General features: G+C 35.5%; 2 protein-coding genes across 2 annotated transcripts; one reads left to right on the forward strand and one right to left on the reverse strand.

The window, feature by feature from the left end:
• Nucleotides 1-871: 871 nt before the first annotated feature.
• LOC131159858 (NADPH-dependent aldo-keto reductase, chloroplastic-like) lies at nucleotides 872-4,551 on the forward strand. The gene is made up of 8 exons (XM_058115047.1): nucleotides 872-1,107; nucleotides 1,257-1,403; nucleotides 1,724-1,774; nucleotides 2,969-3,045; nucleotides 3,176-3,263; nucleotides 3,389-3,664; nucleotides 3,770-4,015; nucleotides 4,161-4,551. Exons 2-8 carry the CDS (start codon nucleotides 1,269-1,271, stop codon nucleotides 4,245-4,247), a joined length of 960 nt encoding a protein of 319 aa, XP_057971030.1. The 5' UTR covers nucleotides 872-1,107; nucleotides 1,257-1,268; the 3' UTR covers nucleotides 4,248-4,551.
• Nucleotides 4,552-36,057: 31,506 nt separating this feature from the next.
• Nucleotides 36,058-46,906, reverse strand: LOC131159859 (delta-1-pyrroline-5-carboxylate synthase-like). The gene is made up of 20 exons (XM_058115048.1): nucleotides 46,728-46,906; nucleotides 45,674-45,745; nucleotides 45,383-45,486; nucleotides 43,631-43,733; nucleotides 43,241-43,402; nucleotides 42,141-42,418; nucleotides 41,495-41,645; nucleotides 41,148-41,312; nucleotides 40,849-40,926; nucleotides 40,406-40,495; nucleotides 39,086-39,172; nucleotides 38,881-38,967; nucleotides 38,705-38,801; nucleotides 38,531-38,634; nucleotides 38,281-38,356; nucleotides 37,642-37,792; nucleotides 37,468-37,536; nucleotides 36,946-37,012; nucleotides 36,792-36,862; nucleotides 36,058-36,491 (listed from the first exon to the last, which is right to left on the reverse strand). The coding sequence occupies exons 1-20, from the start codon at nucleotides 46,776-46,778 to the stop codon at nucleotides 36,410-36,412; spliced, it is 2,145 nt and encodes a 714-aa protein (XP_057971031.1). The 5' UTR covers nucleotides 46,779-46,906; the 3' UTR covers nucleotides 36,058-36,409.
• Between the last annotated feature and the right edge of the window lie 25,183 nt (nucleotides 46,907-72,089).

Below are 72,089 nucleotides of genomic sequence, written 5' to 3' on the forward strand. Positions count from 1 at the left end.
AAATAATCAGCTAAATCGATAATATAAAATAAAAACTCCACCTCATTTTTCAAAAAAAAAAAAAAAGGAAAAAGAAAAACTGTGGGGATCGTCAATTTCATGAGAGTTAAAGTTTCGTTAAATTAGATGTTAGAGATAATACACTTGGTTATGGGTATCCACTACAAAATTGAACTCTTCAGTTTCCTTTGTCGTATTGAAATCATAACATTTGGACCGCCACTTTGGTGACTACCAATTTTGATATATATAATGATTGATTATATGTCAAGATTTCCTTATACATGAAAACAATTTTATAGGTTCGTAGAACAAGCTTTAACCCAAAGGCTTTGGTACCACGAGTCAAAAAATTTATATAAAAAAGGATCTTTAACTAATTTTATGAACCTTAATCAAGAATATAGAAAATGAAGTATGGGATACCTTGCGTCATTTTTGCCGGATCAATCAAATTTGGAGTTAGTATCTCTACGGCTCTTCTATTCCTACTGATCAGGTTTCAACAATGGAGAAATTACTTGATCTTCTCTCTCCTTACCCACTCTAATGTTTGGATTAGTGATAGAAATTCTACCAAACTAGAATTAGTAGTGAGAAGAACCAAGAACCCTTTATATAAAATTTTACAAGTAACTCAATCCATCAAAGAGTCATAAATATGATTTTTCCCTTCTTTGAAGGTGAATGTTGTTTGATTTAACATTATACATTACAAACAATATTAACCATTAAAGATATATGATACGGTCATACACTTATATCTATGAATTAACATATTTAATTTAAATTATTTATTTATATACACATATACACACACTCAACCATTTATGTGATTATAAAGATCCCTAATCAATCATTCCCATATAAATTTTAGAAGATCCAACTTTCTAGTGGTCAATCCCTGAGACTGAGACTGAGCCTGAGCGTTACACGTATATTCAATGTCCAGTGACCAGTGTCGACAAAATCCCAAATCCCAGTTCAAGAATCAGCATCAAGAAACCCCACATTTGTATTTGCTTCATCTCTCTCTCTCTCTCTCTCTCTCTCTCTCTCTCTCTCTCTCTCTCTCTCTCTCTCTCGTTGAAAATCCATTCGGCAGAGGTGAGACCATCTTATACGTTTGTTTTTGCTGTGTTTGTATTTCTTGTTTTGCTTTCTATTTGATTAGCATCCTCTTGATTTTGTTTTTTTTTTTTTTTTGTCTCTGATTAGCATCATGGTGTGATGCTTGTTTTATTTTTTCAATGCAGAAAAATTAGACGATGGGGAAGGAAACGGAGTGCGATGGGCCTCAGCATTTTGATCTTAACACGGGAGCCAAGATGCCATCCGTTGGTCTGGGAACATGGAATGCTGCTCCCGGCGTCGTCGGCAAAGCCGTCGTCGCTGCCGTCAAGGTCTCCCCCTTCTGTCTCATTACACCATTTTTGGCCAATCCAAAAACCCCTAAAGAAAAACAGAGAGGATTGTTTCTTGCACTTCACTACAAAATCCTGAGATTATATTTACTTATACCCAATGTTTAGGAGAGGCCTTAGATTTAAATTTGTGTTGATTTGGACAAATTACAGTATAAAATTATATTAATTTTTGTTTAGATTCATTCAATTTTAAATTTAAGGCTTGAAATCTATGATCTGCAATAGTGTCAGCACATTTTGTGTTATATGATAAAAAAAATCTTGTATAATTCTGGATTAATTCCAAGTTTGTGCAGGCTGGTTACAGGCATATTGACTGTGCTCGAGTGTATGATAATGAGAAAGAGGTAAATAATTTTTTGAAAAGCCAAATATGTAGACATGTTTAGTAATGTAAAATAATTTTTATTTTTTATATATAATTTTAAAATAGTTGTAAAAAGGCCATCTCATTCTTTTAATTTTTAGGGCAATAGACACTAACTTCCGTGAGATTTGATAAAAAGACAATAACTTTCTTTGAAATTTCAAAAATTTCGGAAACTTCCCTGAGATTTCAAAAATCTCAAGCACCTCTCCTAAGATTTGTCAAAAGGACACATACCTCCCCTTAGATCTTAAGAAAAAATAATTTTTTTTAGGGGAAATTTATATCTTTTTGGCAAACCTCACGAGAGATTTATGATATTTGCGAAACTTCAAGGAGGTATGTGCCATCTTTGACAAATCTCAAGAAGATACCTAGGATTTTGTAACCTTAGGGGAGGTTTCTGTTTTTTTATCAAATCTCAGAAGAAGTGAGTCTTTTGCACTAATTATTAATATTTGTATGAGAAATTCGGAATATATTTTCTAATTTTTCTATACAACTGTTGAAAAATTAGAAATAAATTTTGAAGTTTGGAAAATATTAGAGAAAGGAAAGAATAAAATAAAGGAATTCATTTTTTCATATTTTGTTATAAAAAAGGTGAAAAAGAAAATAAAGAGTGTATACTAAATCAATGAACAAATATTTGGGTTTGTAAATTATTACCGTTTGATCCTTTTTAGTTTTGAATCATATTAAATAAATTTACGTTTTTCATAGAAAGAAAATTCAATGAAAAATGAATTTTCTTAGTTTATTTTATTTTTATTTTTCCAAACAAAATTCTTGATTTGAACATAAGCTTAGAATCTATTTGGATTAAGGATTTTGTTTTGGAAAAGGAAAAGAAATTTAGAAGGAATTTATTTTTTCTATTATATTTTCTCTATATTAAATATTATTAAAAATAAAAATTTTTAATATGATTTAAAATTAAAAATATTAAATGGTAATAATGTGCAAAATTAATTTTTTAGTCATTGATTTAATATATTTTTAGTTTCTTTCTCATTTTCCTATCACCAAACATGAAAAAGTAAATTTTTTGTATTTTCCTTTCCTCTCTCTACAAGTTCCAAACAGGCCTTAGGGTCTGATCATTCATGTAACCAAAGGAAATTTTTTTTGCACCATCTGCAATTAAGGGTATGAATTTGTGTACTGGGTGCAGGTAGGGGTTGCCCTGAAGGAGCTATTTACCTCTGGGATAGTGAAGCGCAGTGATATTTGGATCACATCTAAGCTATGGTATTTTTCATTGTAATTGCGTCTTATGAACTGTTCTGCCTGTCTCCTTGTATAATGCCTGATATGAGTGAGGAGAGCAGCGTGTTATTTGACATGAACCTAAGCTTTGTATTGTAAATTACATCTGCAGGTGTAGTGACCATACGCCAGAAGATGTTTCCAAGGCACTTAGCAAGACTTTGGAAGACCTGCAACTTGACTATGTTGATCTCTATCTAGTATGCCTCTCTACTTGAGCCGTAAAAAATTCAAATTTAGCCTATTGCAGTTACAAATGGGAGCCTGTGCAATTCATGATATATTAAGACAGCATTTTGCCCGGGTTATGCATCTTGTGCTTTAGATACATTGGCCATTTCGGACGAAGCCCGGTTCGAAGGGTTTTGACCCAGAAGTCATGGCTCCTTTGTGTCTTCCAGAGACGTGGACAGCATTGGAGGGGTTGTATGCATCCGGACAGGCACGAGCAATCGGGGTGAGCAACTTCTCCACCAAGAAGCTGCAAGACCTTCTCAAGTATGCCAAAGTGCCACCTGCTGTGAATCAGGTGGAATGCCACCTTGTGTGGCAGCAACCTACACTTCACAACCTCTGCAAATCAACTGGAGTTCATCTCTCTGTAATTTCTGAAGAACCCTTTTATCTTTTGTCAGTTTCATTCTAATTGACCGTGCTCGATTGAACGATTAGCAGGACTAAATATGAATGGGACTTCTTCTTCCAGGCATATTCTCCTCTGGGATCTCCAGGGTCTTGGGTAAAAGGTGAAATCCTTAAGGAACCAATACTGCTTGAGATTGCTGAGAAGCTCAACAAATCGCCGGCACAAGTGGCTCTTCGATGGGGCATTCAGAGTGGTCATAGTGTCCTCCCAAAGAGTGTAAATGAGTCTAGGATTATCGAAAATATTAGTCTATTTGATTGGATCATCCCCCCAGAGCTCTTCTCAAAATTCTCCAATACCCACCAGGCAAAAATGCTGACCTCATACATAATTAAACACATTCGTATGCACTTATATGTATACACATACTTATACATACGCACAAGTTAATTGGGACAAATTTATATACTATCATTGCATAATGTAGACAATTTGCTGATTTGTGATGCAGCAACGGCTCCTCCGAGGGGATTTTGCAGTCCATGAAAATTGCAGTCCTTACAAGAGCCTTGAAGAACTGTGGGATGGTGAAATATGAGGTGAAGAAAGCTCCTTTCCAATTTCATTCAGATGGTCCAATGCAAGTTCAGAAGATCAAACTCATACATGGAACTTTCATCTCGAGGCAGTAATGCTATGAGAATTCACAGTTAAATTTGATAGGTTTTGAGTTGATTAACCAAGGGAAACCCATTTAAAGCTTGCTAGACTTTCCCATCAAAATATATAGTAGGAATAAACATCAATAGGTCAAACTTAAATTTTGTAGCCATGTTGTTTCTTACATTTTCTTTCACTTGAATGTTCTTAATTGATAAAAAATTAGTTTCAATTCCTAGAAATGTTAGCTATGGTTTATACAACTTGTCCTTTATTCAAGTCCAAATTCATATGGGGCTTACCATGAAATGCAGGCTAAACTTCAACTTCAATGAACTAGTCACCAAGTATAAAATGTTGTGTTTGAGAGTATGAATTTCAGTTTAGGAATTTGGATTTATATGAATTTAGACAAAACTCCATGCAATTCTATATAGCATTTTATCCACATCCAAAATTTGAATGCTATGCTACCAAACATGAGGAAATACAGTTTCTATCTTTCTACAAAGATGCATTTCAATTGAGAAATGCCAAGTTTGCTTCTTCACAATTAATGTTGGAATAATTCAACCTCGACTTCAATGAATAATTGTTTTCTCTTGCAGTTTGTGTAAATCTCATACAAGGAATGTGGACCAAGCAACTCCTTTTATTTATTATAATCATTTTCTTATGTAGGGTTTGATTAGAAAAGTTAATGTTTGGTGGAGTTATTCTAGCTTGGAATTTCATTCTGCTTGATTTAAAAAAACAGTCGATTGCTCTCCATCTCCACCAACTCTCCTTTGCTCTAAACACATAATGACTCGTTAACAAATCTCCAACTCTCTTGTGAGAATGTTCACCGAAGAAAGGATTCAACTGAGATTTATGAGAATTATATTGTGAGGGTGTAACATCAATGAAGTTTGATTGTTTATAGAAATGCTTGAAGCTTGGGGACATGACAAAAGAAAGCTAAAGGTTTGAATAGAGGCCAACTAAAGTAACATTTTTTTTTTCAAGATATGAGGTGCAAATTGATATGACTGCAAGACATTATAGCTCATTTTTCTTTGAAGTCAAAATAGGAGTTGAGTGTAGAGGCCATTGTTTGTCTCACAATAATGTGAGACGGGAGCAAAAGTTGATGTGACAGATGATGGCCGAGTGAATAGCACCAAAGTGAAGGCAGGATTGGCCTAGTAAAGATGAGAAGTGAAGATGTTGCCTGACACAATCACTTAATAGTAAAATTAAGTGTAGAAGTACTCAGCCAGTATGCCAAAAAATTGTACCGATGTAATCTATTAGAAGAAAAGCAGTAAAGGTACCGCAAAGATAACAACTAGGTGCAGTCATGATTTAGGACAGATTCTCTGTAAATTTAATCTCTAATCTTTATCTTTTTTTTGGTAGTAGTCATTTGTAAACTCAAGTAATTAAATTAGATCAAAAAATTTGCATTTAAATCCTTCAATGTATATCTTGTATCCATATGAATTTAGGGCAGATCTTGCGAATTAAACTTACAGTCAATAGATGCACTATATAGAATTTGCATTTCTACATTACCTGGTTTGGTAAGCTTGCTTTCGTGTTCTTCACTCCCCCCCTTCATTCTAGACACTCAATGCTCCAAACATTTTTCTACATGATTCCAAGTTCTTGATTAGAAAGATAGACATATAGCTAACCTTGCTAGGTTTGTGGTTTTTCTCTAGTTCTAAGAATCAATAAGACTGGTTAAACGCTTCCCCTTTTCTCAACAAAATTTGTTAGTTACCCACACTCCGAACTATCTAATTTTAGCACTCCCAAGAATCAAACCAAATTCTTATACTGTTTTCACAATGCAATTCAAGTTAATGTAACCCCATGATCATCAATATTTTTGAAAGAACTAGAAACTTGATGACTTAAATTGATATCATCAATATGAAATGTTTAACAATTTTTCAATTGGATTAATTATTTTATTATTTTAATGATTAAATTTTTAATAGAAATGTCATAGGGAACCTTTGTGTTATATTTTCTTTTACAGACACTAATATATAATGTTTATAGCATATTACATTGGATTTCTTAAATAAAAAAAAATCAATAATAAGATCTTGTACTTGGATATAATTCTAGAAAACCTTTCAAGTTTCACTAAATAATTGAATTGTCTTATTTTATATGAATTAGAAGTATAAATATTTGGGGTATACATTTTAGAAAAAATGATAATAAATTGTGGTGATTAAGTTTCCCTTTTAAATTTGAAAATATGCAGCACTAATAAATTATGTCGTTGAAAAATTTTATAAAACCAAATGAGACAATGCTTGTTAAAAAAAAAACAAGGCCCATAAAAGCAATCCTTGTTGATTTATGTTAGAAAAAAAATTACATTGTTTTAGTAATTATGTTGTGTGAGTTGGGGTATTTTTGTCTTTCATTACTAATATATACTAAGGTAGACTTGAAGCAATACACGTCTCCAAGAAACTACTAACCGTTTCTTCCTTTCTTCTATTCCTCTCTTCTATATCTCTTACCCTAATAAGAGTTGTATTTTCTTCATTGAATCTTCAATTTATTTTGGGATTTACAACATGGTATCATAGTGATTAACTTCCTTGAATATAAATAAATTTGATGCAGTTACAATCTTTCTCTTCTTCTCATTTCTTTCCATCTTTGATTCTTAAAGTAAAGATTTTTTTTCCCCTGACTTGAGAGTCGTTTAGGATTTCTTATCCTTCTCTTCTCATTTGCGAGCCACTATTTTGGGTGTAGCGTGGCTCGTGGGAGTTTGCTTATGTAAAGAAAACAACCTACTATTTATGTTGTGCTAGTGTTATTATTATGATGTTTTTTTCTAACTAGTTTTCAAGCATGTTGTACATTGTTTAAGCTATTTTTAGGTTGTTTATTGAGTGGATGCATGGCTATCAATGCTTCATTGTGTTATACCCTATTTAATGTGGTCAAAATGTAGTTTGCTCTATTATGTGTGGTCAAAGCCAACTTTGACATGATGGTGAGAAACTATTTATGTTTGTGATTCAAAACTGTAAATCCAGTTCTATAGTCATAGCTACCTCTTCTAAACCTTTTGAAGTTTTGGAGTGATGTTCTATGCTAGTGTGTGTGCCTAGCTCATTTTGTACTGTTGCTATGTTATTCATTCTTAACATTGTTGTGTGTTGATTGCAATGTATTAAGAATGGTTCTAATTGCCTCCACAAGGAGAGCTTCGATTGATAGTGTTAACATACGAGGCCTTTTGAGCTTATGCAACCATCATGCATGTAATGCATTAAATTATTAGAGACCATATTACAAACCCACAAATTTTAAGCTAAATGCGATTACAATAAAATGTCTTTTTATCTATCTTTTGCTCTTCACTTCATGAAGTACGCCAGGTGTATATGCATTAAGATCCGTCTTCTCTCTCATTTACTCTGTCACTTATGCATGATCTCAAATATGGACTTGTTCACATGCTAAACACACACATAAGTTCACTGTGTTTTGTCAGCATCAAAATAGAGATCGGACTCGAACAGGCAACATATATGCCTGATTCATTCAGAAAACCATATATAATATTCTTGTATCCATATACTTCAATTTAATTGATTCACATTTCAAAAATAACTAACATAATCTAATCCCCTTACCTATTCCTAAAAATCTGCCTACAACCTTTGGAAAACGAAACCCTAGCCTCTTATTCGGCTGAGGACGAGGACCAGCAAGCTGGGAGAAGAGAGAAAGTCGATCAGAGAGCGAAATAGGGCTCTGGATGAGCTTATGAGGGAGAGAGAGAGAGAGAGAGAGAGAGAGAGACGTGAGAGGGTGAGAGGAGAGAGAGAGACTCTAAAACCCTAATGAGTGAGAGAGAAAAAAAAATATGAGAGTTATGAAAATTTAAGCTTACTTCTCACTTAAGTAAGCTCAGCCTAGGGGAAATCGACGATGGTTTTCTTGAGATTTTTGAAATCGTCGACGGTTTGGTCTTATCAAACCGTGGCCCTGCTGAAACCGTCAACGATTTTCCTGAGGTTCCTTAAACCACCGATGGTTTGGTCCTATCCCAAACTGTTTCCTTATTTTATTTTTCCTTTCTCTTTTCTTTTTCTTTTTCTTTTTCTTTTTATTTTTCTTTTCTTTTATTGGTTCGGGTTCCTACACACAACCTTTAAATTGGTTAAATCCTTTAACTACTTAATATTAGTCTCAAGTGGTAGGTACTGCAAAAGGAAATAGTAAGTATTTGCTTCATTTCCTTTATCTTCAAATTCCAAAGATTATAAAGCTTAGAAAATTAAACGATATATTACTTGTATGGTTGTTGAATGACATGGAACCTTGAAATGGTACGAATATGATGTTTCATAGAACAAGCAAGGTCGTATGAGATGCTCTTTGTGAAAGCTTCTCATAAATAATTTTTTTTTCCCCCAAATTTGACCAAGAAGGTAGGTCCATTAGTGAGTATAGGTTGTTAAAGGGTATGTAAGAGGAACTTAGTATCTATTAGCCAATTAGTTCCCATATTCAGATGATCAAGAGGCAGTATGCAAAGTTTTTGTCTAAGTTGAGTCTTTAGCTTCAACACACTCGTGATCTTATTCTTGCCTATGAATTTATTCCATCCATGACAAGCATATGCCAGAATCCAAAGAATCGCCAAAAGATACTTCTCCTTTTCTTCTCAATATTCTTTGCATGGTGGTTTTTCTTCGTGAAAAAGGATGAGGTTTGAATGCAATTGGGGTAGGGGTAGTATATTAGGATAAGGAGTTCACCGTGGCAATTCTAGGATTTGCACAAATTATAGTAAGGACAATGATATTGTTGACCATTGTTGGGATCCTAGGAAATTGACTTGCACCAATAATTACTTTGCCAAGGGTGATTATATTACCAATACTTGCCTAGTACCAAAGATCACTCTGCCACCAAAATTCAAGTTGCCGGATTTTAAAAAATTCGATGGGACCCACTGTCCTCGGACCCACCTGCGCCTGTATTGCCAAAAAATGGCTGCACATACTGATGATGAAAGGTTGATGATGCATTGCTTTCAAGATAGTTTGACTGGAGCAGCTATCAGATGGTACATTCAGCAGGATCGAGCTCGAATTCGTACTTGGAAAGATCTGGAAAATTCCTTCATAGCTCAGTACCGCCACGTGATAGAAATGGCACCTGATCGCATGACCTTACAAAGCATGCAAATGAAACCTAATGAAACATTCAGAGAATATGCATATAGATGGAGGGACATGTCCATCCAAGTGAGCCCTCCAGTGGAAGATAGGGAGGCTATCTCCCTATTCGTGAATACATTGAAAGATCCCTACTTCGGACATCTCCTAGGGGCAACCCCACATGACTTTATGGATATTGTTGCTACTGGAGAGAGAATTGAAACGGCCATCAAAGTCGGAAGAACCAAAAGTGGTGATGTAGAAACTGACCCGAGTAAGAGGAAGAAAGACGAGGAAGCACAGATGATTCAGGGGCATCATTACCAATAGGGTAAAACTCGGTGGACAAATAAGAATTTTGCCTACAAGCCCACAGTCCATCAGATAGTGCATTCAGGTGCGCAACCCCAAGCAGTTTCCTTCGGACCTGAACCTATTTCAAGGCAGCTGAATGTTCAGGACACGGGAGGGAGCTCCCTAATGGAAAGAAAGAGAAAAGAAGTTCAACCTATTCCGATGACATATGCAGAATTATTCCCGCAATTAGTGGAAATTAAAATGGTTGCGCCAATACCAGGATTGTTGCTACAATCCCCTTTCCCAAGGTGGTACGACCCAAATGCTCGATGCGAGTATCATTCTGGGGCAATAGGTCATTCAATCGAGAAATGTTGGCATTTCAAGCATAAAGTACAAACCTTAAGAGATTTGGGTTTATTGGCAATTGACGTGGAGGAGCCTGTTGTGCAACATTAAAAAGAATATTTTGAAGTTCAGATCACTCAGAGAAGTACAACAAGTTTTGAACTAGAGATATTCCGCATATAGTCTGAATAAATGGGTTTACTTTTTGACCTTGGAAACAGAGAAATACCAGTGGCAAACTTTTGATTGTTCGCCCCCTTCAGGGATGCTTTTATTTTCTTTTGTTTTCTGCTTTCTTTTGTTTCACTTTATTAAAGGTTTTGTCTCCGAAATTTCCTTTTCTATCAAAGAAATGAAATTATGCATTTTCACATATCACTTGCATCGAGAGTTCAATATCCAAAATTTTGTTTACTCGTGTTTCTTGCTAAGATAAGGAAAATAAAATACCAATATTCATGAACCAAAAGCAGGTGTTAGTTGTGAAAAATTCAAGCTACGAGACGAAAATAAAGGAAGATGAAACAATGTTCGTCACTCGATGAGTTCAAATACTGCGAAGTTCTGAAAGCCTCATTATATATATGTTGGTTCCATAAATCTCATATCAGTCCGCTAATTAAGTTTTGATCGAATGATAGATAACCATCTTTGGCTGACCAGTTATCCCTAAAAAGAACCAAATATTGATTTACCAATTGTTAACCAAGTTGAGCCTGAATGTTAAACTAGTCTTTTCTTAAAAGCCAGTTCACCAAAAATTAACCTGGGTTGGGTCTCCTAGTATGTGGCAAATCGTATGAGACAATAATGGGCTATCGAAATGATGGCAGGCCCTTTTTTCTGCTACCGAAAAGAAATTCAAAGAAGAAATCTCTTGCAAGCCCTTTTGAGCCTGAAAAATTCATTTATTGATTAACCCTTCAAAGGATCACACCCCACACTGAGGCAGTTTAAATAAAAAACATCAAAAAAATCAGTCCTAGAGGATGTCCAAATAAAATGCTAAAAAGTCCTTCACAAAAGGAAGAGCAAAAAGTGCAGTAAAAATGAATATGCAGGGAAGAGAAAGAAGAAGAAAAAGGAAGAAGAAAGAAAAATAAGGGACATCCTATATATGTGATCCTTGACCAAATTACCCTTTATGAAATCAATTATTTTGAGCCTTATTTAAACCTTTTCTTCTTTAACCCATACCCCTACCCTACATTACGGTCCAAATGAAAGTCCTGACCAGATTGGTATATGTTGTTGTCTCAAATGATTTATCAAACTCAATGTTGAGTCTGAACTACGTAATGACCTGATCCTGAAAGGGTACGTAGGCAACTTGTCCAAATGACAAGTTCGGTCAATATCTTGCAAGTGCCTCAATTCAAACTGGGAGCATAAAACATCATTATGGGATGGGATTTTTGAGCCTTAGTTTTCCTTTTATTCTGAAAACCTGTATCCCTCATCCAACGTTTCGTCCCGAGTCTTAAAGACCATCTTGAGATCAAAACATTAGTCAGACTTGACTGAACTAGGGGCAACCATTAAACAAAAGGTTCTCAATGGTTTCACGGCAGAACAAGGTGGAAGAATAGTCCCCCAATAAAACTGGGGCAATCGGTTAAAAAAGAAAATCAGTTATTCAGTTCGAAAAGTTAGCACCATCATCATTAGGGCTCTCGAATACTGGTATGAATTTTTTCCATTGAAATAGCAAGCGAACTCAGTAAAACATCTATTTTGTGCATATGACCTTTTGATTTAGCAAGTTGATGTCCTAAATGCATGATCATTCATCATTCATTCCCCCATAAAAAAAAAAAAATCCATTCTTCAAAAGCTCTAAAAGGAGGACGGATGGTCAAAAAGGCTTAATCACTGACACAGGTAAAATTGTCAAGAATAGTTACAGATGCACTCAAATGATCCAAACTCCGTGTTGAGTTCTAGTGACGCTGATTTGGGGTGCCTTCGTGTCAAAGTCAAATTTGAAGCCAATATCAGTAACAAACGATGGTAAATGGGGCAGATTTTGGGTTGAGTTTTGTTTGGACTAATTCCGATGCCGTCATATCAGAGTGCATGATATCAGTGGATGAGGATCGAAAATAGGCAATTTTTGAGTTCATTGGAGCAAATTCAAGAGCTTTCAGGACAGAATCAAAGTCAAAAACAGGGTCATGACCAGTGGCATGTAAACACTAGGGCAGATTTTGAGTGCCTTTTGGAATTTGAAACATGGCCAGAATCAGCAGGCACACCCAAGGTTAGAGATTGGGTTGTTGATTACAAGCATGTTGGAAGGAGAAAAGATTCATGCATTACCATGCATTTCATTCATTACCATACATTTTATGCATTGCATAAGAAAGAAAATATAAAGGGCATCTCATTCAATATGCATACATCTTTGCATTCACGCATCACTATGCACACAGAACAACATTTCACTGCATTCTAGCATCTTAGGTAGCAACATGCATACATATAGCAATAGAGCACTATTCAATCACACTTTCCTGATTGAATAAACTTTTGAATAATTCTTTTGCCCCATTGACTGAGCCATTCTAGTCTAGACGTATTTTGAAATTGGGGTAGCTGGCCCCAATGCACAGATTAACATACTTTGAAACTGTGGCAGTTGACCCCTTGGTTGTTGAGTCTCAAAGAGGGTAATCTAAAGACAGCCAAAGAAACTTATGTTTTCATTCCCGATTGATAATCCCCAATGGAATAATTCTGAGCCCTATGCTTAAGGACACTTTCCAAAAAATCTCAAGACTTCGTACCCGATTCATCATCCCCCATACAAAGTAGCCATTTTCCTGGTCCAAATTGAGTCATCTACCTTAAAATTAGGGCATCGACCCTCACATCCAAAATTGGTGTTGTTCACGACGAAATCGAGGTGTTGGATCACCTCAAAGCTTTTTTGATTACCTCATTCATGAGAGCAGTTTCATCCAAATTATTCTGATTATCTTATTCACTTTTATTTGACCCATCGCGGTCCACTCCTATTGACCCATCGCGGTCCACTTTTATTGACCAATCGCGGTCCATTCTTATTAACTCTTCGTGGTCCCATCTTATTGACCCTTCGTGGTCCCACCTTATTGGCCTATCACGGTTCTATTCTTATTGACCCATCGCGGTCCCATCCTATTGACCCTTCGCGGTCCCACCTTATTGACCTATCACGGTCCTATTCTTATTGACCCATTGCGGTCCCACCTTATTGACCATTCGCGGTCCTATTCTTATTGACCCATTGCGGTCCCACCTTATTGACCTATCACGGTCCCATCTTATTGACCATTGCGGTCCCACCTTATTGACCTATCACGGTCCCATTCTTATTGACCCATTGCGGTCCCACCTTATTGACCTATCACGGTCCCATCTTATTGACCCATTGCGGTCCCACCTTATTGACCTATCACGGTCCCATTCTTATTGACCCATCGCGGTCCACTCTTATTGACCCATCGCGGTCCACTTTTATTGACCCATCGCGGTCCATTCTTATTAACTCTTCGTGGTCCCATCTTATTGACCCTTCGTGGTCCCACCTTATTGGCCTATCACGGTCCTACTCTTATTGACCATTCGCAGTCCCACCTTATTGACCATTCACGGTCCCACCTTAGTGACCCTTCAGTGAACTATAGCTCGGGTTCCTACACTCGGTGCAAGTCACCCTCCGTGAACTATAGCTCGGGTTCCTACACCCGATGCAAGTCACCCTCCGTGAACTATAGCTCGGGTTCCTACACCCGGTGCAAGTCACCCCTCGTGAACTATAGCTCGGGTTCCTACACCCGATGCAAGTCACCCCTCATGAACTATAGCTCGGGTTCCTACACCCGGTGCAAGTCACCCTTTTGTGAACTATTGCTCGGGTTCCTACGCCCAGTGCAAGTCACCCTTCGTGAACTATAGCTCGGGTTCCTACACCCGATGCAAGTCACCCTCCGTGAACTATAGCTCGGGTTCCTACACTCGATGCAAGTCACCCTCCATGAACTATAGCTCGGGTTCCTACACCCGGTGCAAGTCACCCTGCGTGAACTATAGCTCGGGTTCCTACACCCGGTGCAAGTCACCCTTCCTGAACTATAGCTCGGGTTCCTACACCCGGTGCAAGCCGCCCTTCCGTGAACTATAGCTCGAGTTCCTACACCCGGTGCAAGTCATCCTCTGTGAACTATAGCTCGGGTTCCTACACCCGGTGCAAGTCACCCTTCTGTGAACTATAGCTCGGGTTCCTACACCCGGTGCAAGTCACCCTTCTGTGAACTATAGCTCGGGTTCCTACACCCGGTGCAAGTCACCCTTTGTGAACTATAGCTCGGGTTCCTACACTCGATGCAAGTCATTCTCATGTGCTTTCAAGCATACATGCAAATCGGTTTTCACAAATCATTTTGGTCTCTTTTGTTACATCGGGCCTGGTCCAAAATCAGTGTTTTTTATCTTTGTAGGCTTGTTGCTACAAATAACGCAGGAGAGTTCCTACTTTTACTTTGAAGCGACGAAGCCTACAAAGAGGGGCAGCTGTAGACACCCCATTTTTACCCAGGCCTGATATGATTATTATTATTATTATTATTTACATTGTTATTATTACTTCATTTTTATTTCTATTTTTATTTTTTGCTATAATTATTATTATTATTATTTTATTATTGTCATTTTTACTATTACTATTAGTACTATTATTATTACTAGTCTTATTATTATTATTTTATTGATAGTATCTTTGTTATTTTTGCTTTTACTACAATTATTTATTATTATTATTATTATTACCTTATTGATTTTATTATTATTATTATAATAATTATTATTACTATTACTATTTTCATTATTACCATAATAGTAAAAGCAAAAAAAAGAAAAGAAAAATAAAAATAAAATCAAAAAGGAAGTTTTTTTTTAGGGTTTACAGAATTTTTTTATAGAAGGGGGGCATAGCCAAGCCAAAGAGGAGGAGGCACAGACCAAAGAAAGAAAAACCTTACCTTGCAGTCTCGTGCGGCGGCAATGGAGTCATTGGCGTTTGCGCAGTCAACTAGATGAAACCAATCGAGCAACGATTTCTTATCCGATTAATGCGAAACTTTATGAGGTCTTTCCGAACCCTTTCATCTTACTTTTCACCGTTCAGATTCTTCTTTTGAGTTTTCTCCCTTTGTGTTAATGTCTTGCACAGCCGTATCACCGCCGCAGCAGTGGAGTCATTAGCGTCTGCGCATCCAACTGGACGAAGCCAATCGAGCGGCGATTTCTTATCCGATCAATGCAAAATTTTACACGGTCGTTTCTAACCCTTTCTTATTAATTTTCACCATTCAGATTCTTTTTTTGAGTTTTCTCCCTTCGTGTTAATTTCTTGCACAGCCATATCACCGCCGCAGCAGTGGAGTCATTGGCATCTGCGCATTCAACTAGACGAAGCCAATCGAGCGGCGATTTCTTATCTGATCAATGTGAAACTTTATGAGGTCTTTTCTAACCCTTTTTTCTTAATTTTCACCGTTCAGATTCGTCTTTTGAGTTTTCTCTCATTGTGTCAATTTCTTGCAAAGTCGTATCACCGCCGCAGAAGTGGAGTCATTGGCGTCTGCGCATTCAACTAGATGAAGGCAATCGAGTGGCGATTTCTTATCCGATCAATGCAAAATTTTATCAAGTTGTTTCTGACCCTTTTATCTTAATTCTCACCATTCAGATTATTATTTTGAGTTTTACAATTTCATTTTAATTTATTACACAGCTGTCTCACCGCCGCAGCAGTGGAATCGTCGGTGTATGCGCATTCAACTAGATGAAGCCAATCGAACGGCGATTTCTTATCTGATCAATCTGAAACCTTACTCGGTTGTTTCTAACTCTCCCTTGTTAATATTTACTGATTTGATTAATTTTTTTGAGTTTCATTTCTTGGACAACTTGTCCACACACACACAAACACACACATGCACGTGTGATGTTTTTGTAATTTGTTTATATATATTTTTTTCTTCTTAATGTTATTTTGTATATATATTGTATTATTATTGTTTTATTTGTTCTAATATCTAATGTTTGGGGTTCTTTTTTTTTTTTTTTTTTGTAATCATTGTAATATACTTATTTTTATTGTTACATATTATTTAGGGTGTTTGTTTTATTGTGTAGACATTATTTAGGCTTTTTGATGTATTTAGGATATTTATTGTTTATATGATATTTAGGGATTTTGCGTATTATTGTTTAGGATTGTAACATTTACGCATGTTCATGATTCTTGATTATTTACATTATTTTCATGATATTATCTTTTAAGGTTTTGGTTATTGTTTTAGTTTAGGGTTTTGACTATTTTACGTTATTAGAGTTTGGAGTAGTGTTTTATTTAATCTGTCTCTATATTGTTATTGTGTACTAATTTTAGGGATTCCATACCATTGAATATTGATCTTAAGGGTTTTCATAAAATTGTATATTACTTCTTTGGCTTTTATATGGCTTGGAAGAATTTGATTTATTTCCATATTTATGTACAGCATTTCCATATTAAGGTATATTAATATTTTAGAGTTTGTGTATATTTTATAATAGATTCATGATGTGAATTATTGTCCATAATCACATTCATTTTCCTTACATAGTACATAACTTCTAGGGTTTAATTTGTTTTCACATCGTTATTGTATATTAATGGTAAGGTTTCAATAATGATTATTGTATATATCGTATATTTATTTTAGGGTTTGAATTGTTTCGGTATTATTATTATTATTATTATTATTATTATTATTATTATTATTATTATTAATTGTTGTTATTATTACGTTCATTATTATAATGATTATTATTATTTTATTATATTATATTTTTTTTATTAAATATTTTTGATTTTTTTTAATCCCTATGATTTTATTGCGGGGGTATGAGCCTTCAGGCATCACGTACCCTAAGCTCCGAGGGAATATATATGTATATATTATCTTTATTTATTTATTTATTTTTCACATGTATTTATAAATTCATAAAAAAGAGTAATTTAAAGAATTATTAGATTAACTTAGGGATAATTTCAAATTAATTAGGTACCGTTAGTAAGAACGGGCGCGTAGGGGGTGCTCGTACCTTCCCCTCGCGTAACCGAACTCCCGACCCCAACTCTGGTAATGTAGACCGATTCTACCCCTAACGGGGTAGTAATCATATGTTCTAACCGCACTAAAGGTTAGTGGCGACTCCGATATCCATGTTTTTCCATGAAAATATTAAAATAATTTTAATTTTGCCGCCCGGGGCACACGCGCACCCGGGACGTCGCGACACATCTCTATATACAACTATATGTTTTACCTTGTTACTCCATTAGGGACTTAAGTACATCACATATTGTATATTTGGGAGGAACATAACAGTCTATATGTTCTAATAATTTTGAATTCACTCTTCTACATCTAGTGCTACTGTGGTGCCCATTTAGAATTCTTGCCTCTTCATCCTCTTTAGCTTGATTTAGCAATTTATTGCCTCCTCGTATATGACAAGTAGTCCTAATTTATTTCAATCCCTAAAACCCATTACTTTACTTTTAGGGTTACTCTTGCTAATGTTTTGGTTAAAATAGTCTCTAGTTGTCACAATATTCTTTTGTTTCCTTCTATTCCTCTTTCCTACATGTTATATTTGCCTAAATTTATTAGTTATACAATTAGATAAATCTTATAAGTTTTCCATAAGATTTTTTTTTTTATTTTGTTATTTAGGATCTTCAAATGCTTGGTAAAGATGACTTGTATTATTCCGATGATGGTGGTGATAGATTCAGTTCTTGTCATACAGTTTCTTCAATTTCTATTCATGGTGTTTCTCTGGATCAATCACATATTCGTTTGGGTCATCTATCCCTTCAAAAACTACAACAAGCTAGTGTTTTCTATGTTTAATTTTATTCCTCATTTTGAGTACTCTTAATATTATTTAGGAAGAATATTATGACATCTTTTCCGTCTAGAGTCAAGTCTTATTATCATTGATATCTTTTATTCAAATATTTGAGTCTGCATATAGTTGAAATTTTGATTAACCATCAACATTATGTGTCCTTTTGTGAATGATTTTTCGCGTACGACTTGAATTTATTTGTTAAAAAACAAGTATGGATTTCTTGATTTATTCACTTAAATCTACTAGGAAATAAAAACTCAATTTGATATATGTATATAATTTTTTATTTATCCAACAATGCACTTGAATTTGTTCAAAATGAGCTTCAACCTTTTTGCTTGGCCAAGGAATTATTCATCAAACACAATGTGTATATAATCATTAGCAAAATGAAGTAACTAAAAGAAATAAAAATAAGCATATACTTGAGATAATATAGTCTATACTCTATCATATGCATGCTAATAAAACCATTTGGACTAATGTTCTTCTTATAACCTATTTTATGCCTAGTAGGATGTCATCCAAGGGGAAATCCCCTTCTCCATTTCATACCTGGAAATATTCATCATGCCTATTGTGTGTCTCATGTATTTAGGTGCACATGTTTTATTCATGTTCCATACATTGGTTAGGACAAAAAGGATACAAATGATTCCCACACTTACAAGAAATATGTTAGTACAAATGTCGTCTTTTTTAAGGGACACCTTATTTCTTTAGTGCTAAGTCCTTCTTAAAAGAGCACAATTTGAATCCATCAACACATCCCCCCCCCCCCCCTCTTCTTATGTATTGATCTTATTGTTCCTACTTTTATTCCTCACATATTGAAGCTTGGCCGGGAAGCATGAAATAGGTGTATAAATGAATGGCATGACCTTTTGGGGGATAGAGGGACTCAATGGAACTTCCTCTTGGTAAGGAGTAGTTAGGTGTTGTTAGGTCTATACCATCAAATATCTCCCTAACGACTCTACCAAACATCTTAATGCTCAATTGGCCGACAAAGGTCTATACTTGATTATTTTGATCTTAGGCAAGGCTATCTAGGCCTTGTAAATGGTTTTCCACTCTTCAACTTAGGGTAGTTGATGGGATCCTCCCACGATGGCATTCATCTTTAATTAATCCTCATAAACTTGATTGGATGTTACTGGGTGATTTTAGATCCTTAACCTTAGGTAGTTGACTAGATCCTTGTTGGGCTTTTGTGGAGCCTAGTTGTGTTTTAATTTGGATGACGACCCGACCTCTTATCGTGAGAGTGGTGAATTGGTTTATGAAAAATCTCAAATTAATGTCTATGGTTTTTGAACATATGCTTGATGTATAAATGTAATATTCTATTAGTGATGGAAGATGTTGACTTTTTGAGTCTTATCCCGTTTTGATAATGACAAAGCACAACATCTCACTTGTGTGCTAAGTATTTGAATATGTTAAGTTTCAGAAGGCACAAATGATTGATGCAAAATGAAAGTCATAAAGTACCTAAACGAGCACACATCATCACGACGAAAAAACTGGTTTTTAGTGATGAAAGTATTAGTGACGAATTCAATTTCGTCACTAAAAGTTAGTATAAGTGACGGTTTTTAAGAACCGTCACTAATAGTCTAAGCATTAGTGACGGTTTTACTAATACTTTCGTCACTAAAAACAACGAGGTAAACAATTTTTGCGCAAGAAATTTTTCAAAGAAATATTTGCGACGGGTATTAATGACGGTTTTGAAACCATCACTACTAGTATTTTTATTTAAAAAATATTAAAAAAGAAATAGTTAAGGGTATTAGTGATGGCTTGGGAGAACCGTCACTAATAATGCGGTATTAGTGACGTTTTTGAAACTGTCACTACTTGTGTTTTTATTTAAAAAATATTAAAAAAGAAATAGTTAAGGGTATTAGTGACTGTTTGGGAGAACCGTCACTAATAAGGGGGAATTAGTGACGGTTTTGAAATCATTACTACTAGTGTTTTCATTTAAAAAATTATAAAAAAAAAATAGTTAAGGGTATTAGTGACGGTTTGGGAGAACCGTCACTAATAAGGGGGTATTAATGACAGTTTTGAAACCGTCACTACTAGTATTTTTATTTAAAAAATTATAAAAAAGAAATAGTTAACGGTATTAGTGACTGTTTGGGAGAACCGTCACTAATAAGGGGGTATTAATGACGGTTTTGAAACCGTCACCACTAGTATTTTTATTTAAAAAATTATTTTAAAAAATTAGTTAAGGGTATTAGTGACGGTTTGGAAGAACCATCACTAATAAGGGGGTATTAGGTACAGTTTTGAAACCGTCACTATTAGTGTTTTTATTTAAAAAATTATTTTAAAAAACTAGTTAAGAGTATTAGTGACAGTTTGGGAGAACCGTCACTACTAAACGGGTATTAGTGACGGTTTTGAAACCGTCACTACTAATGTTTTTATTTAAAAAATTATAAAAAAGAAATAGTTAAGGGTATTAGTGACGGTTTGGGAGAACCGTCACTAATAAGGGGGTATTAGTGACGGTTTTGAAACCGTCGCTACTAGTGTTTTTATTTAAAAAATTATTTTAAAAAATTAGTTAAAGATATTAGTGACGGTTATAAGGGGGTATTAACGATAGTTTTGAAACTGTCACTACTAGTATTTTTATTTTAAAAATTATTTTAAAAAATTAGTTATGGGTATTAGTGACGGTTTGGGAGAATCGTCACTAATAAGGGGGTATTAGTGACAGTTTTGAAACCGTCACTACTAGTGTTTTTATTTAAAAAATTAGTTAAGAGTATTAGTGACGGTTTGGGAAAACTGTCACTAATACGGGGGTATTAGTGACGGTTTTGAAACTGTCACTACTAGTGTTTTTATTTAAAAAATTATTTTAAAAAATTAGTTAAGGGTATTAGTGACGATTTGGGAGAACCGTCGCTAATAAGAGGGTATTAGTGACAGTTTTAAAACCGTCACAACTAGTATTTTTATTTAAAAAATTATTTTAAAAAATTAGTTAAGGGTATTAGTGACGGTTTGGGAGAACCGTCACTAGTAAGGGGGTATTAGTAACGATTTCGAAACCGTCACTACTAGTATTTTTCTTTAAAAATATAAAAAAAGTTAAGCTAAGGGTATTAATGACGGTTCTCCCAAATCGTCACTAATAATGACGATTTCAATCCATATTGGTGGTTCACATATGTTTAGGGTCTAAATTCTTCCTCGTCATGGGACTCTTTTTTTTTTTTTCAAAGAGTGACTGTTTCAGTTTATACAAACTGCCGTGGAGGAGTCTGGGCAATTTCATTGTTATACATAATTTTAGGAAAGACTAGGGGGTTGTAGGTTCTTAATATGAGGCTGTTTGATTTCTTTATACAGGATTGTGGGCTCAAGGTTATTCCTTTTAGCACTGACCATTTCACCTTGAAAGTATCAAAATAAATAGACTCCCTCACATATTGAAAGATTCTTGTTCAACATGTGGGAAGATGTTTTTGTATATGTAGTGTAAGACAGCCTTGTGAGTATGTTTTAGATCACTGTCCAATGCTTTTAGACCCGAAATAATGGGGCCACATTGTGTTTAGATTCGTGAACATGTGGTAGATGCACCCCTCATTTAGAGAGTGTGTGAGGGATTGGTTAGGGTGGTGTCAAGTCTAGGGATGGGAGGGGGTTGATGAAAAAACTGAAGTATTTGAAGATGAAGATGGTGTTGAATTCTGCAGGTGTGGAGCCGCAGACAGCCGCACCAAACTTTGACACTGGAGATGGACGGCCACCTGCTCTGCAGGCTTTGCTGAAATTGCAAGCCACCATATTTGAATATTGCTCCCCCTCTTGTATATATAAATGTGTGTGGGTTGCAGTGGGCTATATGTGTGAGTAAATGTGAGTAGAGGTGTGTGCAGCAGAGAGTTGTGAGAGTGTGTGTATTGCAGAGTGCAAAGAGCAGAGAGTTGTGGTGAGAGAGAGAGAGTTGAGCAGTGGCTCCTCTGTGTGTTATTTCTCCCAGATTATAGTGCAGTGGTGTGCTCCCGTGGACGTAGGTCAGTTTGGACCGAACCACGTAAATCCGGCGTTCATTGTGTGTGTTTCTTTTTCTTCATGTGTGATTATTACTCTAGGTCGATTAATTCCCAAATAATTGGTATCAGAGCTTTGGTCGGAGTAAAATCGCCAGATCGAGAAAAATTCCGGATTTTGAGCCCCTGTCCAGTAGCTCAAAATTTAATTTTGAGGCTACCATCAAACTCCTCTCAGCGAGACGAAGCCAACGGCAGTAACCGGAGCTAAAACAGAGCCCGGACGAAGCCGCACGCGCCTACACGCGCCGCCAACGTCCAAAGGACGTTCCCACGCGCACACACGCGCCTTCATGCTCCGGCAGAGCTTCGGCGGGTCACTCCACGCGCGGCCACGCGCCGGTGAAAGACCGGTGAGCGTTCGGAGGTTGAAGACGCTGACGTCAGCATCCAAGTCAGCGCCGCGTCAGCCAGCTCCTGCCACGTAAGCGCGCCACGCCAACGCCGTGTCAGCCGGCCAGTCAGCGCCACGTGGCTCCTAGTCAGCAGCGCGTCAGCGTCCACGTCGCAACCACGTCAGCGCCTGTCGGCCGCCACGTCAGCGCCACGTGGCGCCAAGTAAGCTGCCACGTCAGCCCAGGTCCCACGCCACTTCAGCGCCACGTCATCAAGTGGGCCCCACAGTGCCACGTTAGCAGTGGGTCCCACGTGCCACGCTGGCAGGGTTGACCAATTTTGACCGGGTTTGACTGAAAGTTTGACTTGGCTTTTTGAAGCCATTTCGGGTCCGTTTTTCGAGCGACTTAAACCATTTCTAGGGTTTTCGATCGTTCCGGATCCAACCGTGCTATCCAATTGAGCTAATTACATCTATAGATTAGCGAATCGAGATGTCGAACCAGAAGAGCTCTCACATCGAGATGTTTGACGGCACGAACTTCGGTTTCTGGAAAATGCAGATCGAGGATTTCTTGTTTGGTAAGGAGTTGCACTTACCACTGATGGAGAAGCCAGATTCCATGAAGGAGAGCGAGTGGGAGTTGCTTGACCGAAAAGCCCTCGGAGTTGTGAGGATGATGTTGGCAAAGTCTGTTGCCTTCAACATCAAGCACTTGACAACCACCAAGTCCCTTATGGATGCGCTATCGAACATGTATGAGCAGCCATCAGCCGCAAACAAGGTACATCTCATGAAACGACTGTTTACAATGAGCATGTCTGTAGGTGAGAGTTTCAGCAGGCATCTGAATAATTTCAACGAGTTGTCGGATCAACTCGCCTCGGTCGGGATTACCTTTGACAGTGAGATTCGTGCCCTATTAATTCTCAGTCAGCTGCCTGAGAGTTGGAAAGGTATTGTAACTGGGATCAGTAGCTCTGCAGGAAAATCGAAGCTGAATTACGACGAGGTTATCAGCATTATTTTGACAGAGGAAATCAGAATATAGTCGAACAATGCCTCCACTTCAAGTTCAGCTTTGAATGTGGAAAGTCGAGGAAAGGGAAGCAGGCATGGACGACCTTACAATCGTGGCAGATCCAGGACCAGGAGGTCCAAATCTAGAGATCCCAGAGGCACTCAGGACACAGGTTCCCAAAGCACCAAAGTTATTAAGTGCTGCAACTGTGGAAAAACTGGTCATTACAAGAACTAGTGCAGAAGTCAGAAGAAAGATATGAGGGCAAAGATAGAAGCAAATATTGCTTCTGGAAAAGATGATTTGTTGATCTGCTCTTTGGAGAGCAAAAAGGAGTCTTGGGTGTTAGACTCTGGAGCTTCATTCCATGCCACTTGCAGCAGAGATTGCCTGGAGGAGTATACATCAGGTAATTTCGGTAAAGTATATCTGGGCAATGATCAACCTTGCGACATTGCTGGTAAGGAGACAGTGAAGATCAAAATGAACGGGTCAGTATGGAAGCTAAAGGATGTCAGACATATTCCAGACTTTAGGAAGAATTTGATCTCAGTCGGTCAATTGGCAGATGAAGGTTATAACACATCTTTCATTGGTGATGAATGGAAGATTTCGAAGGGTGCATTGACAATTGCTCGAGGTAAGAAAAGTGGCACTCTTTATGTAACTCCTGATACATGTATGTCTATTACAGTTACTACAGGAAATGATGATAGCAACCTATGGCATCAACGACTCGGACACCTGAGTGAGAAGGGACTCAGGGTGATGCATTCAAAGGGTAAGTTGAGTGATTTACAGTCAGTGAAGATTGACACATGTGAGGACTGCATATTTGGGAAACAGAAAAGAGTTAGTTTCCAGACAAATTCAGTACCCCGAAGAAGGAGAAACTTGAGTTAGTTCATTCAGATGTATGGGGACCAACAACCATTTCGTCTACAGGAGGAAAGCATTACTTCGTCACGTTTATCGATGATCATTCACGGAAGGTATGGGTTTACTTCCTGAAGTATAAATCTGATGTTTTTGATGCTTTTAAAAATTGGAAAGCGATGGTAGAAAACGAAACTGGTTTGAAAATCAAAGGCTGAGAACTGATAACGGTGGAGAGTATGTTGACACCAAGTTCAAGAAATTCTGCTATGAGCATGGTATTAGAATGGAAAGGACTGTGCCAGGTACACCTCAACATAACGGCGTAGCCGAGCAGATGAACAGAACGTTGACAGAAAAAGCCAGAAGCATGGGTATGCAGTCAGGCTTGCCAAAGATGTTTTGGGCACATGCAGTCAATACAGCAGCTTATTTGATTAATAGAAGTCCTTTAGTACCATTGGACTATTGCCTACCAGAAGAAGTTTGGAGTAACAAAGAGGTAAGACTTTCACATTTGAAAGTTTTTGGTTGTGTTGCATATGTACATATCAATGATCATGTCAGGGATAAGCTGGATCCGAAATCCCGGAAATGCACTTTCATCGGTTATGGTGGAGATGAATTTGGATACCGCATTTGGGATGATGAAAACAAAAAGGTGATCAGAAGCAGAGATGTGATTTTTGATGAAAAGGTGATGTACAAAGATAGGCACACAGCTGAATCCACCGAACCAGTTCAGAGAGAACCAACCTGTGTAGATACGGATAATGCCCCAGAATGTGTGGGAACACAACAGCAGAATGCCGAGAATCCTCAGGCAGAGGAACCGGTGGAGCAATTCGTCACACCACCGCCTCCTACTCCAGCTCCGGAGCTTATTAGATCTACTCGGCCTCATATACCAAACAGAAGGTATATAGATTATTTACTTTTTACAGATGGAGGAGAGCCCGAATGCTATGATGAAGCATGTCAGGCAGGAGATGCGAGCAAGTGGGAGCTTGCAATGAAGGACGAGATGAAGTCCTTCACCTCCAACAGAACGTGGGAACTAGCTGAGTTGCCCAAAGGTAAGAAGGCCCTTCACAACAAGTGGGTGTACAGAATCAAAGAGGAGCATGACGGCTCCAGAAGATACAAGACTCGGTTAGTAGTTAAAGGCTTCGAGCAGAAGGAAGGAATTGACTACACCGACATTTTTGCACCAGTTGTGAAGTTGACAACCATCAGATCTGTTCTGAGTATTATTGCCTCATAGGGTTTACATCTTGAGCAGTTAGATGTGAAGACGGTGTTTCTTCAAGGTGATCTTGATGAGGAAATCTACTTGCATCAACCAGAAGGATTCTCAGAGAAAGGTAAAGAGAATTTGGTGTGCAGGTTAAAGAAGAGCTTGTACGGTCTCAAACAAGCTCCCAGACAATGGTACCGAAAATTTGACGGCTTTATGCACAAGAATGATTTTACAAAGTGTAACGCCGACCACTGCTGCTATTTCAAGAGGTATCAGTCTAGCTATATCATTCTGTTGTTATATGTGGATGACATGTTGATCGCAGGACCAGATATAGAAGAGATCAGGAAATTGAAGCAGCAATTGTCAATCGAATTTGACATGAAAGACTTAGGCTCAGTGAAGCAGATACTTGGGATGCGAATCTCCAGAGATAAGCGACAGGGAACATTGCAGCTATCTCAGTCGGAGTACATTGGCCGTGTTCTACAGAGGTTTAACATAAGCAACGCCAAAGCAGTAAATACACCTTTGGCAGGACACTTTCGCCTCTCCAAGGATCAAGTTTCCCAGACTGATGAAGAGAAGGACTTCATGGCTAAGGTACCTTATGCCTCAGCCATTGGAAGTCTCATGTACGCTATGGTTTGTACCAGACTGGATATTGGCCAAGTAGTGGGAGCAGTCAGTAGATTCATGTCTAATCCAGGAAAGACTCACTGGGAAGCAGTGAAGTGGATCTTCAGGTACCTCAAAGGCACTACTGATAAGTGCTTATGTTTCGGCAAAGGAGAATTGAAGGTCAAAGGATATGTAGATGCCGATTTTGCTGGTGAAATTGATCACCGCAGGAGCACCACCGGATACATATTCCTGTTGGCACAACAGCTGTTAGTTGGATGTCGCAGATACAAAAGATTGTTGCCCTATCCACTACAGAAGCTGAGTACGTAGCAGTGACGAAAGCCATCAAAGAGATGATTTGGCTTCAGGGTTTGTTGACAGAGCTTGGGTTAAAGCAGGAGAGAAATGTTTTGTATAGCGACAGTCAGAGTGCGATACATCTGGCAAAGAACTCAACATTTCATTCAAGAACCAAACAAATCGGATTGCGTTATCACTTCATCAGATCTCTATTAGAGGATGAAGTACTGATACTTGAAAAGATTCAAGGTAGCAGAAACCCAGCTGACATGTTGACAAATGTGGTAACTACAGAGAAACTGAAGTTATGCTCAACTTCAGTTGGTCTTCATGATTGAAGACATACATGAGCACAACATTTGCATATACACTGGTTGAGATGCTGTCTCCTCCTCCAAGTGGGAGATTGTTGAATTCTGCAGGTGTGGAGCCGCAGACAGCCGCACCAAACTTTGACACTGGAGATGGACGGCCACCTGCTCTGCAGGCTTTGCTGAAATTGCAAGCCACCATATTTGAATATTGCTCCCCCTCTTGTATATATAAATGTGTGTGGGTTGCAGTGGGCTATATGTGTGAGTAAATGTGAGTAGAGGTGTGTGCAGCAGAGAGTTGTGAGAGTGTGTGTATTGCAGAGTGCAAAGAGCAAAGAGTTGTGGTGAGAGAGAGAGAGTTGAGCAGTGGCTCCTCTGTGTGTTATTTCTCCCAGATTATAGTGCAGTGGTGTGCTCCCGTGGACGTAGGTCAGTTTGGACCGAACCACGTAAATCCGGTGTTCATTGTGTGTGTTTCTTTTTCTTCGTGTGTGATTATTACTCTAGGTCGATTAATTCCCCAACAGATGGAGCACTGGAGTAAAGAGGTTTTCAGGAATTTCAAAGAAGCTTAAAATAACATTTTTTTGTGAAATTTCTGGATTGGATAGGCTTGGTGAGCATGGATCATAGTAGTCAAAGGTGCACTTAGGCTCGAGGAGCACTGAGGCGAGGCGACCTTTAAGAGTTGTAGTGAGGCACAGTGAGGCCTGTCTCACAAATATTTTCCTTACACTTAGCTTTTTTTTTTTTTTTTTTTCCTTCTATGTTGATCTCAGCCATCTGAATTTTGTGTGTGAGCATAGAAAAAAGTTAAAATCACAATATAATAGTTAGCTTATCCTGCATCTAATATCTTTCAACTTTCAGCAAGTTAGCAGTCTCTCAGAGGTGAAAAAAAAAAAAGAGATCTCAGCATCTCAATACAAATATAGCTTCAATCAAAGGGCAACCTTAGATTCCTAAGGCCAACTCTCAAGCTTTGGTTGAAGGAGTCTTTTCTCCATCTTCTTCTTCTTCTTGAAGACTAGTCATCTCTCTTTTTCTTCTTTATTCTTCTTTTGGAATTTAGATTGACCAAAATCAGTCCTTCTGCTGCTGTGCTGGTATCAGTTAGAACTGTTGTAACCCCTTTTTCTCTTTTCTTTATTTTTTGCTATTTTTATGGAATTCTGCCACTTCTTCCTAACATATCTGCTCAGCTGCTCTCAGACTTCTTCCTTCTTCTTTTCTCCTTCTTCTGGCCCATTGTGCTACTCTCAGCTAGAGCTATGAACCTTCTTTTTTTTTTTTTTTCTTTTGCTGTCTTTTTTTTTAGAATTTCTGCACCTTTTTTCCTGAAATTTCTGCTTTGCGACTCCTCATCTTCTTCTTTTTTGATTTTTTTTTCTTTTTTTTTTTGTTTTATTTGGAAACTAAGCTATTTTTTCCTGGAAGCATTTCTTCTCTTTTCTTGGCTTTTTAGCTTCTATTATCTGGAATTTCTGGCATTTCAGCCAGAACTGCACTGCTGCTGTCGTTGGTTTTTTTTTTTTGGCTTTATGCTGTTCATTTCTGCTTCTATTTTGTGGAACTTATGGCATGAACATCGCATATTATTAAAAATCTGTATTATAGTATTCATTTTTTATATTCGAGTAATGAATAATTTGATATTTTAAAATTCATTTATTAGTGCTACTGTGTTTACAACCCAATAATTCATTTATAGTAACTCCGAGCAATTACCATTTAAGCTAACAATCAAACAAAATGGGGAAAAACCCACACAACCGAACATATATTCAAACAAATAAACAAAGCCTTCCAAAAAAAAAAGAGCAAAATCAATCTTGATTGGCAACAAAACAGTAAAATACCCTATATAAATGAATTAATTGTTCTAAGTCTAAAATAAGGTTTTCCCCATTTTTCAAAGTTGTTGAACCTTGTAACTTGTTAGGGAGTTTGGACTTCTTTAAATATCCAAATGTGATATCAAATTTTGCTTCCAAACATAGCTTGACGACTCGTGCAAACTTAAATGTTCTTGAATATATAGGTGTATTTCAAATCTTACGTGTACACCAAGCATTATCTCTCGCTTGGTAGCATCTTACAATTAGTGTATTTCAAATCTTACGTGTAGTGGTCATTTATTGTAAGTGTTTTAGAAGTAGTTTTTATTTTTGCATCCTTTTTTTTCTTACTTTTTTCCCAGTCTTATGAAAATTATACAAGGGGTCTGTATGTCCTTATGTCCGTAAAATAAATCTTACTCTTTATATGGCTGATGTTAATGAATGTATATATTTAGAATTTAGGAAAAGCACAAGAAGAGGGACTGGTCTCTCATATAATTTTTCCCTTTCGTCCAGTTAGTAAGAGATGATATTTTGCGAAGCATATATGTAGTAGCCATTGTCATATGTGTTATAACTAAATTTCTTTAATTTTACTTTGATGAAGTGAAACACCTACCAATCCTTTTCTATTGAAAAATCAAATGCAGATTTTTAGTAACAAAAATCAAAATTCAGGACAAATTAGAACCATCATTTATCGACTCTAAATTCATTAACCATTTTCAGAAAGTTTATTTATGGTGAAGATTCATTTTTTAACCTGTAACTTGTTAGGAAGTTTGGACTTCTTTAAATATCCAAATGTGATCAAATTTTGCTTCCAAACATGGCTTGACGGCTTGCGCAAACTTAAATGTTCTTGAATATGCAGGTGTGAGATAGAGTTAGCTAAGGGTAGGGGAAGGAGCTAATTTCTATGTTTGGTGCTTGGGAGTATGATCTTGGTTACAATGGAAATTATGGAGAACTCTCTAAGGTATCGTTAAAAACACACACAATTAGTGTAACGTCCCTTAATTTCTTAATATAAAATATCACATAATCAATGAAATGGTCAACCCGAACCTGTGGATAGCGGGGGACATCTATCAAACACAGCGGAAAAACCTAGTAGCAGTAAAATAAAATCACAATCATAAAACCATAATGCATAATACCAAAGCTTTCTATTAACTTTAATATACTATTTATATGTACATTCTCCAAAAAGTCAAAAACAACACTAAGACCATACAACAAAAATCTCCTAGTCCTAGTTCAACGCTTACCATTTTAGTAGGGAAGCACCAATCACTCAACGGCGGCCCTAACCCGCCGGTCTCTCTGGGTTTCCTGAAAAGTTAATTAATGTTGGGGGCGAGACACTTCTCAGTAAGAGAAAATAAATTAAATACAGCTGTGTGGCAACATGAACATTTAAAGTGCTCATACATATACACTACATTTCATAACTCTGGAAATAATCATAATATCATACTGGATAATCATGTACTTTCATATTTGTTAATATATCATTACATACATAAGCATCTATTATAACTGTAATAATGAAAGTATACCTAGGATGAATAGTTAGCTTATGTCATGTATTACCCCCCATGACGGGTTGTGCAGCCTGAAGGCGGGACCTGACAATGGCTGGCCGACCATTGCCGAATCAAATATGTCTATAAGTACGATGGGCCCGCCACACCCTGGTCTGGACTGCCAAGTGGACATCCACACTGTACTGAAAGCCACATCGATTATCCAACTCCCATCCCCTCGTGGGACGGTTAGCACTAATCTGAAGTAGATATCTGATCTACACATTTAGTTACGGTACTAAGCCCTGAACTGAACTAAACTAACATCCTGACTGTAATAACATATAATACATGAACATACATAATATCAAAACAGCCTCGTGCTGAAAACATAGATACGGCCTTCTACCGAAATCATACATATGGCCTCGTGCCAAAATCATAGTAAATATGGCCTTGCGCCGATAATATAAATATGGCCTCGCACCAAAACATAGTAAATACGGCCTCGCGCCGATAATATAAGTATGGCCTCGCGCCAAAACATAAATGTGGCCTCGCGCCAAAATCATTTCAGGTATTTATATTCTGAAAATAACTCATTTATCATATATTCATCAAACTCAGTATAGCATAATTCGTCTTTTCAAAATACCTGAAAATATGCTTTGCTCGTAAAATCATTCATATCATGATTCGCTTCACATAAAAATAATGTTCATGTCACACATGTGCTGTTAAAAATCATACTTCATATTCTCGAATCATGTTTTCCTATCATCTCATACATACATATATATTTTAATCATCATAGCATTATTTTCCCAATCGTACATTTCCTTCATAATACACAATATAACATATGCTTTTTCTGAAAATAAATTTACTCATAATCAATAATAATTTGTAAGGAAAATTACTACTTTAGTTTATTCCCTTACCTGGCTACTGAGAAAGCCCCCTAAAATTCTAGCCTGACCCCTATAGGATTTCTTACTCAATACCCTGAAACTCAAAATTCTCAGTATTAAACATCCGTATTTTTATGCGTACATCAATTTCTATAACTACTTCAAGGTCTAATTTGACTTAAAAAGTCTTACTTCAACCTAGGGATGATTTCCAACTTCGTTTTCTCAACGATCGGCTCCGGCAAACTTGTGGCAAACTTCACCAGGAGCGTTGTGGTAGCCTCAAATCTTCGATCCAACGTAAAACCAGCCCAAAATCGAAGAGAGAGAGTGAGAGAGCCGAAGGGGAGAGAGGAGAGAGAGAGGCTTCTTAAAAATGATATTTTCCCCAGATTTTTCATACTTATAAAATAGAGGATTTTGTCGATGAGGCCGACCTTCGTTGACGAGTCCTTCACAAATTTCATCGACGAGACCCTGTATTCGTTGATGAAATTCAGGTTGCCTCAGAACCCCTCTCGGCATTTTCTCGTCAACGAAGCCCTGTGTTCGACGACGAATTCTCTTAAGCCTTCGTCGACGAAACCCTGTGTTCGTCGACGAAGCTTGGCAGCTTCCTTCTTTATTTTATTTTGTTTCCATTCCCTTTTCTTTTCCTTCCAAAATGCAATGTCGTCGACGAAGTCTACGGCCACCTTCCGTTCCTATTTCTATTTCCCTCTCTCTTATTACTCAAATTTCTATTTTAAATTCAAGTCGTTACAATTAGATTTTTTATTGTGCAGTCAAAAGAGCTTGTTGTGTTAGAAGGACGCTTAAGGTGCAATCATGCATATCAATGATGCCTTGTAACAACATATTTTCAGTGCAAGAAACAAAACGTGAAAGATAATAATTTGAAATGAACTGAATTTAATTTTGAACATTCTTTTTTCTAGTTTTAGAATTTATACCTCACTTGCTTGCTCAAGTTTTCCATTTCCTGATATTTCTGCCTATGATTTTTTTATCTACTTTTCTGACAACAAGCTATTGCATTATTTGTTCCTTCCCCACCCACCCACCCAACTAAACTAATTTTTTTAACTTTCTTAATTTGTAGGGTTTGCTATGACAACGTCGGCACGATGTCGTGCACTACGGATGCAACTTTTGACTTTTTTTATTATCTGAATAAATGAAATGTATTTGAATTGAACTTGTATAATGTATTTATATTTAAATTTGAATTTGTATAATATATTTGTATTTGAATTTGAATTTGTATAATAAATTTGTATTTGAATTTGAATTTGTATCAAATATTTGTATTTGAATTTGAATTTATATAATATATTTGTATTTGTATTTGAATTTGTATAATATATTTGTATTTGTATTTAAATTTGAATTAGAATTTTGAATAATTTATGAATTTTTTAGCAATTATGGTTTAATGTTAAGAAAATGTAATCACAGATTTTTACAGGAATTAATAATTGGGAAAAAAATTAATTTAACATTAATTGTCCCATTTAAGTATTAGTGACGGTTTTAAAACCGTCACTACTAATAAGCCTTTTTAAAAAGTTTTAGTGATGGTTTTAGAGAGCAATAGTGACGATTTTAAAATCGTCACTAAAACCATAGTATTAGTGACGGTTTTAAAACCTTCACTAAAACATAAAACCGTCACTAAAGTTACAGTATTAGTGACGATTCTGTAGAGTAATAGCAACGGTTTTAAAATTATCACTAATAATGTAACATTAGTGACGAATTTAAAACCGTCACTAATACTATGACTTTAGTGACGGTTTTAAAATCATCATTAAAGTCATAGTATTAGTGACGGTTCTAGAGAGTAATAGTAATGGTTTTGAAACTATCACTAATAATGAACTTTAGTGACAAATTAAAACCGTCACTAATACTGGCTTTTAGTGACAATTTTTGGTCGAGCTGGTGTAGATTCTATAGTGACGGGGTTAGGCGGCAGATATAGCAACTAATTGAAAACTGTCACTAATACTCGCAAAACTGTCACTAATACTAGTAGTGACGGTTTTGAACCGTCACTAATAACCTTATTTTTTGTAGTGTATGTGGCATGTTCTATGAACATCAGAAAAGCAAAGCTTGAACACTTGTGTTTCTTTTCAGTTTTAATATTTAATAGGTTTCAATTGTGCATGCATTTCATATGATTTGAATTGAAGCTCACCATTGACCTTAGATTGACCTTAGGATCTCCAAGTTCTCATGAAAAACATTTTATTTAAAATGTCTAGTCTCACATAAAAGGTTTGAAATGATTTTGAAATCAAAACAATGGCCAAAAATCATTAGGACAAGTTTAAATCAATATTATACTCACTACAAATCATATACACTTTGTCCTAGCATGGGGTAACTCATTTAAGGCTTGTTTAGTAATGAAAACAGGGGATTCATCGACTAATGCAGTGCATTCGTCGACTAATACAATGCATTCGTCAACTAATGAATCCGGTAGCCTTATTGAGTTTCTGCCCAAGTCAATCGTCAATGAATAGGCATGACTCGTCAACGGATGGTATTTGAGTCATCGACAAAAATTTCCAGTAGCTAAATATGATTTTCAGCCCAGGTGACTCGTTAAGGAAAAAGGTTGACTCATCGACGACTGAAGGTCATTCGTCAATGACTAGACTACACTCGTCGACGATTCGTATCGGGAGTTGAACGCCAACAGCCATAAAATAGCTAGTTTTCAAAATAAAATAATATTTTCACTCCCCAACGGCCATATAACGGCTACATTTGGTTTTTGCCTATATATACAAGCTTAAATACTTGGAAAATATGTTAGAAAAACATATTGGGAACATACTTCCATATATTTTGATTCTTGTTCATATTTCAAACCCATTTTGAAGATCAAATTCTTACTTCTCCTACTTTCTTTTTGAAAAACTATTTTGGAGAAAATCTTTTGGATTATCCAAGTAAAGTTTGAGCATATATATATTGCTTGAAAACCTAATCGCATTTTGGTATTACAAAGGTCAATCTTGAAGAAAATATTTTCTCCTACTCTCTTTTTGAAAACATTTTTGGAGAAAACATTTTGAGGTAGTCCTGAAAGCTTTAAGTATAACTACACTCATTTTTATTCATCAAAGCATTCTTACTCTTGGTATTTCAAAGGTCAATTTTTTAGAAAATCATTTCCATCATAACTCTATTGAGCTTCAAATTGCAAATCATTTGAAAGTGCATATTAGAAAGTTTTCATTGTTCATTGTACAAATCAGCTTATTGAAGAAGCATTTCTTTGTACGAAAAATTTATTTTCATTCATACTTTTTGCGGTTCGGGTTGTGAACCGTGGCCAAGTGAGGGGATATCACTTGGAAAGGTAGCTCTGCTTAGAAGGAGTGGACCGAGTGAGGGGATATTACTTGAAGAGGTAGTTCCACCTATAAGGAGTGGACCGAGCGTGGAGTATCGCTTGGAAAGGTTGGTCCACCTATAAGGACTGGTGTAACAGGTGGCTCTGCCTGGTTTTAAAGGAGTGGTATAGTGGAAATCCTTAAGTGGTTTGCTCAAGGCGAGGACGTAAGCAGGTATAGCCGAACCTCGTAAAAATTTTGGTGTCATTCTCTTTTTCCCTATACTCTTTACATTTCCGCACGTGTGTTTATTTATATATTATTGTGATTGGTTTACATACACGCCTTTTATTTTGTTTGGGAAATTGTTGGTGAATCGGTTAAATAATTAGTCAAAAGTAATTTAAAATCCAATCCAACCCCCCTCTTGGGATTACACCATTCCTCACAAAAAAATTTTCTATTGGATAATATACATTTTTGAAAGACAATCTTGTTACTTAGCATACTAAGAAATAAACTATCATAAAAAGAATTAGTGTTGAAGTAGAATATGTTAGCGGGCTTGTGTTGTTGAAGTCTCTGATTCTTGATAAGGAATAATGTTTCTTAAATCTATGGTTTAGTATAGTGATTTTCTCACATAGGCCTTACTTGGGCCTACCTATGACTTTAAGTTATAACAAGTTAGAGCTAAAGTGACTTTTATATTCCACTAGCTTAGGACAAGTGTGAGAAGATAATATATTGTCTATATAATTATGTGGATGTACTTTGTCTGTTATATATATTTTTATCAATATAGGAATAATGTTTCTTAAATCTATGGTTTAGTATAGTGATTTTCTCACATAGGCCTAACTTGGGCCTACCTATGACTTTAAGTTATAACAAGTTAAGAGTTAAAGTGACTTTTATATTCCACTAGCTTAGGACAAGTGTTAGAAGATAATATATTGTCAATATAATTATGTGGATGTATTTTGTCTCTTATATATATTTTTATCAGTATAGGAATCATGTTTCTTAAATCTATGGTTTAGTATGGTGATTTTCTCACATAGGCCTTACTTGGGCCTACCTATGACTATAAGTTATAACTGACTTTTATATACCACTAGCTTAGGACAAGGACAAGCGTTACAAGATAATATATTGTCTATATAATTATGTGGATATATGTCTCTTATATATATATATATATATATATATATATATATATATATATATATATTTTTATCAATATATAATGAAAGACCAGTGTTTTCCTCCTTAATATATTTCTTTTAGTAATATATGAGGATAGACTTTGAGCTATATGCATACTACAAAAAAACTACCTTCCCTTGTTTTTTTTTTCGTTTTTTTTTGTTATCATCCACATCTCTAACCTAACAACACATTTGGTCCACAAGAAAAGAAATGGAATGAGGTGAAATTCATCCCTTCATTTGTTTTATATCTAATTTTTCATTCTATTCCCTTGCCCCATTTCATTTACAAATCAAACATGATGTAAGTATTGCCTTTTCTTCGATGAATCTTCAATTTATTTCAACGACATGGCGATAGATGAAAGAATAAAATACCCAGATTAAATGTAGCGCATCCATACTTCTACATATGGTATAGATGTAGATACTCGGTGAAAAAATACTACTACTAGACATACCCAAAACCCAGACTTCAAAACATGCTGGCCTGATGCGATGAGCAAGACAGAGTCATATCTCTATCTCTGCCCCAACCCGCACCTCCTATAAGCTCTAAATAATACAAAGTCAATTAGCCGCTGACAGAAAATTTCAGGCAACAAATTGATAGACTTTTATCTTTCCTCGTTTGCAGCTGTGTCCAGCATAAATTGCTTGACGCACAGTTAGGACTGCACGGAGAGATCCCTGTGGGTGTAAGAGACCCCTTTATCAGCAGCCACTACTTGCCCAGTCCCCTTCAATATCCTACATTCACACCAAACCAATAGAGAGGAAATAAAAAATCCATTATGTTATCCCTCCATCAGAAAAATATTAAAAATGAAAATTAATTTGATCAAGGGGCCAAAAAAAAAAGGTGAATAACATGCTGAATCAAAATTTTAATCATTTGCTTACTATATATATGTATATACACACACATTTTTCTCACTATTCTTTTAATAATCAAATATATAAAATATAGATTCCTTCATATTTTCCTCCCTTTTCTCCAATAATATTGAAGTTTCGAACAGCGCTGATAAATAAGAGAGACGGGATTACCATCTAGTTGTTAGCAGTCCTTCAACTCCTACCGGACCCCGAGCATGAATCCTGCCCGTGCTTATTCCAACCTGTTCACCCATCAAATAGAGCTAAAATAACAAATAAAATCAACCATGATTGTGTTTCAACATAAACCGTAACAATGCATTACCTCTGCACCGAGTCCAAACCGTGCTCCATCACAAAACCGTGTACTGGCATTGTGGAAAACTGCAGCACTGTATTACGATAGCAAACCCACAATGAAAGGTAATTGATATCGTTTAGTGCAAGGGTTTGAGTGAATCTATGTATAAAACCACAACTTTCAAGGGAAACCAAAACATAACAAAAGCTGCAATGATGGAAAATCACTGGCCAATGGGCACGGGCATAGCTTCACAGAAACTGCCACCTAAATATTTTTAGCATCTTCTCATTTCTATGTTATTCTACTTCAATATTGTGAAATATGGCATTCTGAGGATGTGAGCTCAAAAAAGTGAAATTAGGTATTTGTACAAGCATAGAATAATTTAATAATAATATGCTTTAAATTTAGCCAAAGTATTTTTATTAATTTATTACCATTTAAAAAATATATTTCAATTCTGCCACTGCCCTTGGGATATTCCATTTCATACATTTGATATCTTATACTATACAATAAATTGGACACAAGAATTCTGCTTACCTGTCAACTTGATGCAGAAATACTTCAGCAACATCATGCTCATCTGTAACTATGCAGTCAGTATGGCCACTGTAAAATAGTCAAAAAATCACAGTTCATGAACTTGGTGAAAAAAACAAAACCATATAACAAATATTGAGGATAATAAAAAGGAAAAACAACAGAACAACATGCCTTCCATGATGATTTATATGGTCAATTGCAGCATGCACGTCATCGACAATTTCAATTGTGCATGCTGTGGAATTGTACTCATTGTTGAAGGAACGAGCCTCTGCCATGTTTAACAAAACACTTGCTCTCGGTCCACCAAACAGAGTTACACCTGCAAGCCGAACAAAAAACACAGAATTTGAAGCTGTAGCTCTGATCAATTGAATAATTTTCTTTTGCCCAGATAATTCTTTAACTCACTATAAGAATACGTGCATTACTCTCTTGCATACTGTATGAGCAACAAGGAAACAGAGAATGGAAATCTAATCAAATTCAATTTTGCAAACAGAATGAAAGAAAATTAAGTTCCCTATCCAAACAAATATCAAGAACAGCTAAATTTCATATTCACAATGACTGATACTGTGGCACTACATTTTCATTTCCTGAATATATTCTATAGTTTGAAGACAAACTCCAGCCAGGATTCTCCTCAAATTCTAAATTCCAGATTTTGGAGTTGTTTCAACTACCAAAACATTGAGAAATATTTCTAAGGTATCTAATAAAATATAAAACAAAAAATCAGTGAAGTTTATAAATCAAGCAAATAGCTTCTAGCTGAACAAACTATACATTGACACAAAGAAGTCCTACCTTCACGCTCAAGTTCCACAATAAGTTCGTTAAGGCCTCCATTTTTTGATAAATCCTTGTGTACAAGGAGTGTTTCCTGAGTATCATAAACAACTAAACAATAAGAAAGAGGTTGTGTTATATCAAACAAGCACTGAAGATAATTAACAGCATACAAAATGCTCTATACACAGTTTGATCGGTAAAAACCATATTGTTCATGTTCTTACAGATGCGTTAAATCAAGTTACAGAATATAAATTGATATTACCATAGCATTACAGGCTGCAGGATAATCTATCTTTGCATCCAAAACAATTTGCTTTGCCATATCAATGTTAGCTGACTTGTCAACATAAACATGGCATACTCCGTCTGAAATCAAAAACTAAACTTACAACAAACTCTGGTTCACAGATTAAAAATTAGTCAAACAAGTTCTTACCAGCATGACCAAGAACAGGAATTTTTGTTGAATCCTTGATTTGGGAAACAAGTTTGTTACTGCCTCTAGGGATCACAAGATCTATCACATCTTCAAGCTATGAACGAATAAAATTAATTAGTTCAAGTTTCACCACATTTGGAAAAATTGTCACAGTACAAGATGTCAATATACACCTTGAGCAGATCAGGAATTTCATCCCTTGAGGTGACAAGTCCAATAAGTTTCTCACCAACAGTATCGGGTATAGCTTCAGTAATAATCTACAAAACACACAAAATTCGGGAAATTTTGAAACTGAAACTAAATAAAAAGACAATGAGGAGCATCTATTATTAAACCTCTTAAGTAATCAAGAGGGAATTGTTTATGAAATCAAACCTTGTGCAAGGCTGCATTTGACCTCTTAGCCTCTTTTCCTCCTTTCAGCAGTAAACCATTCCCACTACGAATTGCTAGTGAAGCTATCTATTGAATCATTCAGTCGAACAAACAAAAAAAGATAAATTAAATGATCCAGAAAATATCAAAAAATACAAAATAAAAAAAAACTTAAATCTAAACTAATTTAATCACAACAGCAATAATATCACTGCTTCAATCCCACCTTACCAAAAAGGGGAAAAACATAATCACACTCAAATATTATTTTAGGCTATTATTACTGGAATGATTGTTATGCATCTGAGCATCTTACTGCTCCAGAAGATCAGCTTATTTTCCACCATCAAAGCATTCATGAAATGGTGGCACAGGAATGACATCTAAAAGGGACAGGAGGCATCAATGTTCAATTCTAATCATTAACTAAAAAAGAACAATGAAAGAGATAATTCAAAACGTTAGGGATGCAGGCAGGGGAGAATTTGAGTATCATAATGGCTTGAAAGTTGAGAATATAGAAAAATAAATGAACCTCATAAATTCAAGACAAATAATGGTTTAGAATATAGACTGCAAATGAGGTCTATGCATCGAATTGGTCGGTCAGGACAAATAACAATCAGTTTCATCCATTTCAACCTTCCAAACCATCCAAAGCAATACAGGAATATTCATCGTTAGCGTCCTAAGACAGATTTTTAACACCCCTTTTCCCAAAAAAATAAATAAATAAATAAAAGAAGTCTACAACAACAACAAACAATAACAACAACACAAACTAAGCCTTAAGTCCCACTAGGTGGGAAATAAGTCTCCCAACAGCTAATTCAAAATAGAGGAACGCATTAACACATGCAGAGGGGAGGAAAAAAAACAAAGAACAGAATACATGTAGTTAAAAAGGCAGACTACAAATGAAATGATCATACCCAAGAAAGACATAAAAAATGGTGTAAGCCATGAACTGCAATAGACATCTGATTAGGTGTTCAGATGATAAATAACAATGATTTACCCATTTCAACCTCCCAAACTACCTGGGCTAGATATTGATTAGTAGCCACAATGTCCCAAATCCCCAAAAAAAATTCCCACAAAATCCATACCAGTCAATTAAAGATCACATTGAGAAATTGCTCACTAGGTCTCTTAACCCAAAAATCACTCATACAAATAAAATTCTTGAAGTCTATCATGAACAAAATTAAGAAATTTAACCAATTCAACATTCATTAAATACTTTTTCTAGATAAAACTCAACCTTCCTTAACAATTAGAGCAAGAGAAGATTTGACAAGAAGAGATGCCCTTTTTTACCTGCACTAGTGCATCAGGTCGAGATTCAAAAACTATCAAAAGCACACCTAAAGGACATGATGTCTTCTCCAAAACGAGTCCATCTGCAAGCTGGATGCAAGTAAACATAGAAATGTCAAACATAAGGTTAAAGCAAAGGAACTTTATGATATCCAGTACCACCTAACTTAACAGTCCAAAGAGAAAAGGTTTGATGTTGAATTCCAGTAACTAAGCATAATTTTTGGGCCCTTAACCTCCAGAGTAAGCCAACAATAGAGGAAGGAAATGCAGCATTTTTTAATACTTCAAATTGTTATGGTACTCATGTATTTGTTTATAATGTTTTATTGATTGACCAAATATCAAGTACATTCCACAGTAAGTAATGGAATTTGGAAAATTTGTGTAGATAGTTGAGAATTTTTTTCAAGAAAACAAAATCATTTTTATTTTTGACTGACCTCAGTTCTCTTCAAAACACGGCCGATGGGTTCTTCCATGTCTGCAAGTACACGGACAGATTTTGCAAGACTGGAGATCTGTAATATACAACATCAGTGTCCAAAATGCATTTATGTCCAAATGACCAAACAAGACAGGCAAGCTTCAAGGACAAATGGAGTTGTCCAATAAGATAAATTACGCATATATGGGAAATTTTGTTTAGGGATATTCACATCCATTAACAGATTTATTGAAAAAAACATAGGAACCAAAAACATGCAAACTAAAATTGTACAGGCAAATAACAATTGCTTGCCTTCTCAGGCTTTAGGGACAAACGAGATATCAATGATGAGTCATATCTACCCTCCATTGCCGCAGCAACATCAGCCTCATTCTCATTCCTTATCAAGCTTTCATTAGCCTCCAAGGCATCAGCTATGTCCAGCAAAATTTTCCTCCGATCTTCTGGAAGTAGGCCCTACAGTAAAGCATATAATTACTTGCCTTAGAAATACAAATTTACAGAGAGGCAAATGAAAACTCTGAATCAAAAAAAAAAAAAAATGAAGGGGGGATAAAAATAGAACAGCAACTCTATAACCTTACATTAGTGCAAGAACCCTGAGCCATTAAAGCATAAACACATGAGATTTTTCTTACCTGAAGCCGTCTGGAGGACTCACGTGCTGCAACTGCCATCTCACGTGCACTGGCTTCTTTAAGTGGGCTCCATGAATGGGCATCTTTATGAAAGAGAGTACCAATACGCTCGCCTTGAAGCACTCTAATGATGTTGTCGGTGGCATAGCCACTTCAACATTAGAGGGAAACAAATTTAGAATGCAATTACAAGCTGAAAAATCCATATTATCTAAAAGAAATAAGAATATCAAACTATTATACACAGATGGTCCGACAACTTCACAAAGTCTCAAATAAATTAAATTCACTTTTTATGACGCCTTGTCCTTATGACAACTAATAGACTGTTGGAACTGTCTGAGCTATCAGCAATCCCCTTTTGAGACCACCAATTCCCCCAAACCATCCTTATTAAATATGAAAGAGCTGTTCTTCTTACAGTTAATGAAAGCTTGTTGGGGAGCCATCAACATGATGGATATATTTTTATAATTTCAGTTTTAAATGTCAATAAGAAATCAGACTGTTCATCAGCTGACATAAGTCCATCCCTTTGAATAGATGATCAACTTTTAAGGGGTTTAACTTCTGATGTCAAAGATTAGAGAAGCATCTCTAGTCCAAAATTTGATAAATTTATACACCAAAACAAATAAGATAGTACCTTGTAATGACAACAGGGGTGCCAGAATAAGCTGCATAAACAGCAGCTTTTACTTTTGCAGTCATACCCCCCCTTCCTACTCTAGACTTGTCCCCAAATGTGATTTCTGTTTGATGTTTTTCCTTCACATATGTGCGGATGAGCTTTGAATGTGGATCATCTGGAGGGCCACTATACAGACCTTCTACATCGCTCAACAAAACAAGAAGGTCAGCCTTCAGTTCCAGTGCCAATAAAGATGCCAGACTGTCATTATCCCAAAATATACCAGAAGGATCCTACAAATAATGGATAGAATCAAAATTAACAAATATATTGTAAATGACCAAGCTATCAATGTGAAAGGAAAGAAGCTAGAAGTAACAGTAGCAATTTACATGCATGTATTTCAGATAATCAGACAAAGGGCAGCACAGGAAGTGTGGACTCAATGTCTTCAACAACATTATCTCTGGGAATAGTTCTATTGTGATTTTAGAAATTGTCAACAAAACTGAGTAATTAAACAAAATTTGTGCACATGTACATGGGCATGATGACTGTTCCCATTATTCGGAGCAAGCCTCAAATAATGCATCTATAAACCAATATTTTGGGACGTCGGTCAATTGAACTTCTCTTAACTTCATGCAAAAAATTAACCTTAAAAGTGACAATATCCATAAGATTAAAAGAATTTAAAAAGGCCTCAAATAATCCATCTCTAAACCAATATTGTGGTTGGGAGGTTGCCCAATTGAATTTATTTTTTACTTCATGCAAAACATTACCCTTGAAAGTGGTTACATCCATAAGATGTCATCAGTGTGCCTAAAGTATAACCAAGGGATGCATATATGACTAATGACTATCAGTCTATGGCATGATGATCTCTCAAAAACTAAAAAAGGCCAGCCTAGTTTAGAGAGGTCTGAGTCTATTCAGAGCCTAAAAGACAATGAAGGACATGTTTTTCTAGGTTAAGGTTCTCTCCTAGTCTCTTACAACTTACAAGACCAGACCACTCCACCTGGACAATACACAATTACGCATAATTATAACATGTTATAACCATGCATGTTTTCATGGGTAAGGATGCAAAAAATAAACAAGTCACATACCTCATATGGAGTTCTCCTAGTACTAACTGCATCATTTTCATTGAAAATAGGAATAACCCTCAGAGAAAATAATGATTTCACTGTTTCAGAAAGTTGCCTTCTGAAATCTGGATCTCTAAAATCATTATCTGTCACAATAAGTTGAGAAGAGGTCACATCTAGCTGCATAAAGAAGAATTATAAGTTAGCCCTTCACAGGAAACAGCTTAAAAAATACAACGAGTAAAAAAACACTAAAATATGAAGCTGTAAATGGGCACCATCAAAAACCCCATCGCCAAACAGATTTTCAAAAAGGATGAGTCAGAATATCGGCTATTATAGGCAATATGCAAAACTCCCACCATATTCAAACGGTCTTTCATGATGGATAAATGGCTATATTCTCACCTGGCTGAACAAAGTATCATAAAGGGCCATGAGACTGCTCTGTCCAACAGCTGCACAAGCCTTTCCATCAAGGTCAAGTTGTGGTTTTTGGAGATCAACCAAGCTGCAAAACAAATGTCCTTTTAAGGCAACAAATTCTCACCCTCATCTTCCCGGAAGCAAATGAAATTAATAATTAGAAGAATGACAAAATCTTATGCCTCTCTACTCTTTCCTTTCCTATCAAGGCTCAGAAGCATAACTGATAAAAATTAAAAACATGGGTCATTTATATTAATTCAAATGATGATTTCCTGAAGGTAATCATCATTATTTTTTGTTGATAACTTCAAAACGGCTTATTCATGGAAGGAAGTGGAGCCTTATATCGTGCTAGCTTACCCCCACACTAACCGATACAGAACAAAACCTGTATAATGACCATTTCCTTGATTATTGTCATGCCAAAAGACAAGAGTTGGGATATTTCAGCTGAACAGTTGTGCAAAGTTAGCAATGAAATAACTATTCCACTATAATTGTCTCTCTCCATTTTTCCTTCTCACTAGGCAGGGGCAGGAAGACAAGAAGTCTTCAGTGCTTAAAAATCAGAGCAGAGAACATCAATTTCAACCGAGAAATTTCATCTCAGATTTTTTTTTTTTTTTTACTAGCAATAAAAGAACTCAGCAGAACCCCAATCCTAGCCCACAACTCTCAGTGCTGAACTAAATCCAAAAAAACAAAATCATCCACAATATTAAACAAAGTGAAAAATTATCATGTTCCTAAAGGAGACGAGCAAAACAGGAAAAACAAGCTAAGGTTCTCAGTGACAGCAACTATGCATTTAGCAAAACATATTCTATTTCATCAATTATACATATTGTAATCAACCTTAACCAGATCCTGTATATCAAGATGTCATTGATTATTATCTTCTCTGAAAGTAACTGTGGATTAAGAACAAAGCGGAAAGGATTTGTGTGTGTGCATGTGTTTTTTGGCATGGATGGTTGAAGGTATTAAACTGCTAAAATGTCTCCAGAAAATGAAATAATTTATCACTTGATCCCGGCCACAGAGACTCAGAGACAGGCAGGCACACAAAAGCAAACACAAACGCAGAAGATCAGGCAAAAGGAAGAGCTGATATACATATCTTGCTTTATAGATGATTTGAGTTCAAAGATTCCAAGTGATAACGTTAATTTTTGCAACGAAATTGTGAAACAAAACAAATAAAAAAATAAAAATATTAAACTTCTTTCAAGTCAAGTCATGGTTGTAAATGGTAATGGGCGTCTCTGTGCTTGAGGAGCATAAAGTTAGAGCAGCTTGATTGAGATACTCCAAAGTAGAACTGCCTGCCCTGTTAATGCTAATGAATATCAAAAACCAGGGTTATACTACTAGCTACTGATTTAGAAATTCTAACATAATGCCTATTATACCATTTATGTTTTAAAAAAAAATTATTTACAGTATATACCTGGGGCAAGTATCTATACAGACCAGTAGTTGTCTGAACAAATAAATATGTGATTTACCTTGCAAAAAAAGTTCTAGAAGATTTACACACTAATAATGGGTGAGAATACTGAGTACGCATCTCAAACTTATGTGGATCTTCATTCAAACGCCTTGAAAGTTAATGCAAAAAAATTGAAAGGAATTATGCCTCTGGTGTTTTTAGCAGTCTAGAGGAAGCTTCTACCTCTCAGTGACTAACATTGGGATTCAAACAGAGCATAAAGAAAACATTACAAGAACCTGCTATTGATCAATCTCCTGTATTTAAGCCGCTGGCGGCCAACACCAACAGCACCTGAGGTAACCAGAATGACTTCAAAGCCTTGGGAGTTCAAATGTTTGAGCTGTGGGCATTTCATGTAGAACAATGAGACATTAGCAGCAACATATGCATATATAAATGAAAAGGGTGAAAGTGTGAAATATAGTCATGGGATATGGTGGCTTCTTTCTGGGCTTTTTTCCCCCTTTGTAGATAGATGAAGGAATGCTATTGCTCTTAGCCAAGGGCTTATGATAAGACCAACATACCTGCTCGCAGAGAGCTCCAAGTCTGCCAACTGCTAATCTTCCATCAGATCGAGTAACCACGGCTGTTCCTACCTTTTAAAAGATTAGTGCACATGTTATTACTTCCGCGGTGCTAATTATTATCCATTCATATAAGGATTTTAACGGAGGAAGAAAAATAAAACAAAATGCGTTCAATGCATGGAATAAGGAAATATTTAAATATCACTGAAATGGAGCGTCTATTTGGACTTAAAAAATGAGATTAAACGATCAGATTTACGGTTCATTTATAGCACTGATTAAGTCAATAGCGATGAATTGCCAATTATTTTTGGTATGAGTACACACACAACATCAACCACAAGCATCATATCCAAGAAACATAAAGATCTGGATGATTTAATTTTGGAAAGAAGAAAAAAAAAAAAAAAAAAACGAGAAGAACAGCAATTCAATGTCTGTATAAACAGAAAGGTCATTCCTTTCTATTTTCTCTCGATAGATTTATTGAATGTAAGTTGCAGAAAATCATCACATGTCTCTGATTAGCTTTGGGGGAAGAAAAAAAAAAAGGATTGTTCACCTGATTTTGCGGAAAAAATCCCCAATAAATACTTTTCATCAAAACAAAAGGAGTCACAATCCAATTTTGTTTTCTAATAAAATTGGCATGTTTTCCGTTCTGCTTTCACATAACCAAACTTACAAACCCAAAATGGAAACAATTACTTATACGTAAAGACAGCCCGACGCTCGGAAATAGCAGAACCAGCATTAAAAAGAAAAACAAAAACAAAAAACAGAAAAAGCGCTTGAATCCGAAATGCTCTTTGATTCCAATCCTCCCCATTTCAGAGCTCAAGTTTAAATTTTTCAAAATTCGATCAAAATTTTTATTAAAAAGAAAAACCAAGGAAGGCGCGCTTAACGATGCCAAGACGCAAAACGTATTACCAATGCTCAAACACGAAACAGAAAACGAAGAAATGCATCGACAAGAAATAAAAATAAAAATAAAAAAACAGAAGCGGAAGCGGAAGGAAACAACGTGAATGTGGCAGTGCTCAATAACCTTGACGACGATACGCTTGACGTCCCTGAGGAAAGCCCGAGAAGAATCCATGGCTTCCGCTCCGAGCAGCACAGAGATTCAGAGGAGAAGAGGCGATAGGGATTGCGAAGGGAGAAAGAGAGTGGTTTGTGGGCGCATGCGAAGGCGATGCAGGTGTGGTCTGTGAGAAGAGTGCGAGAGACGGGGCGTGGTGGCAGAGAATTTAAATGCGAGGCGACGCGCCGCGACAACCACGTGGCAGGCTAATGCGCCAGGCTAGGAAGGCGACGAGGAGAGACAGCCCTGTGACGCTTGGCTTCTCGCGTGGGGTTTTTTATGGAATTATTCACGTGCGGAGCGTACGCGTGGCGCCGGGGTAGTGGGGGACGGGGAATGAAATCGACTGGGGCGGCTGTGTTTCCCTTACGCTGGGCACCGTGATTTTTATCACCGACCGGTGTCACAGTGTCACTGCTCACATGCTCCGCCAATTATTGGACTCCTTTCCACTAAAATTATTGAGCCAATATGTATGATAATAAAATCATTTTTTTGTGGAAAATAATTTTTTTTTTCTAATTTTTTTTTTTTTTTTTTTTATCTTTGAATGTCATTAAAATATTATCTACTGATCTACAATTTTCAAAATTTCAATATAAAAATCTAATAAAATATATATATTTTTTATTTTTTATGGAAATTTAAAACTTTGAAAATGAAGCGATTTTTTAATATATAAAAAATATGATTAATTAAATAATCTTACATAGGCATCACTTTTATTATATCATTAGACACACATATGTCCTCATCGGGGTCGTCATTAAGAATAAGATGTGAATGATATGACTAGTTTTTCGGTACCATTATTAGAAATTAGACACCCAAAAAAAATGAAAAGTAACAATATGTTTAGTTAATGGACCATTTAATATTATAGTTAATAAGCAAAAATAAAAATTTTAAATTAAAAATTAAAAAAAAATAATGATATATGTAGTTAATATTCCTAAAACTAAAGTAAATTGTTAATTTGATTAAACAAATGTTCATTTTTTTTGTCCTTGAATCAAATAATTATTATTAAGATAATAAGATATAAAGTGATATAAATTAAAAATACTATTATAGAAACAAAAATATTATAACTATTTTATTTTATTATTATATTTTAAAATTTCTTTAAGAGAACAATATTATTGCACATGATAATTGGAATTTAGTAAATATATATATATATATATATATATATATATATTGTAAACTGACTTTTATTATTTTTTAAAATTTTTAAATTTTTGTGGGCATTTTTATTCTAATTATGTTCTTAATTCATATCAACATTTTATTTTAATTTTTAATTAAAAATAGGAAAATGAATAATTTAATATAAAAAAATTAATTGTGTATACTATAATATTCTGAAAACATGTTGTCAAAACAACTGAAATTCATAAAATCTAATGTTCAATTTTTTTTCAAACAAATGAAAACTATCAATAGAAACAAAAAATAACAAACGTAAACAAACGCATTTTCATAATTTGTTTCTGCACTCTATAGAAACAAATAAAATTTGAAAATAAAAATGATACCAAACAAATATATTTTCAAAAGTAAAACAAATTTAAAGTTAATTGAACTCATGTTTATTTTTATCTTTAGTCAAAAAGAAATTAAATATATGAGTAAAATAATAAAAATATAAAATAATATAATTTATAAAAATAATATAATAGAATTATAGTTATTACATTTTCAACTCACTTCTTGGTACTTCAAGAACAATTCTATTGTACATTAATATTGAAAAATGGGTAAAAAAAATTTAAGCATTTTTATTATTTTGAAAAATTTTAGAAAATATATGAACTTTTATTTTAATTATATTTCAAATTCACATGTCATTTTTATTTTTATTTTGTCGTAACGTTCCCAGCACAAACTAAAAATGGTGATTTTAAAAATATTTTTGTAGAAAACATCGCATAATAGAGTTGTCACTAACATTTTAGAGTATGGTTAGAACACTTGATTACTATCCAAATAAGGGTAGAATCAGTTTGCGTTACCAGAGTCAAGTTTGGGAGTTTGGCTACGCAAAGGGAAGGTATTAACACCTCCTATGCGCCCGTTCTATGAACGGTACCTAATTAATTGAAAATTATTCCACAAATTAAAAATTTAATAAGTCTTCGAACTTACTTCCTTCCAAAAACTGTGAAGAAATGCACAAAATAAATACTATATAAGTATTCCCTCATAATCGGGGCATACCGTACTCTGAAGAGCTCATGCCTCCCTTCGAAATTATTGGGATTGGAAATTTGAGAAAATATGGTACAAAATAAACTCCCAGCATCTTGAAATTTCATAGGGTTTTTTTAAGTATGAAAATAATATTCCAAGAGGTTTCTGAATTTATTTGCGTTAGAAAAGAGTGTCAAAAATGATTTTCAAGTCTCAAAATATTTTCCTAATTTTTCCCTATTTTTTTGAATTTTTTATAATTTTTTATGTTTTCCCGAACTTTGAAATAACCAAAAAAAACATTAAATAAAAATAATGAAAATCAAGTCCCAAAAATATTTTTAAAATTTTCTTATGAGTTTTATGAATTTTAGAATTTTTGTGAATTTTTATTATTTTTCCAAGTACAAAAAGCAATTTTCTAACCTAGAAATGTTTTTTTCATATTTTTGTAACTTTTTCTAATTTTTATGATTTTTCAAGTGTCAAAAATAATTTTCTAACCTTAAAATATTTGTTAGAATTTTTCTAAATTTTTTTTGAATTTTTTTTTAATATTTTTACTGATTTTTTGTGATTTTTAAATTATTAAAACAATAAAATCAAACAAAATTAAAACTAGAACTGGACCAAGACCGGTTCTGGGAAGAACCAATCAAAGAGGGGTGGTCAACCGGTTTAAGACCTGGTCAAGGTCATGGTACGTGCCACGTCCAGAGTGGTTGGCAGCTTGCAGAAGGGATTGGTTACGTGGCAGCATCTTGAGCGTTCACGGAGCGACAGAGATTAAATGGACAGGAGATGACCGCGTGGCTGTCATTTTGCATGGAGAAAAGTGCGTTAGGTGTCACGCAGCGAGCGGGGCTTTAAGGAATGGCCTAGATCGACCACGTGGCTTCATTGTAGCCACCAGCACGAGGGACAATCTAATAGTTACGGGCAGAGCGCGCCTACCTCTGCATGCGTGGGGAACAAGTGATCCATGTGTCACTTGGCGCGTGGAGGAGCATGCGCTCATGATGACTTCTAACAAGGATGATCTCGGTCATTGACGCGGGGCAAAAATCCAACGGTGAGGGCGAGATACGTCAAGATTGCTAACGTGTGCAAATATTAACCATCTGGGGAGATCCAGATCGGACAGTGGGTGATAGATAGCGCATGGATTGATGAATTGGCAAGATCCTGGTCGTGCTCAAAAAACACATCACGGACTGCTGGGATTTAACAAAGCCACTTCTTTAACGAACGGTAGGGATGCTACCACCCATCATGATCAAGCGACTTCGAAACGAAAGATACGTAAACCCAATTTTTGCTTCTTCTCACTTTTCACTTTCTATTTCTCTCTTCGTCCCTCTTGTCTCTCTTCTTTGCGACCCAAATTCAAAAATCCTAGGATTTTTATAACTCTTTCCTCTTCGTTCTTCCTTCCTTCTACTGCGAAACCCTAAAAAACTCAATCTCTGTTCTTCTTCCTCCTCTGTCCTCTATAATTCCCTTGAACGAAACCCTAGCTCACCACCTAAAATCTCCCCTCTCTCTCCTTTCCCTCATCTTTTCTCTAAAGCAATGAAGCCTCCCATTCTCCTTTCTTACTTCCTAACTCAGATCTCTAAAGGTTCCAACTTCCCTCATTGAAATCATAAACTCTTACCCTTGTTCCTTCTCTCAAGCTCTTGCAAAGACTCTTTCTTACTCAAGCTCTCCTCGTACTTACTGAAACTCCTTCTCAAATGATCCAAACCTTAGGGTTCCAAATCTCTTTTCTTCCATGTTTCGGACTACCAATGCCCTAGCTCTCCCTATGTGAGGCCAATATTCGGTTTAGCTCGCGACTTGAACATATGAGGATGTTCACGAAAGGGTAAAACAAGGTTCAAAGGGGGTGGCTTCGACCTGAGAGGTTCACTTGATTTCTTGAGGGTGAATCAAGGAGGCTAAGTGTTTTCTAACCCTTCTAATTTAATGCTTGTTGTTGTTGTTGTTGTTGTTGTTGTGTGTGTGTGTGTGTGTGTGTGTTTTTTTTTTTTTGTAATGAAAAGTGGATGTGAATGTGGTTTGAATATTGTCCTAGTGCAATGATGATTCTGGATTGTGATTTGGGGTATCTGGTTGTGCTTGTGGTGTCTTGTGTGTGAGGTGTTTTAGTTATCTGGTTAGGGTTTTAGGTAGGAGGTGAAAGACAGAGACGAGTCCATTCGTCTTTGATCAGGTGAGTGGTGATGGGTTGACTCGTGTGAGTCAACTCAGTGAGGATCTATGTCAACTCAGGTGGACCCGAGTGGGTTCCACGTGTCAAGATCAAACACAAGGTCAGTGTGCTGGTGGGCTTGGGATTTAGTCTTGTTTAGAGATTTGGGATTGGTACGTGTGGGCTTCATTTTTGAAAATGATTTTGGGCTTCTGGTTGTTTTCTAAATGGGCTCAGCCCAACTCAGTTTTTTTTAAAAAAAAAAAAATACACAAAAATGGGCTTCTAGGCTGTTTTCTAAATGGGCTCGGCCCGGGTCAGTTTTTTAAAACAAGATGGGCTTCAAGGTTTTAAAATGGGCTCAGGGACATTTTTTAAAAGGAAATGGGCTAGTTTGTTTTAGAATGGGCTAGGGGACATTTTTAAAAGAAAATGGGCTGAGTTTTTTAAAATGGGCTCGGGGGCATTTTTAAAAGGAAGTGGACTTCTGAGGTTTTAAAAAGGGTTTGGTTTAAAACAGGGTTTGGTCCAGGTCAGGATTCAGGCTCGAGTCTCTGGTGTGAGATGGTAAATGGGTCAAGGGTTCGGGTTAGTTCGCGAAATGGGTCGAACCCGAATTCAGATTTAGAGTTTGGGTTAGAACTTGAGAATTAGGAAAAAAGGGGGGTGTACCTGCACTTGCAGTTCACACACAGTATAGCATTATATGTATTAAACAAAATAGGAAGGGCACTCAAAAATTTTACCTTAGCCTCTCTTCTCCTCTGGTCTTCTTCTCAAGTGGGTGTGTCTGGAGTCTGGGTATTCTACTGTTCTAAATGTGTGGTGATCTTGGCTTCTGAATTGCTCTGCTTCTATGCTCCTCTACTGCTCTGTGCTCTGAATTCTATAGAGTTTTCTCCTTTACCTCTCTTTTCCTCTTCTTCTCTGCGCTCTACAATTTGGCAAAGCCTCTCTAACCTCTGAGTTTTTCTCTTCTAATTCCTGCAGAACCTCTCTTCTCTAACTCTCTCCCCTCTCAATTTCTGCAGGGTGTTACTTATATTTCTGACCGTGTTTCCCCCCTCCCATGCTATAGTGTGAGCCTCCCTATAAATAGGGAGGCTTAGGGGTGATTTTGGCGCCAAATTTCCTCTCTCAACAGAATTCCTTGCGCTGGCAGGGAATATTACTTTTTAACTGCCTTCAATCTCGCACATGTGATTTCTGTTTATTATGCATTTCATTTTCTAATCTAATGTGCAATTTCTCTTTGTGCGCAGGTGAAATGGAAGTTGCTTCCACCTATCAGACAGGGACTTGAAGGCTTTTGTATTTTCACTTTTTTAATTTTTTTTGTAATTTTTATGTGTAAAGGATGTACCTTCGCTCCTTTTTCCTACAACATGTACTCGTACTATCTTATTTCTTTCCTGTATTTGCTCAGTTGTAACTTTGTACAACTTTCAGTTGTATTTGTTCATTTGGGCACGTGCCCTTTCCTTGTAATAAAATGTGACCTCACTTTATGTTTTTTTAATTCTTCCCCAAAATTTGTTGACCAAACTTTCCCAAAAAATCATCTGATAATGAAACGATCTTTAAGACTTAACTACAACACCTGGTTTTGAAAAAGACTAAATAAAAGGACTCAATTTCCCAAATTTGAAGGACTTAATTTCAGATTTAAAAGCTTGATTCAAAATTTCTGAATGACTCAAATTAAGATCTAGGACTCATATTAGAAATTAATGAACTCAATTTTCAAAAATGAAAAGAAATAAAGGACTCAAATCAAAAGAACTCAATTAAAAGTTAAAGAACTCAATTTTGAAAACAAAGGATTTTCAAAACCTAGCCTAAAAAAGATTAATTTCTGCAATTACGGGACATCAATTAAGATTAGAAAAACTATGCTCAAAAACAGGGAAAAGAAGGAATCTGGTTTGGTGGGGGCATAGAAAACCGTCAACGGTTTTGTAATTACTACGGCTTAGTTTAGGGTAAAACGGTGAGAACCGTCGATGGTTTTAGGAAAACCATCGGCAGTTTTGTCTGGAAGTAGCCTCTACATGAGCATATTACAACTCATTTTTTTAAAGAAATTAAAATCTCTCTCTCTTCTCTCTCCTAGGCTGCGGCATCCTCTCCCTTCTCTCTTCGATCTCTCTCTGATTTCAGCCCAAATTGATGATTAGATGCTACTACGGGGTCCTAGGAGCGACCCTTAGCCAGTTAATTGTAGCGGATTTTCGAATTAGGCATTCCAAACACAACTCCAAAGCTGAGGTAAGGGAGATAAATTATTAGTTGTTTAACAGTTTAACTAGTTATGGAATGTGTACGCCTAGGAAATGTTAATATGATTATTTTTCTAGGGTTGAACTAATTAAGGCAGGGTTTGTGAATACAAGGGTTGAGCGAACACTGCGGGCATCGATCTAGGATACTTGCAGGCACACTCTCAGTAAACAAGTAAGGGGAATAAGTTATGCCAGTTAGTTTTAGAAATTTTACCAGTTAAAGTGTAGTATAAGATTATGAGATATCAGTATATAATTTTTTGGATATTACTAGATATGAAATTATGGACATAGAAATTTATGATTTTTCTAAATGATATGCATATTCAGGAAAATTCAGAAATATTGGGTTGCATGAAAAACCCTATAGATGATATATTATTTTCATACAGTAGGAAATATAATTTCCCTATACAGTAATAGAATACAATTTTCCCATACAGAATATAGTATTATGAGCATTACTCAACTTGTGCGGCATGAGAAATACTAGATTTAGTACAGAATTTTAATTCAAAATATTATAACTTTTACAGAACCATGATATTATAACTTTTACAGAATCATGATATTATAGCTTTTACAGAACCATGATATTATAGCTTTTACAGAACCATGATATTATAGAAATTACAGAATCATGATATTACAGTTATTACAGAATCATAGTATTTCAGTTTATACAGAATCATGGTAAAACAATAATATATTGAAATAGTATTATACAGTATCAAAACCCTGATGGACCAAAACAGAACACAAAGCATGGTACCGTAGCTAATATAGTATAGATAGTGCAACGACACATCTCAGATAAAGTGTGGTAATGACAGTCGATTGTGCCTCAGTGAAGAGTAGAGGAGTTCCCTGGTTGTCCAGACCACGTTGAGCAGGCCAATCGTACTACAGATGAGTTATAGCTTGACTTAACCTGGTAGGCCAGCCATGGTTAAGTCCAGCCCATGGGCTGCACAACCCAATCATGCGGGGTTAATTCATGATTATAGTTATCCATCTAGGGAAATTTTCGCGGTTATATGTATATACATAGATTTACAAAAATAGAAACTATGAATTATAGCTAGAAGTACGTTCAAATAGAATATATGTATTTTAAATGGTATAGGTGTGAATTATGATATGTATTTACATTCAACTGCTATCTTAGTTATAGTTTAAAACTCATTTGCCACACACTGGATATAACTTATTCCATCTTACTGAGAGGTGTCTCACTCCAGGAATCTTAAACATTTCAAGAAATCCAAATAGACGAACGGAGCGAGCTCCGAGATAAAGGAGGTTTAAGTACTGCCCTAACTACAGGGTAAGTATTTTGAGTTCGAAGAGGGATTTTGTGTGAGTTCCTAGAATCTTTCTATGGATTTTTGGGGATGTATATGTATAATTATGAAGTTAGTAGGACTTTAGTATTGTGTATAAGGCTCAGGTATATCATATTTTCCGCTGCACACAGTTGATATGCATTTATGGACATGTATATCTCCGGTACCCCACTTTGGGTCCGGGTTGACTTTGTTTACAGTTTGTGGTATCATAGTTTATTAAGTAAAATGAAAAAAAAAATATAGCTAGAATTTTATGGGCATTACATTATGGTATCAGAGCCTAGGTTTGCTAGGTTCTGCAGACTCCAGCGGAATACAATACCAGAGTATAGGAATAGATCTAGAAGAATGGTAGAAAAAGAAAATGGATCAGGTGTATAGTAGGATATCGTTATTGAAGTTAGAGTGGAATTTAGGGTTCTGTCTTGCGGCCTGGAGGCAGGGAATTCCGTGGTAATTTCTGTGTTTTTCCTGGGGTGACGATTTTAGGAAAGCCATAGTAAACTATCGCCGGTTCTTGTTTCTGAGTGGTAAGACGGAATCTTCAATTGGAAATATTTTAAGGTTCTTAGTTAGATAGTAGTACTGTCATATTAAGGTATTGAAATTCTAAGATTGATATATTCTATTTTTAGGACGGACCTTGGAAATAGCAATGCTCATGCTGGAGGTGGTGACGATGTGGGGCCCTCTAATATAGGCACCATCGATTCTGAAGCGGTCCTACGTAGTGTTGCTCAGCAGGTTATGGCTGAGATAGCATAGAGTTCTAAAGAATAGGACTACCACCAATTGATCAGGGTTGTTCGTTCAAGCAGTTTACTCAGATGAATCCTCCAGTCTTTTTTGGGGGCACAAATTCGATTAAGGTAGAAAATTGGCTTCAAGAGATTAAGAAAATCGTGACAGTACTGCATTGCACCAACGAACAGAGGGTGCAATATGCCACTTTCAAGTGGACAGAGGAGGCAAAACGGTGGTGGTCAGCAGTAAAGCTCCTGGAGGAGTAGGCCAGCACCAATAGCACTGTCTTGGGGGAGGTTTAAGGAGATATTTTACGACTGCTACTTTCCCGCCTCTATTAGAGATGCCAAGATGGAGGAATTTTTGAATCTGACTCAGGGACAACTGATAGTGCCATAGTACGTTGCTAAATTTGTAGAGTTGTCCCATTTTACTCCCTTCATAATCTCATATAAGTTTAGGAAGGCACAGAGATTTGAGAGGGAGCTGAGACAGGAGGTGTATGAGCAGGTGGCGATTTTGCAGATACGGGATTTTTCTGAGCTAGTGGATAAAGTCACCGTAGCCAAGACCAGTCGACAAAGAGGCATAGAGGGGCAGAGTTAGAGGAAGAGTCATACGCCTATTGGGTTCCAAGTGGGTTCTAGCCAGGGTCCAAGGAGGAGAAACAGTAGGGGACAGAGACAAAAGATAGAAAGGTGGGTGTATCATGGGACTCAAACCTACCCAATTTTCCCCAGATGTAATAGGAGGCATGTGGGGGAATGTTGTGTGGGAGAAAATGTTTGCAATCATTGTGGGAGACCTAGGCATATTACGAGAGACTGCCAAGCGCAGCCAGTTAATCCAACCGCTCCTAGACAATTCCAGGGAAACAATCAAGCACTCCGAGGAAATCGACAGAGGAATACCGCCCTGGCACAGGTCTATGCTCTGACATCGGGAGACGCTGGGGCGGCAGGTGATGTCATGACAGGTATTATCCCTATTTTTTCATATAAATCTATTGTTTTATTTGATTTAGGGGCGACTCACTCTTTCATAGCTTGTGAGTTTATCAAGTTATGTGGTATAGAAACTAAATCAGTAGATGTTAGTTTATCAGTTGCTGCACCGACCATGACCATAGTGTGGTGTAGAAAGGTACTCAAAGATTGTCCCCTTAGTATTCAAGGGAGGTCTTTGCCAGCTAACTTGGTAGTTCTAAATATGCATGGTTTTGAAGTAATTCTTGGAATGGACTGGCTAGCTATCAACTATGCCAGTATTGATTGTCATCAAAGAGAAGTGGTATTCAGACCTCCAAGAAAGCGGGAGTACCAATTTGTGGGGACATGTGTTCGTTCTCCGCCACAGATTTTGTCAGATGTTCAGGCAAGGAGATTGCTTTTGGAAGGATGCCAAGGGTATCGAGCTTGTGTAAAAGAAGTGTCGGAAGGAGAATCCAGATTAGAAGATATTCTGATAGTGAAATATTTTCCTAACGTGTTTCCTGAGGATCTTCCGAGCTTGCCTCCTGATCGCGAGGTCGAGTTTACTATCGACCTATCTCTAGGAATAGTGCCGATTTCAAAAGCACCGTATAGGATGGCTTCAATGGAATTGAAAGAGTTGAAAAAACAGTTACAAGAACTACTAAACAAGGGGTTTATCAGGCCCAACGTGTCACCTTGGGGAGCACCGGTATTATTTGTGAAAAAGAAGGATGGGTCAATGATTATGTGCATCGACTACAGAGAAATTAATAAAGTAACCATCAAGAATATATACCCGCTTTCCCACATAGATGATTTGTTTGATCAACTATAGGGGACAAAGATTTTCTTGAAGATTGATCTGCAATCTGAGTACCGAACTAGGTATGACCATTATGAGTTCCTGGTTATGACGTTCGGACTGACGAATGCTCCTGCTGTATTCATGGATATGATGAATAAGGTATTCCATTAGTACCTGGATAAGTTTTTTGTAGTTTTTATTGATGACATCCTGGTATATTCAAGGAGCCCCAAGGAGCACGAGAATCATCTGCGAATAGTTCTACAGCTATTGAGAGAAAGAAGGTTGTATGCCTAATTCAAGAAGTGTGAATTCTGGTTGAAGCAAGTCACTTTCCTTGGACACATGGTATCTAGGGTTGGCATTTCTATGGATCCAACTAAGATTGAGGCAATAATGGACTGGCTATGACCAAAAAAATGTGCAAGAAATTAGGAGTTTCTTGGAATTGGCAGGATACTATCGCCAGTTTGTGGAGGGATTCTCCAAATTGTCTGGCCCCTTGACCAGATTGACTAGGAAAAATGCTAGATATGAATGGATAGAGGAATGTGAGCAGAGTTTCTAGGAATTAAAAACGACTCATTACTGCACCGGTTTTGACAATTCCTTTGGGAGAAAAGGGTTTTGTAATTTACAGTGACGCGTCACATAAAGGGCTCAGGTGTATTCTGATGCAGCAAGGGAGAGTTGTAGCATATGCTTCACGGAAGCTCAAAGAATATGAAAAGAATTACCTTACCCATGATTTGGAGTTTGTAGCAGTGGTTTATGCGCTGAAGATTTTGAGGCATTATTTATATGCGGGTAGTTGTGAAATCTTCATAGACCACAAGAGCCTTAAATATTTCTTCACACAGAAGGAGCTAAGCATAAGGTAGAGGAGGTGGCTAGAGTTAATTAAAGATTATGATTGTACTATCAGTCACCACCCAAGAAAAGCAAATGTAGTAGCTGATGCATTGAGTCAGAAGTCAGGAAGTGCCTCAGTATCAGTAGTGGTGGGGCAACATCATATCAGAATCAATTTGGAAAGGCTTAGGGTAGAGTTTGTAGAGGGTAATCATTAGGCGTTCATCGCTAATCTGGTTATACAATCCACATTACAAGAAAGAATTAAAACTGCTCAGATGAAAGATGTTGAATTATTAAAGATTATGGATAAAGTGTGGAATGGTCAGAGAGCAGAGTTTAATGTTTTAAAGGATGGAGCTTTGAGGTTCCGTACTCGACTTTGCGTACCTGCTGATGCTGAGACTAAGAGAGTTATCCTGGAGGAAACACATTGATCCCTTTATACGGTGCACCCTAGAAGCACTAAGATGTACAAGGATCTTCAGAAGTCTTTTTGGTGGAGTAGTATAAAGAAAGAAATCGTTGAATTAGTAGGGCAGTATTTGGCATGCCAATAGGTGAAAGTTGAGCATCAGAGACCGGTGGGATCATTGCAACCACTTTATATGCCCGAATGGAAGTGAGAACACATTTCGATGGATTTTGTTACAAGATTATTGCCGGCATTGCATGAACATGACGTTATCTGGGTAGTCGTTGACCGATTGATGAAGAATGCCCATTTCCTTCCTATCAGAGTTAACTACTCTATGAGTAGACTGACAGAATTATACATATGGGAGATACTTAGACTGCATGACATGCCAGTGTCCATAGTTTCAGACCGAGACCCACGATTCACATCTCATTTCTGGAGGAGTTTGCAAGGAGTTATGGGTTCTCTGTTTATGTTCAACACAATATTTCATCCTCAAACGGATGGACAAACAGAGAGGACTATACAGATATTAGAGGATATGCTGTGAGCTTATATGCTGGACTTCGGAGGTAGTTGGATAAAGTTTTTGTCATTAGTTGAATTTGCATATAATAACAACTATCAGGCCAGCATTGAAATGGCACCATATGAGGCGTTATATGGTAAGAGATGCCAATCTCCATTATACTAGGATGAAATTGGTGAAAGACGGATTTTGGGACCAGACTTAGTCCAGCATACTTATGATAAGGTCAAACTTGTTAGAGACGGAATCAAGGCAGCTCAGAGTCGACAGAAAGGTTATGAAGATACTCATCGGCGAGAGTTGGAGTTTGATGCAGGGGACCATGTGTTTTTGAAAGTTGCATCGATGAAAGGGATTATGAGATTTGGGAAGAAGGGTAAGCTAAGCCCCAGGTTGATTGGATTATTTGAGATATTGGAAAGAGTGGGTCTAGTTTCCCATAGGTTAACATTACCACCGGTTCTATCCAGAATCCGTGACGTATTCCATGTATCTATGTTAAGGAAATACATCCCAGATCCCTCCTATGTGACTACTTATGAGGCGCTGGAGCTTAAGGATACTCTGGCATATGAAGAAGTGTCAGTTCTAATTCTAGATCAAAAGAAACAGGAGCTACACACAAAAAGGATTCCACTAGTAAAAGTGATATGGTGCAATCATGCAATTAAGGAGGTTTTGTGGGAAATGGAGGATAAGATGTGCTAGCGATATCCACACCTATTTAGTGGAGCTCAGAATTGAGCTAGTAAGAGTAAAAGTAAATGACAATGTATGTAATGGACTTGTACAATGTAGAGTAGTTAGTATTTTGAATTTAGGTTGTAAATTGTTTTGGGAAAGTTGTCTTTTTGTAATTGATTGTAATCTCCTAGGACCCTATTGTAACCATGGTATTCTTCTGCCATAAGTGAGGGTAATTAATAAAATTACAGTAAGTTTTTTCTTAAAGACTGATGCATAAGATAGATAGCAAATTTCAAGGATGAAATTTTTATAAGGAGGGGAGAATATAGAGACCCGGAAAATAAAAACAATAAGAAAAACATGGAAAATAAGGAATTTGATTTGTTGTAGACCAAACCGTCGACGGTTTTGTCTGGCAGTAACCTCTACATAAGCATCTTGCAACTCATTTTTTTTTGAGAAATTAAAATCTCTCTCTCTCTCTCTTCGCTCTCCTAGGTTGCGGCATCCTCTCCCTTCTCTCTTTGATCTCTCTCCGATTTCAGCCCGAATCGACGATCGGACGCTACTACGGGGTCCTAGGAGTGGCCCTTAGCTAGTTAATTGGAGCGGATTTGTAGTGACCCAAAAAATAATATCATTTTAATAATAAGAGGGAAAGAAAATAGTTACAAAAACAGAAGGAGGTCATAGACTTCGTCGACGACATTGCATTTTAGAGATAATACTAAATAATCATAATTGCGGGAAATTGCCAAGCTTCGTCGACGAAGGCTTTAAGGATTTCGTCGATGAATAAAAAGCTTCGTCGACGAGAAAATGCCGAGAGGGGTTCTGGGGCAGCCTGAATTTCATCGACGAATACAGGGCTTCGTCGACGAATTTAATGAAGGACTTGTCGATGAGGTGACGTGCCTCGTCGACAAATCTAGCAGTATAAATATTTGGAAATCGGGATTTTATCTCATTTCCAGCGCTGCTCTCTCTCTCTCTTATCCTCTCCTACGACTCTCTCTCCCTTCTCTCTTCGTTTTCGGCCCCACCAGTCGCCGGATCGACGATCCGAAGCTACCACAACGCTTCTGGTGGAATTCTCTACAAGTTTGCCGGAGCGGATCGTCTAGGAAACGAAGTTGGATTTCGAAGTTGGATTTCATCCCAAATTCAGGGTAAGGTCTTTTATATAGAAAATGATGTAGACTAAGAAATACTGATATTTTGTTTTGGGGGATTGCGTTTTCAAGATGTTGGGCTAGGAACCCTGCGGGTATAAAGTCAGATTTTTTATAGGGGCTTTTTAAAGTTGAGGTAAGGGAAATATGCTATGCTAGGAGTTTTTGTAATGATATTAGATATTTTATAGATGCATAACTCCACCATTTTACTATACAGAACTCTTAGAATATGAATTTGAAACAGTATTTGTTTTAGAATATGAGTTTAAATGATTGTGTGGCCTAAGTGATTTTCATGAGATGAAGCAATTTATATAGCTTTAATAATATATATATATATATATATATATATATATCATACTATACGGAATGCATGGAAGTAGATGGTATGTACAGTTTATATGATTTTTCTCAATATACGAAATTATACATAATATACAGATGTAGATATATATATATATATATATATTCACAGAGATTATATAGAAAATGTACATGCATTTACGATTTTATAAGAATAGTTTCTTGAAATAGAGATATACACATATACATGTATACATTATTATTTAGATCGGTATTTATACCACAGCTTTATACAAAATTTAGTTTGCCATGTTTCCTATTACCGTAATATACAGACAGAGATACAAAAGTAGCATCAAGATGCTACAGATGCAGTATACAGTTTTACATTATATATATATAGTACATAAAGATAGTGTTACGGTAATTTTGGAAACATGATGAAAACAGTAAAAGAGTATATATGTATATATGTATATAGTATCAGATCCCTGAGGAGAGATACACAGACAGATACAGATTACAGAGCACGGTACCGTTGCTAGATACAAATAGAGTGCAACCACATATTCAGATAGTATGTGGGTACTGTCAGCCGTGCTCGGAGAGTATGTAGCTCTCCAGTACACTGGGTTGAGGGGGCTGGTTTGACGAGGTAGTAGCCAGTCCCGAGTTTAGGAGAGGATGCAGTTTGGCCGGGCTGAGGTAGTGTAGAGTATGATGACTTATCTGGAGGGCTGACCAGATAGAGTCCCACCTACGGGCCGCACAACCCTGTCATGAGGGGTCAAATCATGACGAATAGAGTTCTAGGGATACAGAATAGTTATATGTATGTATACAGTTTTACAGTATATGATGAGTACAGTATGATATATTATTAGTATAAAAAGTAGAAAACAGATGATACAGTATGTTTTAAATAGAGAAAGAAAGATATGCTTGAAAGATATGATTTATAAATGATTTATTGTATTACAATTCATTCATTATTTTAAAAGTATCCTTAACTTAATTGCCATACACTAGTAATAGCATATTTCCACTTACTGAGCGTCGACTCACCCCATTACTTTACCATTTTTCAGGTGAGCCAGTTAGGCGAGTAGATCAGGCTCGCAGTTAGAAAGTCGTTAGATCACCCTGGTTATAGGGTGAGTTTTTGTCAGAGCTGTCTATCTTTTTGAGTAGATGACACTGGAGGGATATTTTTGTATGATCTGTATATTCTGGATTTTGGTATTGTACAGTTTATGTATAAATGGTTTTATGATTTGTGTTTTCGCTGCGTAGGAATGTTTACTGTATATATTTAAAAAAAAATGATAAGAATTTTGAGGTCGTTACAGGATTTTTGAATTAGGCATTCTAGGCACCACTCCAAGGCTGAGGTAAGGGAGATGAATTATTAGTTGTTTAACAATTTAACTAGTTTTGGAATGTGTGGGCTTAGGAAATGTGAATATGATTATTTTTCTAGGGTTGAATTGATTAATGTAGGGTTTGTGAATACAGAGGTTGTGCGAACGCCGCGGGCGTCGATCTAGGATACTTGCAAGCATGTTCTCAGTAAACGAGTAAGGGGAATAAGTTATGTCAGTTAATTTTAGAAATTTTACCGGTTAAAGTGTAGCATAAGATTATGAAATATCAATATATAATTTTCTGGATATTACAGGATATGAAATTATGGGCATGGAAATTTATGATTTTTCCAAATGATATGCATATTTGGGAAAAATCAGAAATATTGGGTTGCATGAAAAACCCTATAGATGATATATTATTTTCATACAACTGGAAATATAATTTTCCCCATACAGTAATAGAATACAGTTTTCCCATACAGAATATAGTAATATGAGCATTATTCAACTTGTGTGGCATGAGAAATACTAGATTTAGTATGCATTTTTAATTCAAAATATTATAACTTTTACAAAACCATGATATTATAGTTTTTTACAGAACCATGATATTACAGTTATTACAGAACCAAGATATTATAGAAATTACAGAATCATGGTATTACAATTATTACAGAATCATGATATTTTTAGTTTATACAGAATCATAGTAATTCAGTAATATATAAAAATAGTATTATACAGTATCAGAACCCTGATGGACCAAAACAGAACATAGAGCATGGTACCGTAGCTAATACAGTATAGATAGTGCAATGACACATCTCTGATAGAGTGTGGTAATGACAATCGATTGTGCCTCAGTGAAGAGTAGAGGAGCTCTCTAGCAGTTCGGACCAGGTTGAGCAGGCCAATTGTACTACAGACGAGTTATAGCTTGATTTAACCTAGAAGGTCAGCCATGGTTAAGTCCAGCCCATGTGCCGCACAAACCGATTATGCAGGGTTAATTCATGATTACAGTTATCCATTTAGGGAAATTTTCACAATTATATATATATATATATATATATATATATATATATATACGTAGATTTACCTAAACAAAGAGTATGAATTACAGCTAGAAATACGTTCAAATAGAATACATGTATTTTAAATTGTATAGGTGTGAGTTATGATGTGTATTTACATTCAACTGCTATCTTAGTTACAGTTTAAATTAATAGTTATGTTATTTGTGTAAAACTCATTTGCCACACACTGGATATAACTTATTCCGTCTTATTGAGAGGCATCTCATCCCAAGAATTTTAAACATTTCAGGAAATCCAAACAGATGAGCGGAGCGAGCTCCGAGATAGAGGAGGTTTTAGTACTGCCTTAATTGTAGGGTAAGTGTTTTGAGTTGGAAGAGAAATTTTGTGTGAGTCCCTAGAATCTTTCTATGGATTTTTGGGGATGTATATATATAATTACGAAATTAGTAGGACTCTGGTATTGTATATAAGGTTCAGGTTTATCATGTTTTCCGTTGCATAGTTGATATGTATTTATGAACAGGTATATCCTCGGTACCCCACTTTGGGCTCGAATTGACTTTGTTTACAATTTGTGGTATCAGAATTTATTAAGTAAAATGAAAAAGATAATATAGCCAAAAATTTTAGGACGTTACATGGGTCTCGTACTATAATAATGGGTATAAATATTAGTATAACTTTATGTGGAGAGACAGTTTCTCGTGAACATTTCTCATAAATTTTAAAAACATATGAAGACATAATAGTAAAAAAAATAAAAATACTTGAATTGCCCAAAATTAGCACGTCATCATTCATTGAATGTATTTTGTGTGGAAAATAATACAATTAATTAACATATGACAAGTTGTCAACATATAATGAAAACATATTGTTTCATTAATAAAACATGTTAGAGGTCATCCAATAAAATAAAGTATTAAAATAATGAATTTTATAATTAGTGATTCAAATGAGAAAAAATGATAAATGCTTAATTGCTCAAAATTAGCATGTAATGACAAAAATTATATTGTGTTTAAATTTGTGTTTATTGAGAAAAACACATAATTGTGAATGATTAATGGACTTATAATTTGTGAATCGAATGATAAAAAATAATACTTAAATTGCTCAAAATTAGCATGTCATCATTCATTACCAGTTGTGTCATCATTCATTACCGATTATGTGAATGGGTTGTGCCTGAAAATGAAATAAATAATTGATGCATGACAACATGTGATGAAAGAATTATGTTGTGTGACTTTGTTTTTTGTTATGTTGTGAGTAGAAATGATGTAAGTGGATGTTAAGGGTCATGAAATCAATTATCAATTCTTAATAATTTAGATTGTTTGATATGTTACAACATTTGATTGTCTAATAGCATTAGGGGTGGTAAAACGGATTGAAATCTGACAGGTGACCCATGATTCGTCTGTTTAAATTGAGTTTGGGTTTAATAGAAGCTGACCTGTTTATAAATGGATCAACTTATAATCAATTCTTAATAATTTAGATTGTTAGATACGTTACAACATTTGAATGTCTAATAGCACTAGGGGTTGCAAAATAGGTCGAAACCCAATGAGTGATTTATAACCCGCATGTTTAAACTTAACTGATTTTGGGTTTAATACAAGCTGTCCTGTTTATAAACGGATCAACTCGGACCCGACTCGTTTATTAAATGGATTAGGCGGGTTCGGATCGGGTCACCTGTCGGGAGACCGTATATAGTGTTTATTAAATGGACGGGTTTGGGATACATAGTAGTCACCCGTTAATAAACGAGTCAACTCAAATCCGAATCTGTTTTACCCCGACCCATTTATGATCCGCCCAAACCCTACCCATTAACTAGTTTTGCCACCCCTAAATAGCACAAACTATTCAAATTCAAAAATGATAAGAAGATAGATTTTGTAAATACATATATTAAAAAAAAAACATAAAAAATTATTTACAAATTACAGAAAAAAAAAACTCAAGCACAAAAAATGTATGTACAAATTCAAGCACAAATATTAGTGCTTTGATTTAAAATATATATATATATATATATATATATATTTCTTTCTATGATTTCAAAAATTAAATAAAATAAAAATTAATATTTGATTTTTTTAAAAAAAGCACAAATATATGAATCCATGAAAAACGTTAGATTTGAAATTATATTGGATTTGAATAAAATATAATATAAAACTGTACTAAAATTTATTCAAATCCATTCAAATTCAAATTTAAAATCCGAAATTCATATTTTCAAACACTATTGAAGTTTAAATTTCAAAAACTTTGAAAATTTGCAAAATATATCATGAGCGCATGCTAAAAAAGCTAGTTTTGTTTTTTCAAAAATAAAAAGGCTATTGATGAGACAAAAATATATGTCAAGGAACAAATTTATAATTAATTTAAATTAAAAATAGAAAAAATAAAAAAATATATTAATAGAGAGAGAGAGAGAGAGAGAGAGAGAGAGAGAGAGAGAGAGAGAGAGAGAGAGATGACTTTTAAACAATCAAATTCAAAGTTTGGTCACAGGATTCTTTTGAGATGTATTTGGGTTTGATGGCAGCTTTTATTAAATTGGTGAATTCTTTTTACCTTTTTCGCCCTTTAACTTAATTAGATGGTAATGAAATATTTATTATTTTAATTTGAGATGTACATTACAAATAAATTTTTTGATAATACAGGAACTCCAGTCACCGACACTATGGTGTGATACCAAAATCGGAGGTGAAAGCCACACATTACAAATAATTTTTTTTGATAATACAAGAACTCCAGTCATCGACACTATGGTGTGACACCAAAATCAGGGGTGAAAGCCACCCGCTCATTGACGCACCCCTAATAATTCACCCGAATTAACTCTTAAGAGGAAATCGAACTCATGACCTTGGAGTCACCAAAGTTACAAGTCTTCCTTACCACTTGAACCAACCCAAATAATTGCTCTCTCAATCTCAATTGCTTCACAAATACTTAATAAATGTGTTCTAAATATCTATTTTAAAATTTTGTATACGCCATAATAGTATAAAATCTTTACTTCTTTTATTAAATTTATGTATTCTACATTAATAACACAAATAAATAAATGCAATTGAAAGGTACACTCACATTAATGAAATAAGAAATCTAATAAGAAAGGTAGATCTTAATTTATATTATTTTTTTAAAGCAAAAGGTAAGAATCTCATTAAGTCAAGAAGGGGAAATAGAAGAAATATAAATGGGCAATAAAAAATATGGAAGATATTTAAAAGAACAAAAAAATTTGTTTTTCCCTTAACACATAGGGTTAATTTGAATCAAAGATTTTGCTTGAGGGAAGAAAAGAAAAAGAAAATAAGAAGATATTTTATTTTCCACTATGTTTTCTCTTTATATCAAATGTCATTTAAAATGAAAACTTGTTCTAATATATATGATGAAAAATTAGAGTAAAATCCAGCAACACTCTCCGAGTTTTCTGAAAATGATACTCCACTCTATGTGTTTTATTCACTGAGTTTTAATTTTATCTACAAAATGAACCATCCATCAATTGACCATTAGTCGACTATTATAATATGTGAAAAAAATTAAATTTAGTTAGAGTAAAATAATATTTTAAAATGACATTGTTAAAATTTTAAATTAAAAAAATTGGTCAACATAATGCCTTAAAAACTAATTAAGCGATTCAAAGACAAATTGCTTTTTAAATTAATTGGTCTATCAAGTTCAATCACTTTGAATTAACTAACTGACATCAGTATTACCAAAAAAAAAAATCTATTACTACTTCAACTTATTTTAAATAAATAAAAAATAAAATTACTAGTAAATTGTAAAAAATTTTAGTGATTATAACACTACAAAATGTTTTTTAGTTGTAAGTTTCATAAAAATTAATGCCTAAACACATTGTTAAAAAATAAAATTGACTTCAATATTTGTAAGTTCAAGCAACTTATCAAACATAGTGTTAAAAAAAAAAAAAACTAAAATTTCAAAATTCATTATTTATAAATTAAAATTATTAAATTGGATGTTTGTTTTTCTATGTGTAAAATATGAATGCTAAATGAATAAAGAAAACTTGAATTTATATTAATTGATTGATCATCGCTTGAGACAATTCACTGACTTTTCTTGATTTTATTCAAGTTACTATGTTATCAAATATGATATTCATTTAAAACTATGAAACAAGTCATAATTTGACCAACCATCCAATCTAAACTGATTTTTATATTTTATTTGTTAAAGACATATTTAGTCATTTAATTTTCATAAAATTTATATAAGAAATGTTTTATATCAATATTATTATTTCAATATTTTTATTCTAAATTATTAGTATTATTTATTCACTTTTCATAATTTTTAATTTTTAAAGTATATTTAGTTGAAAATATTTTTTTAAATATTTTTTTTTCAAAATTATTAGTATTATTTATTTAATTTTCATAATTTTTAATTTTTCTAAATTATTAGTATTATTTATTTACTTAACATTTGATATTTTATTTGTTAAAGAGATATTTAGTCATTTAATTTTCATAAAATTTATATAGCAAATATTTTGCAACAACATAATTATTTAAATATTTTTTTCTTAATTACTAGTATTATTTATTTACTTTTAATAAATTTTAATTTTTAAAGTAATAATTCAATTGTGTTGTCAAAAATTTTTAAGATTAAATTTCAGGGGATTTTGTAGTAGCTCTCAAAAATTTAGGAGCTGAAAAGCAAGGGGACCTTGCTGGATTTTATCTTAAAAGTTAAGAAAAAAAATCATCAATTTTTACAGATATATAAAATTAAAATTTTATTTTTTAAATTTAGTAATTTTTTTATTTTTTTTTCACTTTCCTTTATGACAAAAAAAAAGTAAAAATCCTCCTAATTTTCTTTTCACTTCCAAATTTTTCAAGCTTCAAGCACACTATTAACTTTGACGTCTTGGATGGGAGATTAACGATAGCTCAGTACTGAGTTCTGTCTTTCATAAAAGAGCTTGTCCTTTACTGAGCAGGGTTCTGCCCTTCACAAAAGAGCTTGTCCTTGGCCTTGTCATGCACAGCGGAAGACCATCCAAGATGGGTCAAGGGCGTGTTTGGGAGGGCCACTTCGTCAATACCCGGGTTCGATTCCGGTTGATGCCCTCGAGGAACCGGCGGTTGAAGCGTCTTACCGTTTCCAGTGAATGGTGGCACGAGAGGTGTCCTGGGGTCGGGTCAGGAAGGGCCATCCTAATGGTATAACCCTAGGTTCGATTCCTACCATTTGTGTTGCATATCTGGATTAACCTCCTGTGTGATGGCTGTGCGCTCAACCGGCGTAGGCGTGAAATTAGTCTTGATTAGGTCTGTTGACCGGTGATCCTTGGAAACTCAACGTAATCATAATAAAAAATAAATAAAAAAGAATAAATGGTGCATGAGCCAACTAGTCCTATAGTGAGACTGGGCATTTGGAAACTATTAGGATGCTGTAATAAGCAAGGGGTCTGGCTCATGCATATGCACATGGGATGGAAGTGGACACTTTATTAATTAATTAGTAGTTACATAACTATAATTCAATTTTGATTAAATGTTAATAAATTAAATTACAAATCTTAAAGGTCGTTTGAAAATATTAATCAATTTATTTATGAGGTGGTTTAAAAATAATAGTTATAAATAAAGTTATGCTCCCATTAATAATAAAAAAATATAATAAAAACGACAGATATCAACTTATATTAGCAATTATAAAAAAAAATTAATTCAATTTCGATTAGTGGTTATAAAAATTTTTAATTCACTTATTATTAGTCGTTACAAAAGTTAAATTACAAATTTATGTTACAATAAATTGAAATAAAGCAAATAAAAAAGTTAGCACAATAATTTTAGTAAAATACTTATTTTTCTTTTTACATTCCAAAAGATTGAGGTGGAAAAGTTGGCTCCAACATTTATAAAGTTAGATTTCAATAAAAACTTTGTTTCATATATTTATGTAATTTATCTTTTAATGCACATGTTTTAGTTTGTTTTTTCATATTATATAAATTTTTTTGGTGTATATAATTCATACATTCATATTTTTTCCCCCATATGGTGAATTTTATAATTTATTAATTTTTGACATTAAAATCAACAATTTCACAAGAATAAATTACGTCCAAAATATTGAAAAGGGCATGCAAATATAAAATTAGTGTTGTAAATATATCTAAGATTATTTATTATATATACTCAAATATAAGTATTTTAATAAAAGAAATGAATAGTAGAATTTTTAATACTATTATTTTATGTAGTGTACTAATTGTCAATTTTTTTAGTACATGTTGGAGGTCATGGATTCGAACCTCATGATGGAGCCTGGGTAGGGGTAAGCATAATTTGGGCTTAACCGAATTAACCGGCCAAGTTTGGTCAGTTTGGTTTGGTTAATATATAGGTTCAATTCGATTTGGTTCGGTTTGAGATTTGGATAATTTCGGTTATTTGATGTTCGGTTCGGGTATGGGAAATCTTTAATTCGATTAACTGAATTACCCGAATTACTAATTAATTAATAATTAAATATAAATTAGTAATATTAGTATATGATATATGTTAAAGCTTAAATTATCCCTTTTATCAATAAACCTTTTCATTAATTAAGTTGGATTTGGTAAACTAGAAACAAAATTTGTAATCATTTTTTATTTTTATAATTAATTTTAAATTTATTCAGTTAAATTTGGTTATCCGAATTACTTGAAAAGTTGGTTCAGTCAGGTGCGATTCAGTTACAACAACTAATTTGGTCGATTTGATTAGGAATTCGTGTTAACCGAAAAATGTGGTTAATTAACTGAATTTGGCTGAATTGATCGTTTGCACACCCCTAGTGCTGTGATGAAGAGAGGTATTGCATGTGAAATGGACTACCTCCTACTGTGTGGCTCAACTCCAACTAGCCATTAGATTAAAGAAATGTCCCCCCCCCCCCGCTTCTGTAACGCCTCGAACCCGAAACTAAGGTCCGAAGTGTTATTTAAAATATATCTCTAATACCACCTTGTGACGTCCCGAACTCGTCAAGTGGGGCCTGGGTGCCATGTGTTCCATCAACTTGTATCTGATTCTATATCATCAATTACGCAATAGAAATAATAACAACTCCTCAATAATATACCAGAGTTTCTACATCTATAATCTCAAAAAGTATACTCCAACATCCAGTATTCACAAGCATTTATACAACTTAGAAAACATAAACAAACCCAGATATATATATATATATATATATATATATATATATATATATATATATACATCCAAAAGTCTATACCCTCTCTCTCTCTCTAAAAAATGCTACACCAAGCCCTGAGCTCGATCACGTGAAGGTCCTAAAAAAGATAAAATTTCATATTGGGTGAGACACATCTCAGTAAGTCGGAATAGATTAACACCAGTGTGTGTCTATCATGAGGTTTGTGTACAAATATATAATCATCATTTATAAAATTATCACAGTTTTGAAAACATTCTCTATCCCTACTCACATACATGCAACGTATTTTAATAAAATGAGAGTTCCTAAGGATTGAGATGATTACCCATCCATACAAGTAGCACCCCTTTGTTCTGATATCTTATGCAACCCATAGTTACAACTGAAACATATTAGGGCACTTACCTTACTCAATAAGCTCTCAAGTGGATAATTTATCTCGTACTCACACATTCACACAAATGTTTACTTGGCAGAAGTTACTGAGAATAAGGATATTAATGTCTGTCCAGTCCCACATCGTCTCTGTGAGTAATTCCAAAGTCAGTATAAGATCCTCTTAGCTCTCTCTCCTTAACACCTAGGTTTTGAGGATGAGTTCTCTAACATGGTATCGAGCTGGGCCTTGGGCTGCTTAGCTCCTCCGTGGGCTGAACTTCTCCTCACCTCATTTTCCCTTATGGGTTTTCGTCGCCTTATTTCTCCCATGGGCTCGAGGGTGAGTATTAATGTCCATCTAATCCCACATCGTCTTTGTGAACAGTTCCAAAACTACTATAAGATCCTCTTAACTCTCTCTCCTTAACACCTAGGTTTTTAGGATGAGTTCTCTAACAAAGGAAGATTACTTGTCCATACAAGTAGCTTCCCTTTACCCTAATACGTTATGCACCCGGTATGGTTACACTGATACCTATCAGGGCACTCGTTTTTCTCAGCAAGCCCTCGGATGGAGTGTATACTTCGCCCTAAACAAATATAATACTATAATATATAATACATTTTTACTTTACTCTGTATCTGTTATCTTTGTAATATTCATCTTTTCATGTTCTCAGTATTTTATATCACATTATTCACTTTCTTTGTGCTACTTTGATTTCACACTTTCACATTTCACATTACTCTGATTTGGTGCTATTCTGATT

Source organism: Malania oleifera, chromosome 7 (assembly GCF_029873635.1).
Source record: "Malania oleifera isolate guangnan ecotype guangnan chromosome 7, ASM2987363v1, whole genome shotgun sequence".
Classification (NCBI taxonomy): Eukaryota; Viridiplantae; Streptophyta; class Magnoliopsida; order Santalales; family Ximeniaceae; genus Malania; species Malania oleifera.

What these genes read in the sequence shown, in the direction of transcription:
- LOC131159858 (XM_058115047.1), top strand. Translation starts at nt 1,269, where the DNA reads ATGGGGAAGGAAACGGAGTGCGATGGGCCTCAGCATTTTGATCTTAAC. An exon ending in CCGTCGTCGCTGCCGTCAAG is followed by an intron (nt 1,404 to 1,723) that starts GTCTCCCCCTTC and finishes AAGTTTGTGCAG; the next exon opens with GCTGGTTACAGGCATATTGA. An exon ending in CAACTGGAGTTCATCTCTCT is followed by an intron (nt 3,665 to 3,769) that starts GTAATTTCTGAA and finishes TTCTTCTTCCAG; the next exon opens with GCATATTCTCCTCTGGGATC.
- LOC131159859 (XM_058115048.1), bottom strand. Translation starts at nt 46,778, where the DNA reads ATGGATTCTTCTCGGGCTTTCCTCAGGGACGTCAAGCGTATCGTCGTC. An exon ending in TCAAGCGTATCGTCGTCAAG is followed by an intron (nt 45,746 to 46,727) that starts GTTATTGAGCAC and finishes ATCTTTTAAAAG; the next exon opens with GTAGGAACAGCCGTGGTTAC. An exon ending in TTGGAGCTCTCTGCGAGCAG is followed by an intron (nt 45,487 to 45,673) that starts GTATGTTGGTCT and finishes AAATGCCCACAG; the next exon opens with CTCAAACATTTGAACTCCCA.